General features: G+C 37.9%; 2 protein-coding genes across 2 annotated transcripts; one reads left to right on the top strand and one right to left on the bottom strand.

Moving 5' to 3' along the window:
- The first annotated feature begins 6,985 nt into the window (after positions 1-6,985).
- Positions 6,986-14,473, top strand: PDE12 (phosphodiesterase 12). The gene is made up of 3 exons (XM_068982046.1): positions 6,986-8,387; positions 9,489-9,567; positions 10,053-14,473. The coding sequence occupies exons 1-3, from the start codon at positions 7,068-7,070 to the stop codon at positions 10,493-10,495; spliced, it is 1,842 nt and encodes a 613-aa protein (XP_068838147.1). The 5' UTR covers positions 6,986-7,067; the 3' UTR covers positions 10,496-14,473.
- Positions 14,474-21,727: 7,254 nt separating this feature from the next.
- Positions 21,728-40,304, bottom strand: ARF4 (ARF GTPase 4). Its single transcript, XM_068982943.1, has 6 exons — positions 39,953-40,304; positions 31,477-31,557; positions 30,902-31,011; positions 25,773-25,844; positions 24,262-24,387; positions 21,728-22,681 (listed from the first exon to the last, which is right to left on the bottom strand). Exons 1-6 carry the CDS (start codon positions 40,017-40,019, stop codon positions 22,595-22,597), a joined length of 543 nt encoding a protein of 180 aa, XP_068839044.1. The 5' UTR covers positions 40,020-40,304; the 3' UTR covers positions 21,728-22,594.
- Positions 40,305-54,795: the final 14,491 nt, after the last annotated feature.

Below are 54,795 nucleotides of genomic sequence, written 5' to 3'. Positions count from 1 at the left end.
TCTTTTTTCAAACAGCTTCTTACAGGTATAATTTAAATACTATAAAATTCACCATTTTAAAGTATATAATTCAATAGGTACTTTTAGTGTATTTATAGTTGTGCAACCATTAACAGGATCCAGTTCTAGGACATTTCTATCACTGCAAAAAGTTCCCTTCAGCTAATATGCAGTCAATCCTCACTCCCACTTCCAGTCCTAGGCAACCACTGATATGCTTTTGGTTTCTATAGGTTTACAATTTCTGAAAAATTTCATATATATGGAATCTTGTATTACACGGTCTTTCGTGCCTGGCTTTTTTCACTTAATGATGTGCTTGAGGCTCATCCGTACGTAGTATGTGACAGAAATTCACTCCTTTTTATTGCTAAATAGTCTTCCATTACCTGAAGGAACAAACGGCAACCCACTCCCGAATTCTTGCCTGGGAAATCCCATGGACACGGGAGCCTAGTGGGCTATATAGTCCATGGAGTCAAAAAAGAGTCAGACACAATTTAGCAACTAGCCAAACAACAGTCTTCCATTAAATGAGGATATCACATTTGGTTTATTCATTCAGGAGCTGACAGACATTTGGATGGTTTCCTCTTTAGGGCTACTATGAATAATCCTCCCATGAACATTTGTGAACAAATCTTTGGATGAACATACACTTTTATTTCTCATTGGTAGGAATTGCTGGGATAAATAATAAGCCAATGATTTGATCTTTTACAAAAATGTCAAACTGTTTTCCAAAGTGGCTGAAAGATTTTACTTACCAAAAAAACAACAATACAATTATTCTAATTCCTCTACATTCCTTGTCAACATTTGATATTGTCTGTCTATTTTAGTACAAGTATTGGAATGGGCGTACAGTGGTATCTCATTATGGCTTTAATTTACATTTCCCTAAACACAAATAATGTTGAATATCTTTTCATGTGCTTATTATCCATTAACATATTTTTAATGAAATGTCTATTTAAATCTTTATCCATTTTTAAGTTGGACTATTTAGCTTTTCATCATGAAGCTGTAAGAGTTCTTTATATTCTAGATACACATTATCAGATAATTTGCAAATATATTCTCTTGGACTGTAGCTTGTCTTCGTTTTCTTAATCATGTCTTTTGAAGAGTAAAATTTTTTCATTTGTATAAGGTCAAACAAGATATTTTTTCTTTAATAGATTATGATTTTGAGGTTGTTATCTATGAAAGATAGGTAAGATCATGAAGATTTTCTGTGTCTTCTACTTTTTGGTTTTACATTTAGGCCTATGATACATTTAGAGTCAATTTCTGTATGTGGTAAGAGATGCAGATTCAAGTTTATTTTTTTGCATATAGGTATACAGTTGTTCCAGTACCCTTTGTTGAAAATGCTGTCCTTTTCTCACTGAATTGCCTTTACTGAAAAAACAATTTACCATAATGTAAAGTTTTATTTCTGGACAATCAATTCTGTTCCTTTCATCCCTGTGTCTATCTTTATTCCAGTACTACAGTGTCTTGGAAAAGTGGTTATACAGTTGACTCTTAAACAAGACAGTTTTGAACTATCCAGTTATATACAGATTTTTTTCACTAAATGTATGTTACAGTACTATGCACGATTGTCAGTTGGCTGAATCAGCAGATGCTAAACAGAGGATCTGGAGAACTGAGTATAAAGTTATACATGGATTTTCATCTGTAATGGGGTAGGGAGGGGGACTGGTGCCCTTAATTCCACATGTTGTTCAGGGATCAACTATAGTTTTAAATTTGAGTAGTGTTAGTCTTCCAACTTTGTTCTTTTATAAAAAGTAGTAATTTGGACTATTCTAGATACTTTGCATTTCCATATAAAATTTAAGATCAGCCTATCAATTTTTGCAAAAGATACATCTGGGATTTTATTACATATTTTGCTTTGAAAGAAAGAAAAAAATATGTTCATTATCTAAACATATTTAATTTGCAGCTTAAAATGCTTCCTTTAAAGGCTCTATTTATGAGTCTAGGGGTTAGAAATATTATTTATAACCAGATAATTATATTTCACAAAACCTTAATTATTTAAAAGCACCAATGTAATGACACTAAAATGTGATTCTCTAATACTATACAAAAAATTTTTTTTCTATTTCTTGATAGAAATGTTGACGATGCTAAGAGAACTTATGAGACTAACTTGAAGTGAAGTCGCTCAGTCATGTCCGACTCTTTGCGACCCCATGGGCTGTAGCCTACCAGGCTCCTCTGTCCATGGGATTTTTCCAGGCAATAGTACTGGAGTGGATTGCCATTTCCTTCTCTAGGGGATCTTCCCGACCCAGAGATCGAACCCAGGTCTCCCACATTGTAGACAGACGCTTTACCGTCTGAGCCACCAGCGAAGTCCTGAGACTAACTTACTATGCTTTAAACCATGTATTGTTCATTTCAAAATTTAAAATGAGTGTGCAAGAAAAAGAGTAAAATCTATATGCTGAAGAGCTCTTTATGGAGCTAAAACTGCTATGTTTTACGTAAGTTCTTTGATTTTTTCTTTCAAAATAAGTTTTTCTTTACTGTTACATTAAGATTAATTATACTTATATTAGGGGCTTCCCTGGTGGCTCAGACAGTAAAAAATCTGCCTGCAACATGGAAGACCCAGGTTTGATCCCTGGGTTGGGAAGATCCCCTGGGGAAGGGAATGACTACCCATCCTAATATTCTTGCCTGGAGAATTCCATGAACAGAGGAGTCTGGCGGACTATAGTCTGTGGGGTCTCGAAGAGTCAGGCACAACCAAGTGACTATCACTTTCACTTTTACTATATTTATATTAATTGATATAGCTGCATCTCAATCTTAAAACTGAAAAAATGATACAGCTGTATTATGTATTATACATACTATGCTGTATAGTATTATTAATATATAATATAATCATTATGTTACAATAAATATTTTAAAATTAAAAAATAGCATTGTTGGTGGGAATGTAAAATGATGCAGGCAGTCTGGAAAACAGTACAGAAATAAAAGTTCCTCAAAAAATGAAAAGAACTACTGATTCAGCATTCCACTTCCAGTTATATATACCTACAAAGGAAACAAAATCAATATCCTAAAACGGTATCTGCATGTTTAGCATCTAGCGCAGCATTATTTGGGCTGACCAGGTGGTGCTAGTAGTAAAGAACCTACCTGCCAATGCAAGAGACATGAGACTCGGGTTCAGTCCCTAGGTCAGGAAGATCCCCTGGAGGAGAGTATAGCAACCCACTCCAGTATTCTCGCCTAGAGAATTCCCATGGACAGAGCAGTCAGGCAAGCTACAATCCATAGAATCGAAAAGAGTTGGACATGACTTAATCAACTTAGCACGCATGCCCGCAGCATTATTCACCATAGCCAACACGTGGAAACAACCTAAATGTTAAGTGTCCATTGATGGATGAGTGGGTAAAGGAAATGCAAGATATGAAGATATGATATTGATGTATAGATATATTTAACAGATACATAATGGAATATTTTTCAACCATAAAAAAGGAAATCCTGCCATTGTGACAACAAAGGATAGGTATTATGCTGAGTGAAATAAGTCAAACAAAGACAAATACTGTATGATTTCAATTATATATGGAATCTAAAAAAATGTGATTCGCAGATACAGAGAACAGATGGAGGGGGTTGGATGAAAAAAATGTGTGAAGGTGATCAAAAGGTAAAAAGTTCCAGTTGTGATAAGCAAGTTCTGGAATGGAATGGACTGTACAGCATGGTGACTACACTATATGTGAAAATTATAAAAGAATAGACCTTAAAAGTTCTCATTACAAGAAAAAAATTGTAACCACTGAGGTAATGAGTGTTAATTAAACTTACTGTGGTAATCATTCAGCAATATATACATATGCCAAATCATTATGGTGTACATCTTGGACTAATACCATCTTATATATCAATTATATCTCAATAAAACTCAAAAAATTTTAAAAGAAACAAATAGAAATTGATGTTAGAAAGCAAATAGAAATTATTAAAATTTGAATATATAAGAATAGATTACCCTGTAGTGATTATCACCAAGTACTACTCAAAATTTCTGAGTGCTATCACTCAAAACTACAGTTTCATGTTGACCTTAAGTTTATAAAAAATAGAAGTATATTAATGATCTATGCCAATTTATTAACTGAAGGTAATTACAAGAAACTGTCTTCACATGCTAATCTCTGCAGATATATTTATAAGTAACAAAAATAATTCCATCAACCATAGCTTTTGATTAGTAGAAGTTAGCTTGTGTTTCTTGGTATGAATTGAGAATGTATGAATAAAATGTTATTTTTTACACTTCTTTTGGTATCAGGGAAAAAAACAAAGTATTGGTTCAGTCATCCAATCTCAAATTTCAATTATGTAATTATTACTATGCTACCATTTAGCCTCATAAAAATTTAGCTTCAAATACACCACTTATTATTTTCAAGTCTTTTGAGTTCAAATTAAACTTTCTATGTGAATTTGAGACACTTACAGGAAACTTGCAGAAACTTTCTCTTGAAAGAAATAACAGCAGATAATGAAAAGCAAAGATACTGAATGATGGGTATACTACATTCCTTTTGTGTAAAAAAAGTGGGGGAAAGGGTATAAATTCATAAATGTTTGCATATGTATAGGAATCAGAGTGGGAATATTATCATTTTTCACTGCGGATATGGTTTTACTCTATGGAAAAAAAATTGTTTTTTAACTAAAAACCAAAAAAAACTCTGAAAGTATGACACTTTAAAGTATCTGTCTCAAACTGGGATTTAAGACTATGCTACAGAGTTAAAGTACATCAGATTACTCTAAAGAAAGTCACATTTTCTAATAGGGTTTTTGTTTCGGGGTTATTTTTGTTGTTTTTGGCACACCTCACAGCTTGCAAGACCTTAGTTACCCCACCAGGGATTGAACTCAGGCCCTCAGCAGTTAAGGACTTCCCTGGTGGCTCAGACGGTAAAGCGTCTGCCTACAATTTGGTTTCAATCCCTGGGTTGGGAAGATCTCCTGGAAAAGGAAATGGCAACCCATTCCAGTATTCTTGCCTGGAAAATCCCATGGATGGAGGAGCCTGGTAGGCTACAGTCCATTGGGTCGCAAAAGGTCGGACATGACTGAGACTTGACTTTCACTTCCAACAGTTAAAGCGTGGACTCCTAACCACTGGACTGCTGGGGAATTCCCACATTTTCTAACAGGGCTCTTATCTTTCTTTAAATAGACTTGATATTCTTTAAATGTCTCTCTTTAAGATTGACTGAGTTCTGCAAGGTTGCATGAACAAAAATGCCAGTTCAAAGTTTATTTTTGCTAATGTGGGTGCTGTTAGGTAAAGACGACCAGGACACTGAAAAGAGTGTCTAACAGGCTTTAATTGGGAAGCGCTCCCAGGCGGGGTTCCTGGACCCCAACGAGGCAGGTCGAGGAAGTCCGCACCAGGACCGTGTTGGGGGTGGCTTTTATACTTTTGTTCCGAGGGATGGTCAGGCTAGATGGACTGGGGTTCGGATAGGTCGTCAGGCCGAGGCGTCGCGGGCTGACAGGTCCTTCTACGTGGCTGGGGTGGGGTGGCTTTAGCCAGCGAAGTGTGCTGTCGTTGGTCCCCGGGATCTGGGAGGACCCTTCCGTTAGGGACCTTCTCGCCTCAGGAGAGAGGAGGGGCAGCTCGTCATGGCCCTGGGGTCCGGCCCTTACAGGTGCTAAGAACTGGAGTACTGAGACTTTCTTCAGGCAGTCAGCTGATACAATGTAATGATTTTTATCCCTTCAGTGTAGCCCCACATTACTTACCATCAGGTATCCAGTCACCTCGGCAAATGCTTGCTGCCTTGGGAAAGGGGAGGACAAGAATATAAATTTCAAACGATTGCAAAATTCATCCTTCTTTTAGAAAAAAGGCTTGTTTTCCTCACTGTTAGCCAGGGGGAAAGAGTATGGCTTATTATTAGACACTCAATAAACATTCTAGTTGTAGGAGACGGGAAAGTAGATGCAAACAAATCCTTTGCCATGACAAGAGAATTCTTAATTTCTTCTTTGAATCTTCAAGAGTTTTTTTTTTTCCTTCAGTTAATCACTTAATTATATTTAACACAAAATTTGTCCCTTGAAATAATTTTTTCATGTGGTTTTCAAAGAAACTGCATTCTCATTTCCTTTTACTCACTGGCTAGTGTCTCCTGTCATTCATTCAGCAACGTCTGTTTGGCCTTGTGTGCAGTTAACTTAATCTCTTTGGACCTCATATTTGTATGTTTTCAGCACAGTCACTGCTCCCTAATTGGGAGCTATTATAAGGAAATGGCAACCCACTCCAGTACTCTTGCCTAGAAAATTCCATGGATGGAGGAGCCTGGTGGGCTACAGTCCATGGGGTCACAAAGAGTCGGACACCACTGAGCGACTTCACGATATATCGTTTGTAGTTACTACCACAAAATCTCTGCTTCCCGCGTCGGCGCTGGTTTGGCCAGAGATGAGCCCACCACACCTCAGAAGAAAGTAAGCAACGTTGGGAATGCTGCTGAGAAGTAAGCAACACTTTCCACACCTGAATACAAGTTGGCAATCTGCGTAGAGTTCCCTACGCCTTAGCACAAGGCAGCACCAGAAGGCAAGCGGTTAAAACCCAGGGACCACGCCTATCTCCTTCGGGGAAGCGAAACCCGTGACATCACCCCCACCACTTCCGGTTTGAGCGCGCTTTCTCTTCTGCCCGCCAACTGCACTTTCGTTAAAATCGTGGAGTCTAATATTTCCTTCTGGGACCTGTATATTTTCTTCTCTTTTTCCAGCCTTATGACTCTAGTTAAAGATAAAATTAAGCCAGATGGATTCGAAAAAAGCGTAGCTATGGAGAAAAGAAGTACGTGAGCTGCCCTGGCGAAAGTGCGTGGCGGGAGCTCAGTGCACTTTCTCTTCGCCGGCCGGAAGTTGAGGGACTCAATGGATCCCGGAACCGGCGGCTGCGATTTCTCTGTCTCTACTTGACACTTGGCGGTTGCTCAGCCCCAGGTCTTGCCAGCCGCTGGGCCACCAGGTTCATGTGGAGGCTCCCAGGTGTCCGCGCCGCGCTTCGTGGGGTCCGCACGGCGGTGGAGCGGCGCAGTCGGACCGAGGCGGCGTCTGAGACCTCGGTGGGCGCGATGGAGCGCGCTGTGGTGCGCTGTGTGCCTTCCGAGCCTAAGCTAAGCCTGTCATTCGCGCTGGCCGACGGCAGCCACAAGAACATGCAGCGCGACCAGAGCGAGCCACTGGGTCGGGCTCTCAGCCGGATCGCTACCAATGCCCTTAAAGGCCACGCTAAAGTAGCCGCCGCCAAGAAGAGCAGGAAGAACCGGCCAAACGCAGGCAGTGGCGTGGCCTGTGCTGGGCCTGGGCCTGGGCCTGAGCCTGAGCCGGCTGCAGCCTGCGAGCCCGTGGTGAAGCTGTACTACCGGGAGGAGGCAGTAGCTGAAGACGTGCTCAATGTGGACGCCTGGCAGGACGGTGCGGTGTTGCAGATTGGTGATGTCAAGTACAAGGTGGAGCGTAACCCACCCACCTTCACCGAACTACAGTTGCCGCGCTACATCATGGCCGGCTTCCCGGTATGCCCCAAGCTCGGCGTCGAATTTGGGGATCCCACCGGTTCACTCTTTCGCTGGTACAAGGAAACCAAACCCAGAGCGGCGGAGCCTGAGGGCGGAGGCCCCTCGTCATCGTCTCCCTCTTCGCCCTCTCCTGGTTGGACCGAGACGGGTGTAGACGAGCGCGTCTACACCCCGTCAAATGCCGACATCGGGCTACGGCTCAAGCTTCATTGCACTCCGGGCAATGGGCAGCGCTTCGGGCCAAGCCGGGAGTTGGAAAGTGTGTGTCCAGTGGAGGCGGGGCCCGGCACCTGCACCTTTGACCACCGGCATCTCTACACAAAGAAGGTGACGGACGACGCTCTCATCCGCACAGTCTCCTACAACATTCTGGCTGACACATACGCCCAGACTGAGTTCTCGCGGACGGTCCTGTACCCATACTGTGCCCCTTACGCTTTGGAACTCGACTACCGCCAGAACCTTATCCAAAAGGAGCTCACGGGCTACAACGCCGACCTCATCTGTTTGCAGGAAGTTGACCGCTGCGTGTTTACAGACAGCTTGGTGCCGGCCCTCGAGGCCTTTGGCCTGGAGGGCGTGTTTCGAATCAAGCAGCATGAAGGCCTGGCCACTTTCTACCGAAAGTCCAAGTTCAGCCTCCTTAGCCAGCATGACATTGCTTTCCATGAAGCCCTGCAGTCCGACCCACTTCACAAAGAACTGCTGGAGAAACTAGCTTTGTATCCATCAGCGCAAGAAAGGGTGCTCCAGAGATCTTCTGTCGTTCAGGTAAAGTGACTTCGCCAGTCTCTGTACATACTCGTTCTGGAAGGGGTGCCAGGGGTGGGGGTGCTTATAGTAGAGATGAAACTGGACCAGACTCTACTGAAAAGTGTTTGCTCTTGAATCTTAAGCACGTCATTTAGCCTTCATTCATTCATTGAGCAAATACTGAGTACCTGAAATGCGCCCTGCACGCTTCAGGTTAGCTTGAAAAAAGACGTGCTTACGATTTCGTGTATTTAGCTAAATAAGAAAATTTAGTAGCTAATATTTTCTTATTACTTACCAAACACTGGTGACACATTTTGAAGAACTTCAAATTTAAGTCTCCAGCATGTTTTACGAAGTGCTCCATCAGTTCAGTTCAGTCGCTCAGTCGTGTCCGACTCTTTGCGACCCCATGAATCGCAGCACGCCAGGCCTCCCTGTCCATCACCATCTCCCGGAGTTCACTCAGACTCACGTCCATCGAGTCCGTGATGCCATAAATATTAGCTTTTAATTTTGGCTCATAGTAATCCTGCTACTTCCGTTTTATAGATGTTACTCTGAAACTCTGTCCATTCTTTAGGTAACTGGATTTGTTCATATTAAGAAGAGTAGCTTCAATTTTTTTTTGAGCACCTACTGTGTATCATGCATCTCTGAGTAAGCTCATTTAATTAAATTCACACAATTAAATTTTCTCTTTGAAGTGGATGATATTGCTTCTTTTTCACTCATGATGAAGCTGGTTTAGGAAAAAGAAATGTCACTCTCCAGGTCACACTGCTATAAATGGAACAGTGGGTATTCAAAGATACTCTCTGCCTGACTCCTGTGCCTACACTTACCACTTAAAAACACTGTCTCCAACCTTAGTGTTACCATCTGAACTGTATTCATGCTACCTCTATATGTTGGGTTGTTATTAAAATATTATGCTGAATCCCATTCATGTATATTCCAAAATTTTAAAGTTAAGTTTCATAATTTCTATCATACTTCATCAGCAGGGAAGGTTTTGGAATAAAATGTCAGTTCATCATATAGTCTTAGATTTAAAAAAATTTTTTTCTTTCAGAGCAGGAAATAGAAACTGAAGTCAGCATTTTCTGTTTATCTTAGGTTTCTGTTCTTCAGTCTACAAAGGACTCTTCTAAAAAGATATGTGTTGCGAATACCCATCTCTACTGGCACCCCAAAGGTAGGTTTTGTTGATTTTCACAAGTGGCTTGAACATGGTAACTTAAAGTTGGTAAAAGTTGTTTTACACAAATACGTTTTTTCTTTGTCAAAATATAGTTTATAACACAGTACTGTCCAATTTAAGGTATATGGCATAATGACTTATATGTATTGCAAAATGATTATCACAGTAAGTTAACATCCATAATCTCATATAAACACCCAAAAAAAGTTTTTTTTCCTTGTGATGAGAACTTCTGGGATTTACTCCCTTAGTAGCTTTCAAATATACCATACAACAGTATTAACTATAGCCATCATGTTGTGTATTAATTACCCAATATCATTAATCTTAAAACTTGAAATTTTACATTTACATTTAACCACCTTCCTACAGTTCCTCCTCATACATACGAATAAATATCCTGAATGTTACCCAGATACTATAATTTGTGGGTTTTTTTTTTAAAGACAGGTTAACATTAGTGTTTTTTATGTTCCTAGGTGGGTACATTCGTCTCATTCAAATGGCAGTAGCCTTGGCTCACATTAGGCATGTCTCTTGTGATCTGTATCCTGGCATACCAGTTATATTTTGTGGGGACTTTAATAGTACCCCATCAACAGGAATGTATCACTTTGTCATCAACAGCAGCATTGCAGAGGATCATGAAGACTGGACTTCCAATGGGGAAGAGGAACGATGCAACATGTCTCTTAGCCATTTCTTCAAACTGAAAAGTGCTTGTGGTGAACCTGCTTACACAAATTACGTTGGTGGCTTTCATGGCTGTCTGGATTATATTTTCATTGACTTAAATGCTTTAGAGGTTGAACAGGTGATTCCATTACCTAGTCACGAAGAAGTTACTACCCACCAAGCCTTACCTAGTGTTTCCCATCCCTCTGATCACATAGCACTTGTATGTGATTTAAAATGGAAATAGATTGTGTCTAATAGAATTTAAATTTGCTTTAGTAGGAGATTTAATATGAATCAGAGTTTATGCATAACTTTCAAAGAGGAAAATTAGACACTAAGGTAAAATATTCTTATCTGTTAGTTATGCTCTAGTGTCTTCATTACATGACTGTCATAGTGTTTGCATAATACAGTTTCTCTACCCTTTTTTTCTACACTTGGAGGAAAAACAAAAATATTTATGGCTGGCAGGAAGAACACTGTGTGCATTTTATAAGTACTTTTTTTTGCTAATTAAGAATTTTGTAAAGAAAAAAAAAACCTGAATGATCTTGTAATTTTTCTATCATAACACACTTCAGATTAAATGATGTATATATAATTAGGGGGAGAGCACATACAAGTTGGAAGTGAGAGGACTTAAGTTCTAACACAAGGAAGGAATAACATTAGGGCCTGTCTCTACCTCAGTTTGGATGGCAATTTCATACAACTTCAGAGCTTTAACAAAAAAGTACACCATTACCAATTCCTATTGGTTTTCATCTTTTATTTTTCAATTAACATAAGGTATTTTCACTGTCTTATTTTTAGGATTTAATTTTTAGTATATGGCATAAATGGACATACTTATGGTCCCATCCTTACTGCAGCTTATCTTAACTTTTAGGATGTAAGCACAATTTAGTATTCAAAGTGAACAGTAACATTGTCAACTTGATCCTATTGTCCGTAACACTCTTGCCCATGGAAAATGTTCATAAATCAACAGGTTATTTGACCCTATCGTATTAGGTATTAGGAGAATAGCACAATGCATTACTTTTGAAAAACTGCCTACTGATACGGGCTTGAAATAGTGGATGAACCACGGAGTATTTCTGTGCTGCAAGTATTTTTGAAATTGTTGGTTTTTCTAAATAGGAGAAAGGGAGAGTAGTAATGGGGTTTTTGAGCATCTCTGAAATAAACATATAGACTTGAATATTATATTATAGCTTGAGTTACAGGAAAACATTGTATATGTAATTTATATACTGTAAAATTTTTTTTTAATATGAAGCCAAATTCTTGAAAATTACAAATTATAGTTTTACTGATTAGAGTCTAGCTGATTAGTAACTAAACTTTTCTAACTCAGTTATCACCATACTTTATTTGTAATGCTTTAGCTGCAGCCTCACGTTCAGGATAACCATAATGTCATCTTGTATTTCTGCATTTAACTTCTAGCTTAGATAACTAGAGCTCACTTAAACCAGAGCTCTGAGTTTCCAGTCATGAAGCCCTTTGTTCCATCTTCTTTAATCTCTAAGCCTGGTAAGAACTTTCCTCTTTTGATGAAGTAGCCTGCATTTTCATATTCTGCTCACTATCCAGTGTATTGTTTACTCTTAGTAATTTTGAAAATGAGAGGGTTTTACCTGCACTTCATATTGAACCTTGAAGTGCTTAAAAGTACTTGAAGCAAAAAATTAAGGTGGCAGTTTTTTGGGATCTTGTTTAGAAAAAGCTATAAATGAAAAATTGAAGCTACCAAATTGTGCCTTCCTAAATAGCATTTTAAAAGCATTTTAACATCAGTTTACAGACACAAACTATATTGAAGCCAGAATCTGATTGTTTTGCAATTTTTTTTTCTGTTTTAAATTTGGTTTTGATTTCGTTTCAAACAAACATATTGACAGACTTTGACAGTAAGCTGAGAAAACAAGCTGAGAAACAGAAAGTGTAATGTGACGTCCTCATGCCCATGAGAAAAACATACAAGTCCTGTATTATTAATAACACTACAGCTAGCTATATTGAACTCTGGTCACAAAAATTCTACATACTTGTTAAACATCCACATCCTGATTCTTCAGATTTGCTGTTTGCTGACTAGACAATGATCACATGGGCATTTCAGAATATTAGAATATAGAGTAGTATTTTGAAGTGCCACACACTCTGGTCAAAACTCTAGCCTACAACCATGTTCATACAGTTAGTCCAAAGTTGTGCTGCCATTGTCGTGTCCCACTCTGACCCCCATGGACGGTAGCCCACCAGGCTCCTCTGTCCATGGAATTTTCCAGGCACAAATACTGGATTGGATTGCCATTTCCTTTTCCAGGGTGTTTTTCTGGCCCAGGGATCAAACCTGCATCTCCTTCATTGGCAGGTGGATTCTTTACCACTGTGCCACCTGGGAAGCCCAAAGTTAGGGAACACTAAGAAAACTGTGGCTCAGACAGTAAAGCATCTGCCTACAATGCGGGAGACCCGGTTTCAATCCATGGCTGGGGAAGATCCCCTGGAGAAAGAAATGGCACCGCACTCCAGTACTCTTGCCTAGAAAATCCCATGGACGGAGAAGCCTGGTAGGCTACAGTCCATGGGGTGGCAAAGAGTTGGACACGACTGAGCGACTTCACTTTCACGAAAACTGTATAAATAGCATACCAAAATGTCCTTGTATGTGGGTTAGAATAAAGTGTTATTTCAGAAATTTTTAAGTATTTAAAGCCATCTCTGTGATTGAATTTTTCTATTACATTTGGGTTTTTTAGTACATGTAATTAAATATGGAAAGTCGAGCGATTCTGGTGAATCAGATGGTACTATGAAACTGGCAAAGTACAATGTACTAGCAAGAACTTGTTTTTACTATAGGAATTAATGTTTTGAAATTTTATATTATTGATTACAAACTATAATACTTGAGAACACTGTAGAATACATTATTCCTGTTAAATGAATTCTTAAACAGTTGCCACTCAGACATAAAAACCGGTAGTTTATAATTCATTAGCGAACAAACCATTTCTGGCTATCATGTGATGTTCTTTAAATTCTAGAAACTAAAATCAGTTGTTACAAATTTTCAAGAATTTTACTCATCGGTGACTTTTTTGAGTCATCAAAACGTAGTTTCAGCTCAAGGTGGATCTCTGAGGAATATAACTCAGGTAGAGAAGTCCAAAGAACGCTACTGTGGGGAAATCTCCCTGGGGGAAACTGATAGCTTTAGATCTCATATTTTCCAGCTATGAAATGCAGGCAGAAATTCCCTACAAACTAGTTTGAGGCAAAACCAAAACCCATATATAATAAAAGACAGAATTGCACTATTAGTTTATTGTTAAGACCTACATAACAACTGAATAGGGAAAATCTTTTCTCTAAAAGAAGAGCCAACTAGTTTTCCAAATGTAATAAAAAATTTAAATCCCCACGTTTAAACATGGGGATTTGCTGGTGGTCCAATGGTTAGGATTCTGGGTTTTCACTGCTTGAGGGCCTGGGTTCTAACCCTGGTCAGGGAACTAAAATCTCACAAGCCAGGCAAAGAAAAAAAATTGAAAGATTTGAAAATTTTAACATTTTGCTCAATGCAATACTAAGGAAATGTAATTTAGATTCCATTTTGGAAAGGGAAACAATATTAAGAGGATTAATTGATTTGGGTAATATTCAAATTCTGTTGTCCCACTTTATGAGAAAGTACATGCTTTAACATTGAAGGTTTAAGAGCTATTATTAACTTGGGTAATTTTTTTTAGGCACTAACTTCAGAATAACAATACTACATTCTGAGATGATACCAAAACATTTTTTAAACAGGTGAAATTCATGTAAGACTAACCATTTTAAAGTATATAATTCCATTGCATTGTGTACATTCACGATGTTGTGTGGCTACCATCTGTTAACCACTTTCAAAACATTTTCATCACCCCCATAAGAAATTCCATACCCATTAATTTACTCTTACCCTCCATCCCCTGGCACATACTTATCTGCTTTCTGCCTCACTGGACTTCCCTATTCTGGATAGTTCATATACATGGAATCATACACTATGTGACTTTTTGTCTGGCTTCTTTCAGTTAGCCTGTGTTCATCCATGTTGTATGCATCAGCATTTCATTCTTTTGTATAGTGGAATAATATTTCATTGTATGGGTACACCATATTTTGTTTGTACAAATGGACATTTTGGTTGTTTCTACATTTTGGCTATTGTGAATAAGGCTTATAAACATTTATATACAATTTTTGTTTCAACAGCTATTTCAGTTCTTTTGGTTATATTCCTACAAGTAGATTGCTGGTCCACATATGGCGGTTCTACTTAGAAACTTTCTGAGAAAATGCCAAAATGATTTCCAGAGCAGCCACATTTTTTACATTCCCCAGCAATACACACATTCTCATCAACCTATTCACTTTTTAGTCATGCAAGTGGATGTGAATTGGTATCTCTACCATTTTTAACTTTAGTCTAAGCTCGATAAAGGACAGAAATGGTATGGACCTAACAGAAGCAGAAGATATTAAGAAGAGGTGGCAAGAATACACAGAAGAACTGTACAAAAAAGATCTTCATGACCCAGATAATCACGATGGTGTGATCACTCATCTAGAGCCAGACATCCTGGAATGTGAAGTCAAGTGGGCCTTAGAAAGCATCACTATGAACAAAGCCAGCAGAGGTGATGGAATTCCAGTTGAGCTCTTTCAAATCCTGGAAGATGATGCTGTGAAAGTGCTGCACTCAATATGCCAGCAAATTTGGAAAACTCAGCAGTGGCCACAGGACTGGAAAAGGTCAGTTTTCATTCCAATCCCAAAGAAAGGCAATGCCAAAGAATGCTCAAACTACTGCACAGTTGCACACTTCTCAAAATTCTCTAAGCCAGGCTTCAGTAGTACGTGAACATGAACTCCCAGATGTTCAAGCTGGTTTTAGAAAAGGCAGAGGTATCGGAGGTCCAATTGCCAACATCTGCTGGATCATGGAAAAAGCCAGAGAGTTCCAGAAAAACATCTACTTCGGCTTTATTGACTATGCCAAAGCCTTTGACTGTATGGATCACAAGAAACTGTGGAAAATTCTGAAAGAGATGGAAATACCAGACCACCTGACCTGCCTCTTGAGAAACCTATATGCGGGTCAGGAAGCAACAGAACTGGACATGGAACAACAGACTGGTTCCAAATAGGAAAAGGAGTACATCAAGGCTGTATATTGTCACCCTGCTTATTTAACTTACATGCAGAGTACATCATGAGAAACTCTGGGCTGAAAGAAGCACAAGCTGGAATCAAGATTGCTGGGAGAAATATCAATAGCCTCAGATATGCAGATGACACCACCCTTATGGCAGAAAGTGAAGAAGAACTAAAGAGCCTCGATGAAAGTGAGAGAGGAGTGAAAAAGTTGGCTTAAAGCTCAACATTCAGAAAAACGAAGATCATGGCATCTGGTCCCATCACTTCATGGCAAATAGATGGGGAAACAGTGGAAACAGTGTCAGACTTTATTTTGGGGGGGCTCCAAAATCACTGCAGATGGTGACTGCAGCCATGAAATTAAAAGACGCTTACTCCTTGGAAGGAAAGTTATGACCAACCTAGATAGCATATTAAAAAGCAGCGACATTACTTTGCCAACAAAGGTCCGTCTAGTCAAGGCTATGGTTTTTCCAGTGGTCATGTATGGATGTGAGAGTTGGACAGTGAAGAAAGCTGAGTACCAAAGAACTGATGCTTTTGAACTGTGGTGTTGGAGAAGACTCTTGAGAGTCACTTGGACTGCAAAGAGATCCAACCAGTCCATCCTAAAGATCAGTCCTGGGTGCTCTTTGGAAGGACTGATGCTAAAGCTGAAACTCCAATACTTTGGCCACCTCATGCGAAGAGACTGATGCTGAGAGGGATTGGGAGCAGAAGGGGACACCAGAGGATGAGATGGCTGGCTGGATGCCATCACTGACTCGATGGACATGACTTTGGGTGAACTCCGGGAGTTGGTGATGGACAGGGAGGCCTGGCGTGCTGCAATTCATGGGGTCACAAAGAGTCGGACACGACTGAGCAACTGAACTGAACTAACTGAATGATGTTTCAGTCATAAACAAATCACAAGTGTATTACCCTATCAGTAATTTTTTCCCAGAGGACTCATCTTGAACTTTTTACTTACAAGCTTGTGTCAAGCAAGCAAAATCAATCTCATTTTCTTTTGAAGAAATTTGGAAAAACATTAAAAAAAAAAAAGTCTGGAGTATACATAAATTAGAAAAGAAGCCTAAGATAACCAAAAAAAAAAATTCACTTGAAAAATGTGAGCCAACTTCAGTACGTTTAGAGAATGAACTTAACTCATGTTGTCTTTTAAATGGTTTCGCCATGCTACACTGTTACCTACTGCTTTTTATTTTTTTTTACCTATTGCTTTTTAAATCCCAGTTTTGGTTCACAGTAGTAGATAGCAATGTCTAAATATCAATTCCTGAGAAACTGAGATGGCCATTGCTAAATGTAATTTACCAAATTTATAATACATAATCATTAAAAAACTATTAAAAAATCTCACTTTGAAAAGAAAACCTTAAATTCAAGGTAAGCTTTAAACACACATTAAAAAAAACAACACTGAGCTAATATGACACTAAAAATTATATGCAAAAAACTACTTTGAAAGTTGGCCATCTTCAGTGTATTGAATCATATTGAAGCCAGATGATAAAATAGTATTTTACATATAATCTTTAAAATGTAGGCCTTAAAAATACTAAATCTTTCAGCTTATTGACTGATGCCACCCTCAAAGTAACAGCAACTGCCAGCTGAATTCATTCTATGATAAAACTGTAGGTCGTTCAAAACTGATGTTAACATTGTGTTAAGCTTTTACTCACAATTTTCATTAAGAAACTTCACTAGAAAACAAGCTGAATCACTAATCTCCATCTTCTGCCCATTTTGTGTTGATTGTAGGTCAAAGGTTTTATATAATGTAATCCATTCATTGCCCAGTAACTCACTTCAATGATGTTACACTAGTGGTGTTATGTATCTCCTTAAGGTACTTATTTCTAGTTGGCATTTTTGCTGGTTTCACTTCATTTGTATTTTTTTATAATTGAACATGGTTCAATAGGTAATTGGATAGGCTTTATTTAGTTGGCTTTGTTATACTGAATGAACAGTATACATACTTCTAAAATATACTGCATTTAAACTTTATTTTTCCTGAAGTAATTTGAAGAAATAGTTTATCTATCCAGGGATAAAATTTAGAAATAACAGCACTTTTTGGCGGAAAACCAGCTTTAAGTGTGGAGTTTTAAATAATTAAGGCAAAGAATATTTCTGCTAAAGCTGTAGAATTAAGTACTGTAAATAATGTAACTATGTTACCCCTTTTCATATCATTACATACCTAAAAGAAATCTGGCTTTTTGCATCCTGGCTTGGGTCCCTTTTCTTTATCCTAAATGAAAGAATCCCACAATGCTTTGCTCTTTCAATACAAAATTGATCTTTTCCTCTTGAAGAGGTTTTCGTCACTGCATGTCAAGTCAGTCGACAAGGACTGGCTACAGAAAGAAACCTCATACTCATCAGCAGACACTCCCAACCCCCATGCCCTCTGGTCCTGGCAAGCACTTAGCTCTCAGTCTCTTTGGCTTTGCCTATTCTATACTTTCCACATAGGTGAAATAACAGGTGTCTTTTTTAACTGGCCTCACTTATTTTTAAGGTTCTTTCAAGTTGTAATATTTATCAGTACTTCACTACTTTTTATGAGGAATATTCTTTGAATGGACATAACCACGTTATCTATTCATCAGCTGATGGATATTTGGGTTGCTTCTACATCTTGGCTTCTATGAGTAATACTATACATTTGTATTCAAGTTTCTGAATGGACATGTTTTCATTTCTCTTGGACATGTATCTAGGAGTGGATCTGCTGGATCATATGAAGTGTTTTAACATTTTGAAAAACTGTCAGACTGCTATCCAAAGCAGCTGCAGCATTTTGTATTTTCACCAGCAATGCAAGAGGATTTCAATTTTTCCACATCATCACTGGTATTTTACTGTCTTTTAATTACAGCTATCCTAGTGAGTGGCATGTTATTGTGATTATTATTTGCATTTCACTAAGGGCTAATAATGCTGAGCATAATTTTATGTTTACTGGCCATTTATTTGTCGTTGGAGCCCATTTTCAAGAATTGATTTTCTACTGTTGATCATCCTTCTTTAAAAAAAAAGAAAAATCGTATCTCACCTCTCAAGGCTTATACAGAAGGCAAACCTTGCTCAGTCTGTGCTTAATATATCCCTGTTGGTAGAATGGCACTCAACTCAGCTTAAAGAGAAACACTGCCATCAAAGTACTTGGTCAGTTCAAGAGCTAGCTCTCAGCCTGCAGATGGCAGTGCTAAGCCCCAGGACACCAGTCCATTGTAACAGAAAAAGCATACCAGAACAGCACAGAAATCCCTGACAAGAAGGTACCTGCCTCCACTGTCCTTTTAAAACACACAGGCAAGGACTTCCCTGGTGACTCAGTAGCAAAGAATTCTGTCAATGCAGGAGACAAGAGTTCGTTCAATCCCTGATCCAGTAAGATCCCACATGCTGCAGAGCCAAATAAGCCCTAGGCCTCGGCACCACAACTATTGAGTCTGTGCTCTAGAGCCCAAGAGCCACAGCTGCTGATGCCGGGGCACCCCTAGAGCCCACACTGCGCAACAAGAGAAGCCACCACAACTGGAGAGCAGTCCCAGCAATGAAGACCCAGTACAGGCAAAAAAAAAAAATCCACACAGGCATCAACTAACTCATACAGCCAGCTTTTTTTTTTTCACATGAGTTCAGAGTATTGCTTCTGTTACTGATTTCTCACAATCTTTGTTACTAGAATGTAACATTTTATATAGTTTGTGGAAATAACTAAGACAAAGGGATATTTGTCCAAAAGTAACAGTGAGAAACAAACGCAGTCAAGTAACTTTCCACTGTAGTAACTTCTGTACCTAAATACAATGTCACAATGTATATGCTAAAAGGAACTTATCAAATATATGTCTGAGCTTAAATAATTCTCAGGGGTAAATTTTAACACTAAGTCCTAATCAATTATTAATGTTCATATTAATGTAGACTTTAAAGTAACATGTCTTTAATTACTTATGAGATTAAAAACGTAGAGCTAGGGAATTCCCTGGGGATCCAGTGGTTAGGACTCCCTGCTTCCTCTGCAAGAGGCATGGCTTCATCTCTGACTGGACAACTAGGATCCCACATGGTGCAGCCAAAAGCAAGCAGCACAGAAGCCAATGACGTTAGAAACAAGACGTCAACAGACAAAATCACCTACACTGAAAGCTGGTTCTTTGAAAAGATGAATAAGATTGTTAATTTTCTAGCCAGACTGAGATGGACCCATTACCTATCAGAAATGAAAGTGTGGTCATTACTTCCCAGCAAGTATCTGGAAATAATTACTACATATGAGATAATTCTGTATATACACTAAAGAAAATGAAGTCTCAGTAAAGGAGATACTGATAATCTGGAAAATTAAAATGTTCACTAAATTATTTTCCATTAAAAATACATAAGGTAAAGGGGGGAAATCCATGGAAATAAATCTGCAACAAAATAACAGTATCACCACAGAAAAGCAAGTGAATGACAGGTTAAAAGAATGTGGAATACATGGACAGAAAATGGGTCTATCCTCAACTAATGCTGCTAGCCAGCTTTTAAAGGAACCACAATTCCTCTTCAGTTTCTGTGTTAACATACTTAACAATTACTAGACAGAATACTTTATAGTCTATGGGTACAATCAACTGTTCTGTATAAGACGAGGGTCACAAAGACCTTTTTGATGGATCAACACTAAGTTTAAAATCTATGATAACAGTAAGCATTGAATATAGGTACCGATCATGTCAGTAAACCACGACAGTGAAAAGTGGTTTTGTAAGTCTGCATTGTTTTCAAAAAATGTTAGCACAGTGAAAGGCATTTTAGGGATTCTTTCAATTTACACTTCTCAATTGTTTACTCACTTCTACATGGAAAAAAAAAAAATTCTCAATTTAAAAACAAAACCAAGAAACTACCACCAAGACTGAAGAAAAACAGTTATTTCTTGGGGGTAAAAATATGCCAAGTCAGCAAGTTAATGTTTGAAAAACAAAAAGGGGACTTCCCTGACGGTCCAGTGGTTAAGACTCCACACTTCCAACGCAGGGGGTGCAGGTTCAGACTGGCCCTATTGAGAGAGCTATGATCCCAAATGCTAAGCATCACAGTCAAAAAGTAAAATAAGTAAGAATAAGCACGCAAATCTTTATAAAGCCCATTTAGTGAAAACTAGGCAATTTTACATTTCTAGTGCAGTCATTTCCAACAATGGTGTAGTAACAGCTGCCATATGCTGAAAGTAAGATTATATGGATTCTCTTTATTCTGTCTTCAGAGTTCATGAAAGCACTCTTGACTTAACTTGGTTTAGTTTTTTTAACGTAACAGTGTTAATTTAACTATGATCCCATCACTGAACCTACTGTAGTTTTGCATCTCCTAGTTGAGCCCCATAAAACCACTCACACTATTTACCCTATCCAAATTTTATTCAAGAAATAAGACCTTTCTTATTCAGAAGGAAGAAGTTAAGAAAAGTTAAATAACACAAGTTTTCCATACATTTTTCTCCCGGCAACCCGTTTGACAACTTTTCTAATTTTCACTGTCCAGTTTTTTTTTACAATTCAAAAATACACATTATTTTACAAGCATGTATTTGGTTCTGAAAGTTAAGATTCCAATACATAAATTTATCTAAGCCATTAATAATCATATAAATTCAAGGTCTATAAAATATATAAATTATAGTCAAAAACCAAGTTACTCATTGGGTTACCAAGTTGAGTTCTTAGTAACTTCATAGATTAAGTTCATGAGGTACATACCTTATGTCAAAGAATTAGTCACTTTCTGCGGAAGTTCTGAAATTTGTGACACTAAAAAAGAAAGTGCTTGTGAACTTTGTTCCCCTACATAGGAGAGGAGCATCACTAACAACCTATGTATTATGCCATGCAAACAACACTTGGATGTTTTTAAACTAATGTGAGCTGTGAAACAAATACATGCATTTATACTTTGGGGATAGTTCATTTTATTACAGCTTTTTACTCTTGATCTGACTTTAGAAATGTACAGCATCAAAATGGTATTTTATCAAAGAACACTAAATTTTTGAAGCTGCTCCCCACTCTGTTATACACATGATGAGCAACCCGTATTTTACTTCCAATTCAAACAATAAACTCAGTGGGATCTGTATGACTGTTCACAGTATGTAATAAATGCAAATCAACTCTGCTAAATAAGAAAAATCCATTTCAAACATCTTCAAGACTCAAGAAAAACAAACACCATTAAATGTTTTTATCATTTTATTAGGAATAATTCCAAATGGGTTATGAAGAAAACTTATTCATTGAGTTTGATGAGTTTTCCAAAAACTCTTAATGAAGATATGTTCACCAATAAACAATAAAACATCAGCAGAACTATCATATACTGGGCAAAGAGTCAGGCTGATACCAAAAGCAACATGCAACATAAAAAAGATATAAAGGAAGACAATCTGCTGAGGATTAAAAATCATCTCCATATGCACTCTTTACATCTAGCACAGAACTAATTATCAAATCCAAACCACACCAAGGTAAGCTTGGCTGATGGAAGCCAGGAGTCAATAACAATGAGGGGAGAAATAGAAGTTCCTCAGTGCAAGATCTGAATAGTGTTTTGGAGCATTTCCCTGGCTGGTACAAGCAGTATTAAAAAATCTTTTTGGCAAGGGGGGAAAATAAATACAAATGGAATGCTACATTTTTTTAAATCAGCAGACTGTCCCAGGAATGATAAAGGTATCATTTAAAGTAGCAAGGGGTAACTTTAAAACATTATTCGTTGTGGGCTCAAAAAAAAAAAAAAAACATTCAAAATGGATTTATTTAAAAGGTGTCACATTAGCTAAGTCCAGGCATTTAGGCTTAAGGAAAGTAAAATTAAAAGAGGACACTTTTTTTTTCCCAAGTTAAGGAGACTCTCTTTAAAACCAAGCATATTGCTAAATGGCAACATTATACTTGGTAAACAATAATTGGCAACAAAATAAGTTTAAACGCAGTAATATTCTGCCCAAACCAGTCCCAGATACTGTTTAATAACCAAGATGCAAACTAATTTTGTTGTAACAAGCCTAGACCAATTCTATCAAACATGTCCTTGGTTAGATATCCAGCTTCATTTAACGTTTTGAAAGCTCATTTGACAGCCAGTCAAGTCCCTCATACAGACCGGTTCCTTGTGTAGCACAAGTGGCTTGAACATACCACTGTAAAGAAAGGACAACAAGAAAATGCTTGATTAATATAATCAAATGTTTACCATTTCTTATTCAGAAAATCATCTTCCAGGGGAATTAGTACGTACCATAAATATATAGAAAAAAGGAAAAAAAAATACATAAAGTCATAGGAAATAAAGTTGTCAGTGAGTTAAAGTATTATTATATCTCACAAATGACTAATTTTATATCTAATAAAATATAAAAAGCATATAACTGCTGAGGATTAAAAATCATAAATCACCTGCATATGCACTCTTTACATCTAGCACAGAACTAATTAGCTATCATATCCAAACCCACCAAAGTAAGCTAGGCTGATGGAAGCTAGGAATCAATAATGGGCAGAGGAAAAGAAGTTCTGCTACTCATTCATTACATTTAACCAACTACTACTTTATCTGAATGTTCACAGAAGATTTGTATTAATAATTAATAATACCCACTTGGTCCTTGTTTCTCATAAAACTAAGTTCAGAGTAGAGGAAGCAAAATTTTCAAAGAGTAGGGATTGCTGATATTTCAGAGGCAAGCTTTTCCAAAAATTTCACTGTCTTTAGTCTCATGTACCCCAAAAGTTCCACTCTTTAAAATGTCTACAAATATTCTCTTCAGTAACTATATCAAATGTCATGAAAATTTACAAATACCAAGAAAAAGACCTAGAAAGTAATTTAATTATCTTTATGGGATGATTTATTAATTTTCTTTATTGACCATTTTATTTTGCTTAAAATAAAGACCTTCTTTTAATGTTGCAAAGTCACTTCAAGTCTACCATATGCTGCCAATTATTACTTGAACACCAAAGACCCTAATAACCTAGAAGGCTGGGAAAAAGCATGAATTCGTATCTCCTCAGCATGGAAAACTGGCATCGTTTAGTCTGTCTTATTTAAATTAGCCTGGGGCATGTTAAACAGTGAATACAGTTATTGTCATACCACAGTATTTCCCTTGTTGACAAGTTAATGAAAAACTACTGTAAAGCACAAGCTACAAAAACAGTTTGTGATATTTTTACATATAAAACAGTAGATTGTATTTTGCTAATATTTAAATAACTGATCTAAAATGATAAGCTATTGGAGAAAAAATAGGTATTTTTTATAATTCACAACTCAAAACTTGTTTAATATCATAGTTATAGTCCCTGCACAAGTTTAGTGCTACCATGAAAACAGTACCAAATAGTATTTAAAATATAGCTGATAAATATTGGAGTTTTAAAAAGAAAACCTAACCACAAAATATGTGCTGCAGAGTTATATAAAAGACAGGTTTGAAATAAAGCTTAAAGAGCTCATTTTTATATAAGCAAGAGTCTCTCATAGGTTTTTTTTTGGCTGCACTGCAAGGCATGAGGGATCTTAGTTTCCCCAACCAGGGCTTGAACCCATGCTCCCTGCAGTGAAGAGTGGCGTCGTTAACCACTGGACCGCCAGGGAAGTCCCTGTAGCTTTTAAAAAGATGTGCTCACCACCTGTTTCAAAGAGGACAAGTAAGTTATAAAAGTTCAAATACTAGCTTAAAAAATTATCCTAATAATTGAAACTCCAAATACTTACTGTTCTGTTACGAAGGGACTGAAGACCTAATTTATCTGTCATTTCGCTAATGGCCATAGCATTCGGCAAGTCCTGTTTGTTTGCAAAAAGCAGCAACACTGCATCTCGCAACTCATCTTCCTGAAGCTAAAAATAAAAACAAAGACTTTAACAACTATCAAATCAAAATTCAATTATTGAACAAACTAGGTAAAACACTGTCTTCCTACATATATACATCATTTATTCAACATTACATACATTATCAAACATCAACCAATAATCATACACCTAGAAGTAAAACAAAACTATTCTCTTAAGTAAATCATCCTACATTTCGTTAAGGTAAATCACTCATTCAGTCTTGACAGTCACCCACAGAGGATCAGGTCTAGCAAGGACAAGAAACACACATAGGAATAAACAATTATGGGAGAACTCTATGGTATTTAATTGTAAACTTATTTACATGGCGAGTCTTTCTGGACTTTTATACTTTCTGGTCAGCTGGATCAAACAATGGGAAAATAATATAGTGATTAGGGCATAGTAGTGAAAAATACTATTTCATGAAAAATACAAGAATAATACCAAATGCTGAAGCCGGCAGGAATCAAATACCGATATGAGACAAAACTCGGAAACTTATGCTAAGTACAAAGCGACAGAACCTTTTAAAAGGTTAACAAAAGACCATATGCATATGTACAGGGGAGTGTGGAGTGGAGGGAAGGTATGGGGGATTTCTTTTGGAGATGATGAAATGTTCTAAATTCAACTGTGGTAATGATTATCCAATTTTATATACTAGAAACCAGTGACTTCTATCTATCAAATGAGTGAAGTTATGGTATGTGAATTTTATCAATAAAACTTAACCAAAAAAAGATGGGAAAAAAAAAGGAAGAGTAGAAGGGGTAATATTTAACTGAGACATAAAAAGCACCAGTTACACATATACCAGCACTAGGGTTTTATAAACTTCACTCAACATTCTTAGGAGCAATGAATGATAATATTTCAGTGAGTATTTCACAAATCTAAGTCTAAAACCATGGCAAAGTTCAACCATCCCCTCCCCAGGATTTTTAACAATATGAATATATGAAAATATTAAACTAATACATGGCAAGGTCAAAATGCCACCATCAACCAAAATGCTATATCCTTTAGGTGGAATTTTTTTATCATGGTTGATATTACAAAACATTTTGAATAGGTACAGTATAGGGAAAACTGAACCCAATGACCTTGGGAACAAGGATTCCAAGGTCACAAACACTTCAAAACAGGAGATTCACTCACAGAGTATTCTACAAATTGGGCTTTCCTCCCAACTTGCTGAAGCAGTCACTCATTCATAAGTATAAATTTTCATGTGCAGTCTTAAGAACCTGTGAATATAGTTCCTCAAGGTTCTAAGCTCACTAATGTAATCAGATTACGGTAAAAATGTACTGACCACTAATATTACCACTGTCACCCAGAAAATAACGTATCTTGGAAATGATAAATTTAAGAAATATTCTCACCATTTTCTGCAGCTCTTCTGCTCCTTCCTGAATTCTTTCACGATCATTGCTATCTACCACAAAAATAAGACCCTGAAGAAAAATTGTTTAAATAAATTATGTTAAACTTAAAACACAAAATAAACATGAAACCTAAAAATATACAGGCAGCAAAACCATATGAAGAGTTAAGTGCTAGGAAGAAAGTTTTCTTACTTTAAAAAAAAAAAAAAGAAGAGAGCAATAAACACTAAAAACAGATTTGAGCACTATTTGTGATTTTTAACTTATCAGTGCTATTTCCCCCCCAAAAAAAACCCTTACTCTTTTTTCAACTACAGTAAAAAATAAATTTTATCCCTTCCCCCTGCCCTTGCAAGTTCAAGTACAGGTGAGTAATAGTAACAAAATGCCCATAAAGTGGGCACAAAAGTATAAAGGAAGGACAATCCAATTTAGGTCAAAGGACAATCCTAAAGATTCAATTTACTAACTGAATTAGCTTACTCGAAGGCATGCACAAAATGAAACTAAAAAAAGAGGAAGGAGGGCACGTCAGTACTTTTTATATAATAAGTCTTACTCTAGAATGCTGCCTGCCAGTTCCAGAATCAGGGCCAAGAAAGTTTTAAGCCAAATAAATCAAGAAAAATTCAAGAATGACTTATCAAGTAAGAAATTAACAAAAAAAAAGATAGTAACCATTCTTAAAAGATAGTCATATAATAGAATTTTATACTACAAAAAAATTAGAATTTTATACTAATTAGGAAGGAATTAGCTGAATTAAGATTCTTTCAAAAACTTTCACATGGAAAAGTATATAATTTTAAGTTAGAGAGAGGCAGGGCAGATTTGTGAAAAGCTATCCCTGTTGTACCAAGTATTATTATTCTCCCCACAACCTGACCCAGGTATTTTTAATCTTCTGTCACTTTATCACAAACTATCTTCTGCTATTATTTCTGTAAGTCATTACATTAAATCCACTGAGGGATTAATCCTCTCAGTACTATCATAAAGCTTGCTAGGTACTATGCCAGTAAGTATTTCAGACTACGGACATTAAATGACATATACTTTCTTTTGGTCTAGAAAACGTCAAGCCCATTTCCTTTATCTCTGCAGGAAATCATTTTAAACACCCTATCCTTTGAAAAAAAATTTGGTGCTTTGAGAGCCAGTGTATCATAGTGGGTAGATTTTATTTTTCTGGGCTCCAGAATCTCTGTGGTGACTGCAGCCAAAAATTAAGATGCTTGTTCTTTGGAAGAAAAGCTATGACAAACCTAGACAGCATATTAAAAGCCAGCAACATCACTTTAGTTGACAAAGGTCCATATATGGTCAAAGCTACGGTTTTTCCAGTAGTCATGTAAGGATGTGAAAGCTGATCCACAAAAGAGGCTGAGGACTGAAGAACTGATGCTTTTGAAGTGTGGTGTTGGAGAAGACTGTTGAGAGTCCCCTGGACTGCAAGGAGATCTAACCAGTCAATCCTAAAGGAAATCAGCCCTGAATATTCACTGGAAGGACTGATGCTGAAGCTGAAGCTCCAGCTCGAATACTTTGGCCATCTGATGTGAGGAGCTGACTCCGTGGAAAAGGCCCTAATGCTGAAAGATTGAGGACAGGAGGAAAAGGGGGCAACAGAAAATGAGATGGTTGGATGGCATCATAGACTCAATGGACCTAAGTCTGAGCAAACTACAGGAGATAGTGAAGGACAGGGAAGCCTGGTGTGCTGCAGTCCATGGGGTCACAAAGACTTGGACACGGCTTAGCAACTCAAACAACAATGGCATAGTGGAAAAATAAATTCAAATCTAAGCACTGGTTATTAATTATATAAATTACCTAGTCTTTGAACATGCCTCCTATTCTATAAAATAAAACACTAACAACTTTTTAAGCCTATTAAAGATGAAACATAATCACAGAGGTATAAAAGAATCTAACATTTGTATCTGGCATATCACAGGCATTTAGTAATTGTCTCCTTTTCCTCCTATCTCGAAAGTTAGTCCTTTTTAGAACCTACTTCTCTAGAAGAGGTAATGCCTCTAAAATGGATCTAATTTTATCTGGACTACTAACAATCTATTTTTATTGTTTAAAATGCAAATAACACTATGAGTCCCAACATAACCTTGAGAGGGAAGGTTATTTTAGAAATAAGTGTAAGTTATTCACTTCCTGAGACAGCACAGAATCAAGAGGGTAGAAAAATTGGATTCTAAAAATGGCTAGTCTAAGAAAAGACTACTTAAAAAGCCAAATATTTACTTATTTGTTTAGAATAGGAAAATAATTTCAATTATACAGAGAAGAGGAATTTACTGCAATAAACAATGTGTCGTGGATTGTTAATATAAGTTAGAGAAAGTATGGTTAAATGGAATAATTAGCTTCTAAAAGAACTGATCATGAGTGTTGCAAAAGATAGCTTTAAAAGGACAGTGGTGATTACATCAGGTAATCATAAAGCTTTCTCCAGCAGCCTTGAGGTCCCTGGGAAGAAGTACTTGAACTTTCAATTCTAGGGTGGTCCAGAGAGGCCAGGAATGAGTCTAATTACAAGTTAAAAGTAAATTAAATAGCAGTCTAAACAAGTCAAGGAATACGACCAGGGTTACCTTTGGTCGAGAGTTAAAGGCTTAAAAACATGGAAACAATCTCTACGTCCATCAACAGATGAAAGGATTAAAGAAGATGTAGCACACATATACAACAGAATATTACTCTGTAAAAAAGAATAAAATAATGCCATTTGCAGCAACATGGATGGACCGACAGGTCATCATATTAAGTGAAGAAAGTCAGAAAAAGAAAGACAAATACCATACGACACCACTTATATGTGGAATCTAAAATACAACATAAACGAGCGTATCTACGGAACAGGAACAGGGTCACAGACACAGAGAACAGACTTGTGGTTGATAGATGGGGGCGATGAGGGGGAACTGGGAGCCTGGAACTAACAGATGCAAACTAGTATATATAGGATGGATAAACAAGGTCTTATTGTATAGCACAGGTAACTATAGTCAATGCCTCATGGCAAACCATAATGGAAAAGAACATGTAAAAGAATATATATCTATATAACTAAGTCACTTTGCTGTACATCAGAAACTAAAACACTATAAATCAATTATACTTCAATAAAATTATAAAAATTAAATAAATTAGAAAGAATTAAAGGTTTAAGATTACCAGTTTTGTATCATACCAAATTTATCTCAAAAAAATAAATGTGTTCTCTAAAAAAATGCCTGACTTACTTTAAAACAATCCAAAAGGCAAAATATATAATAAAGGCATATCAATTAAACAATACTGTCCATATCCTAATAACTGAAGTTGAGTGATAGATATGTGGGAGTTTATTATGCTATTCTTTTCATTTGTATATATTTGAAAACTTCCACAACAAAGTTTTAAAATATAAATCATGTTAAAACATTTTCTAACCACAGCTATGTTAATGAATAGGCTTCCCTGTGGCTCAGATGGTAAAGAATCAGCGTGCAATGCCGGAGAACCAGGTCTGATCCCTGGGTCATGAAGATTCCCCCTGGAGAAGGGACTGGCAACGCACTCCAGTATTCTTATTTGGAGAAGCCCAAGGACAGAGGAGCCTGGTAGGCTACAGTGCCTGGTGTCAGAAAGAGTCAGACACAACTGGGCGACTGATACTTTCACTTTCATGTTAATGAACAGAAACACTTTTATTTTTTAATAAAAAGTATGTCAGTTACTTAACATGACGTGCTACTTAAACCTGATTGTTTCAGCCACTCACCTAGAGTATTCACTGCTACATGGTGGCAATAAACCTCACTTGTATACAATGTTATTAAGAAGTACAATCAAGAATGACATCTGCAGATCTTAAACACAGGAAGTGCTTGTAACATCACACATTACTGTTTTTTACAAACCTTTATCAACTCCAGTAGTAAACAAAAACTAATGAGAAATCCCTCATGTGGTAGAAATCACCAGAGTCGGGACCTACTTAACTGAAAATGTAAAACAAGAACCAGCTCTCCAGTCTTAAGTCATTCCAAGCTTCAGTTTCCTCATATATAAGAATTAGACTACCACAGTGGTTCTTAAGAGGGAGCAATTTTGTCTCCAGGAAATATTTTGCAATACGTGGAGACATTTCTGGTTGTTGCAACTGGACTGGGTAGGGGAGACTATGACTGGGTAGATTACAACTAGTGGATAAAGGCCAATAATGCTGCCAACCACTCTACAATGAATGCAAAGGAGAGCCCTCTCCATACTCACTAACAAAGAATTAACCACCCTGAAATGTCAAAAATGCTACTGCTGAAAAACCCAGTAACGGAGCCTAACCAGCAGCATTAAGCACCATCCCGTGAGAATTTCCTAGAAATGAAGAATCTCAAGCCTTACTCAGCCAGGTCCCACTGAACTGACCTGTATTTTAACAAATAGCCAGGTGATTCATATGCAGATTAAAATTTGAGAAACACTACTCATGTCTAGTTTATGTTGCCACAGATTCTGATTCAAGTGGCCAGGTATTATGCTCAGGTTTTTGAGGCTTTTAATACTCTCCAGGTGACTTTAATACGCAGTCAAATTGGAGAATTCCTGCTCCATACGATCACTAAAGTCTCTTCCAGGTCAGTATTATACATACTACATGATAATACAAAAATACCTCACAAATCAACAGAGAAGCTCTAATTTAATTTTTTCCTCATGTATTTTAATAAACTCTTCACTGAGTTAAATTAAGAACTATTAATCACAGTACATTCATTAAAAACTACAACGACAGAAAGCTATACTTTTAGAAGATCTTACTTCTAAGATTCTACACTAAGATGAAACCAACAGAACTACTGATAAGACATCTAATTCAATCTTGAGAGCCATCCCAATCCACCTTCCAAAATATCACTATGATAATTATTTAACTTTTCTACCCTAGGTAATTTAGTCTACAAAGGCACAAAGGAGAGAGTCCACTGAAGAACATGGAAGTACTGATAAGAAGAATGCCAACTCACAGAGTGAACACGAATATCCAAGTAAACAGTATATATTAAACTTTACAACATGAAACATAAAGAGAAGTTATAAAATGTATAGCATTCCTTACTTACCTGGGTATTTTGAAAGTAATGCCTCCAGAGAGGCCTAATTTTATCTTGACCACCAACATCCCATACTGTGAAACAAATGTTCTTATATTCTACTGTTTCCACATTAAAACCTATATAGGAGAAAGAAAGAAAGAAAGAAAAGACCATTTTGCACATTTTGTCATTCAGAAAAACAACCCCTTTGATTGGGGAATTCCCCCCCGAATTGGTTTTTTTTTTTAAGTCCTAATACATAATCAACAAAGGTTAAAAACCAAGACAGTTACAATGATGCATATATGTTATTAATGGTACATTTGTCCAAACCCACACAATGTACCAAACCTTAAGTATAGGGACTTCGGATGACTACGATGTGTTAATGTATGTTTATTAATTGATAAAATAAGTAATATTGATGATGGAGAGGGCTATGCATGTGCAGGGGAAGAGGACATATGGGAAATCTCTGTAGTTTCCTTTCAATTTTTCTGTGAGCCAAAAACTACTCTTAAAAAAAGTCAAAATTAAACTGTATTCTATTTCACTTTATAATACATTATTATGATATAAATAAAAATCACTGTAAACCTTACCAATGGTAGGAATGGTGGTGACTATCTCCCCTAACTTCAGTTTATACAGAATGGTCGTCTTGCCAGCAGCATCCAATCCAACTAGAAAAAGACATTACAGATTTTAAATCTAGACCAAAAGGACACACTAAGAAACAATTTTACAACAAATTTTTAGTTTGAAAACAAAAGTTGACTGGTCAAGGCACTAATGAGTTAGAAATGAAATCACCTCATTTCTAGCTCCCAAAGACTACACTTCCTAAAAAAGCCATTTCTGTTTTCCTTTCTAGACCTAGAGAGACAGCATGGGATCCCTTAAGGAAAGAGGTTAGAGAAATTAGCTATAAAATAAAGGGACCTGATCAAGTAATCTAAGATCTCTTTCAAGTCCTCATCAATTCTATGAAATACTACCATTTAAAAAAACACAAATTAGAAATGGGATCAAAGAACACGTAAGAACAAATTAAGAGCAATCTTTACGATTGACAGTCAATTCCCTTTAATATACCAAGAAAATTTTAAGTAACGGTCTTAATGTTAGAGGAAAAACTGTATATAATTATGCCCTTCTTAAATTATAAAGATGAAGCCAACTTTACCTGGATCTTAATCCATTTCAACATCAAATGTGCAGAAGTTTTACAAAAGACTGGTTAATTTGGGTTGTGAAAACTGCCCTGTCATACTCATCTCCAATGAAGTAATGCCTAAATTCTTAAAATTCCTTTGAGGCAGGTGGATATAAGTAGGGAGGAATGTACTTGCTTCTGAGAAAACCATCAATCTTTGAAAATCTGCACATACTACATACTTGCTAAAGCCTTCAAAAATGGAAGGTCAATACCTAATAACCTCATTGAATGGATTATTCATCTAAGGAATCACATTTGGTTGCCTACATTAACACTATCACAGATTTTAAAATCAATTCAACTAAGTATTGACTTAAGTAAGGATATTTACTTCAGAGCATGACTTTAACAAAGGAAACCCATGCTGTTAAAAAAAAAAAAAACTGAAAATCACCTCACTTATATAATTTACATTCCTGTGCAAGTAGTTTAACTTTTATCAGTTAGTCCTAAATGAAATCAAAGACTAGAGTAGGCTATTCAAATTCCTTCTACCTATATAACAATCCTATCTGCTCTGTATCCTACAATGGGGAGAGCTTTAAGATCTCCCTGGAATTGCAAGGCAATTATACTCCCCCCAAACTAATATTTTATTATTTTATTAATAAAATATAATAAAATTTTAAAAAGAAAAAAGAGCTAGAGGAAAGTATGAGAAAACTATTAAAAACAATCAAACAGAAACTCTGGAGTTAAAAAGTACAATACTGAAATGGAAAAACACCACTAGAAGAGTTCAACAGTATATCTGAGCTGGTAGAAAAAGGAATCAATGAGCTTTGAGATAGGTCAACTGAGACTATTCACACTGAGGAAAAGGAAAAAAAATAATGAAGTAAACAGAGTATCAGAGACCAGAGGGACACCATCAGGGATACCAAAACATGCATAATGAGAGCCCCAGAAAAGGAAAGAGACAGAAAGAACATCTGAAGAAACAGTGACTGAAAACTTCCCAAAGTTAATGAAAAACTCTAATCTACACATCCCAAAAGCCAAAAAACTCGAAGTAGGATGAACTACAAAAAAAATTAACACTTAGATTAAGTGCTGAAAACTAAAGAAAGAACCCTGAAAGCAGCAGGAGAGAAAATGATTCATCATGTACAGAAGACTCTCAATTAGATTAAATGCTGACTTCTCATCAGACACTATGGAAGCCAGAAGGCAGCAGGATGTTATATTCAAAGTAATGGAAGAAAGAACATCCATCAAGACTCCTACGTCCAGCAAATCTATCCTTCAAAAATGAGAAAGTAAGAAGTTTCTAAATAAAAACTAAGAGAATTTGTTACTAGCAAACCTATCCTACAAAAAAATACTAAAAGGAGTTTCAAACTTAAGTGAAAGGACTCTAAATAATAATGTGAATCCATATGGAGAAATAAAGAGCACTGGTAGAAGATAAATAAAAGAAAGGGTTTGAACCGGGGCCTCCCACACTGCAGATAGATTCTTTACCATCTGAGCCACCAGGGAAGCCAGGTAAAAGATAACTACATATTAAATAAAAGGCAGTTTTAAAAAAAGATCTCCATGGAGATGCAGACATTTTATGCTGTCTTACTCCTGTATCCTCTAATCAATCTTTTCCCCACTTCTTCATAATAAAACTGTTTATTCTATCCAAAATATTATGGCACTTAAAGTGAACAGCCACACTCTAAGCCCTCACTTATGGGCATAAGAAAAACAAACCATTACCAGGAACTGCTTTATTCTCACCTAGGGATGGATCAAACCCGTGTTACTCCGCAGAGCAAGTGCGGAGTCTTAACCACTGGACTACCAGGGAAGCCCGTTTTATTTTTTAACTATGGAACAGTAGCAAACATATCAGAAAACATAATTTTAAAAGATACACAAGGAAACAAAAGCAGCTACCTTAGAGGTTAGCATTTTCAATAAAAATACAGAGGACGAAAGGGTGAACAACAGGATCTTTTCATTGTTGGAAAAAGCTTTAAGTATCTTGAGTCTAAATCCTCTTCAGGCAGTTTTTATCAAATTTTAAAATAAAGCAAAATTCACCTTTAACTAAGTCCAAATATCATTAGCCCAAGTCAGAACTGAAACTGAAATGCTGATTAGAAAAAACACTTGTGGGGAGACTCCCTAATGGTCCAGTGGTTAAGAATCCGCCTCCCAACCCAGGGGACACAGGTTTGATCCCTGGTCCAGGAACTAAGATCCAGCATGCCAGAGGGCAACTAAAATCGTGCACCACAACTACTGAGCCCATGTTCTGCAACAAGCAGCCACCGCAATGTGCACCGCAACTAGAGAGGAGCCCCCACTTACAACTAGAGAAAGCCCATGGGCAGCAATGAATACCCAGCACAGGCAAAAATTAATTAATAAAAAAATTTTTTTAATCTGTGTTTAGTTTGGAGAACTTATGTACACACCTGTCATCACTGGAGGTCCAACTGGACTTCAAATCTTAGTTTGAAAACAATGTAAGTCCAACAATATTGATAAGGAATGAAAGAAATCCAGGATAAATAATGATTACATAACTACTTTAGGTTATACAAACGCATTCAGGTAATTAAACTTTTCTTTAAATGACAATTTATACCTGTTTGTATGCATGATTAATATCTTTCTACTCTATACAGAGTATGGAACTTTTTTACACAATAAACATGTACTGATTTCATTAAAAGGAAAATATTCCCCAAATAATGTCTTTCCTTTATTAGAAACTGTTGAGACCAGTGAAAACTCATCAGGACGACTGCTTTAGAGACTTAATATTTTATATGTTTATTTAAATTGATACAAAACAGTGTATCCATAAAGTTTTTTTAAGCATCTGGAAGCTATTTTTAAAATTTTAAAACAAGAGTTAAGTGGCTCACAGCCACATACAAGACTCTAAAATCACAAAGATTATCTTTTTTGAGTTGCATCTAAAATAAGTGTTGTATAAATGCAAGCTCTAAGTTTTGAGGTATATTTATCATGAAGTTTAAGATGCACAAATGTACATCATCGCTTATTATATAGTTCTATATTCAAAAAAATGTTGGTGTAACAATTCTGTGCCACTTTAGTGATTTCTTAAGTACGTATTTTCTTAATGTTGTAATATTTGGCAATGAGATTTCTCCACGAAATGAAGCTATAACCAATCCTCAACTAGCCAAGATAAGACTCTAATCTGTACAGTCCAGTAATGTCCTCCCCCCTCCCTCTCTCCCTCATAAACAAGTCACTGTTTTGAAAGATATACTGGAATTATTTGTTCTCCTTGACTGGACCTACACTTCGACGGAACAGTCAAAAGCAGCAAAACTGTCCCCCAAATCTTTTGGCAATCATTTGAAATACTTACATTTTAAGTTAAAGAAAATAGATTACAATTACCTCAACTTGGGAAAAAACCAAATGCAAAGAAGAAAAAAGACTGAAAAGATACAAGTATATTTTCAGTAAGTAAAGTTCCAGTTAGGATATTTTTCTTCATGTTTTGTTTATCTTTCAGATTTTCTACAAGGAAGCTTGAAATAAAACTTCATAATAATTTTTAAATAATTAAAAATCAAGTCCTTATTGTGTTCCAAACACAATACCAGGTGACTGCATACATTTTGTAATTTAACCCTCACAATAACTCTCCATTTTTTAGATGCAAAATCTGAAATTCAGAAATGTTCTCAGAATCACAGGAGTAGTAACACAGATTTTAAAACACAAGATCTTTTCAAGAAACTAGATCCATATATAGCTGCAGAAGTGTGAAAAGGTGTAGCTGCTTTGAAAAACTTTGTCAGTTCCTCAATATGTAAAACATAATTAAGAATGACCCAACAATCCCATTCCTTGCTAATTTACCCACAAGAATTAAAAATATATGCTTCCACAAAAACTGCATGAATGTTCATAGTAGCATAATCTGTAAGAACCGAAATGTAAAAACAACTACATTTCCATCAACTGATGAATGAATGATAAACAAACTGTGGACTATATCCATACAACGGAATTACTATTGCGCCATAAAAAGCAATGGAGTACTGATTCAGGCTATAATGTGTCAGTATCATGAATCTTGGAAACATGAAAAAAGTCAGACACTAAAGGCAACATATATCCTGAACAAACCAGACCACAGCAACAGAAAGCAGAAAAATGGTTTGTTGCAAGAGGGAGCAGTGAGGAGCAGGAGTGACTGCTAAAGTGGTGGCGTGTCTCTTTAGGCTGATGAAATGTTCTAGAATTAACCCAGTGGTAGGAGTTCCCTGGTGGCCTAACGGTTAAGATTTTGGGCTTTCACTGCAATGGACCAGGTTAGATCCCCTCTCAGAGAATTAAGATCCCACAGCCACCAAAAAGAAAAAAAAAGATGGTGTTAATGGTTACACAACTTTGTGAATATACTAAAAATCACTGAATTACACACTTTAAATGAGTATTATGTGAACTACATCTCATTTTTTTTTCATTAAAAACAATCTTAGGTCTGATGCCAGAGTATTCATATATCAACATTCTTCCCTCAGGTTTGCTTGGTGGACCCAAGGTACATTAACATTTTATCTAATTCCTCAGAGGTTCAGGTATCAAAACTGACACTGATGCTAACAGGTGTATAGGAAAATAATAATGAGCTTGGGTTTTGGTTCTACCCAACAGCTGAGGGATGTCAGCACTTTGATTACTGTGCTATTAATTAATAGCAAATTATCAGTCTCTGATACAAATACCTCATAGTAACACATGAGGGTGCACCTAAGGGTGGCTTCATCAACTTCTAATGGCATAAAGCTAAGGATTTTTGCCTCTTTTATCACTTCCCTCTATCATATAACTAACCAGAAGGCCTCTCCCCTTTTTTAAAGGCTGACAATTATGCTTTCAGTTAATGACCTAAGGAAAAGGTCATAATAAACTAAGTCAAAAAGAACACAAGGCTATATACCACAACTACAATTCTGGAGAAACAAAAACTTCCTCTTTAAGGCTAAGAGTAAATATAACAAATATAGTGGAATGGTAGAATTATAAGATATCAATTATTCTTTTTCACATCTTCTAAATTTAACAAAAAGGACATTATTTTTAGAATCAAGACCAAAAGTTAGATAGTAAATATATGGTCCAAAAAAGCTAATCACATGTAAAATAACACAAATCTACACTGGGTTAGCAATTTTTTTGAAAGCCAACACTTTTCCAGCTTTTCAACAGGCAACAACTTTCACGTTTAAAGAAAGTAGAATTAATAACTCCTCTACATAACATATTGTTTTCAAATATAAACATTTAGGGAGTCATTTACCAAAATTACATCTCATCACAAATTAAAATACGGAGATCATACAGAAAACAGGATAATAAAGGAACTACATGAAAAATCTGAAGTGGTAACTGACTTCGAATTTAAGCTTAATAATAATCATTCACATGTGATTTTCCCTTTGGAGAAAAATTAAATAATTTCTATCAATCTATAGTTTGATGTTACATTCGATACACTGTGCTAGTTTTAATTAGTTAACATAAAGTGCAACTTCAAACATCTTTTTTAATTACTTTAGCTTTCAGGAAAGCATATGTACGAATAAAATGTAAAACTCCACAGTAATTTGGCAAACCAGATTTATTAGCTAACTGCTATCTTTCAATAATACTTTAAAATGGTAAAATCTGAAAAAGTCACTGACTCAAGAAAGCATGAATTTTATCTAAGCCATATAAAGGAAAAGGAAGAACACATGCCTGGCAGAGAACATTAATAGTGGAAAAATAGTCTTTAATTGGTAATTCTAAACTTGGATGGGGCAGACACATTAAGATTATTTATGCTATCACTCATAAAGCTAGATATAAAAATCTAAGAGTAATCAAATTTCCAAATCACCTACTTCACTATCCATACACATACTCCCCATATGGTTAATGCTTCATTTGATGAGTTACCATAAAAGGTGACCTTGTGATTTCACTGTACTTAATCAAGGAAACCTAATTATCCTGAATTAAAGTGCAAAACAAGAATAGCAAACCTGACTAATAGAAAATTTAACATGGAATGATTTAAATGATTTCAAATCATGACTTCTATTCCCTGCACAAATGCACAAAGTTATTTTTCTTCTTCCACTTTCTTTCATTTCTGGGGCATAAGGAGGAGAAATGCTTCCCTAATACATATCAATATTTGAAAGTGCTCAGACCATACATAATTCTACCTTTCTTTTCTGAAACTTTCAGCCATTACAAAAGACTAAAGAAAAGAAAAACAACAATTTACAAGAAATCTTAAGTAAAATATTATATACTATATTTCAAATATAACCCACTACACTTTCCCAGAACAGAAACACCCACTAGGTAATCTCTTTAAAGAACACGCTGGAAATTCATTTATGACAGTCCAAAGGTCTCCCATTGACTTCAAATACTTCGTACTGTCGATTTTCAGGTACTTTTAAAGCTCAAACATTATGCTTACCCTCCTAAAAATAATTCTTTTTCATAACTGAAATCTGATAAACTTTGAAAGAGAAAACACGTTCATTTATCTCTGCGAATGAATTATCAACAATTGTTTCAGGGATTGTGAGTAAACTGGAATTTGAGTTAAGTGAAGAAAGAACCAAAATGTGCATACCCTTAACCGTTGTGTATCTTGAACCTTGCTTCCGGGAACTTTCAAATAAAACCTCCCCCTTCTCCACTTCTCTAGAAAACAAGCTAATGATCCAACAAAACTCAACGTTTAAATTAAGCGAGGCTCCTCATAGCATTATTTAGGTTCACAGACCTAAGTTGTGATGTAAAAACTACTCACAGTACCATCGGGGAGACGCTGCTTACATCACTCAAGTGACAAGCCCATTCTCCCTCGGCAGAGCAAAACACCGACCCTAAAGAGCAATTTTTTAAAAGCCCACCTTCCAAAAGATTTTTAAAAAACACTCGTGTAATTACTACTTAACAAGGTCTCCCTAATATTATGCGGCATGATGTTCACTTACTGAAAACTTGTCACCAGCTTTAAAAAAAAGTTTCTAAGCCTTCTCCCCGCCCCTCCACCCACCCATTAAACTTTAGCCAGCTGAATAAAAATTACGTACTTTGAAAACTCTCTGGTAAATTAAATATATTTAGCCCTTGAGACTGGCCAAAAGAAACTTTCATGATAATCTCAAATTTTCAAGGACATTAATAAAGAAAAGAATATGTGTATATATATATATGAGGCGGAATCCAGAGCGAAGCAAAGTTTAGCGGAGAGACAGCGCGCTGAGGATTCCGGACTCCACGGAAAGCTAGGTGCTCCTGGGCCACCGCACTGGGCCTGGCCACTTCCTGCCCGGGCCGGCTCAGGGCAGTTGGCGACTGCTCGCTCACACAGTGTTGGGAGTGTGCAGAGTGTGTACACGGGGCGGAAAGGGGGGAGGAGGAAGGTTGGAGTCGCCGGGCCTCCCCCTCCCTCCCGACCGCTGCCCACACCCGGGAAGAAAGGAGCCAGATCGCTCTCTCAGAATGGGCTTCGCCAGCCTCTTCCGGGCTCGGAAGATCCGAGAGTTCGCTACCCTCACATCTCCGCCCAACTGTGTCGGGCTTTCAATAAGACAAGCAAAAAATTGCCAAACTCAGAAGGAGGAAACCTTGCCCACGGCCCACTTCCAACCTCTCCCACACATCTGCGACGGCCGCCCACCCTTCACCCCATTGTTCCCCTTTAGGAATTCCTCCCGACCCCCAGCTCGCCGCCCCTCCCCCACCGCAGCGGACTGGGGAAAAAAAAAACACCAAAAAACAGGCCCCGAGGCCACCCCGAGCTTAGAGACCCGTCCGCCCCACCCGGGCCTGGTCTCTTTTCTCAGGCCCTTACTCACCCATCAAAATGCGCATCTGCTTCTTGCCGAAGAGGCGGGAGAAGAGGGAGGAGATGGTGAGGCCCATGGCGGTAGTGGCACTTGCAATGGGCAGGAGCAAAAGGGGTTTGGGGCGTCCCCGGGCCTTCTCCTTTTACGTTCCCAGAAAACTCGGCGAGGAAAGAGCTGCTGAGGATGAAAGACGGCTGCGGGGACGGTTCGCTAGCCGGCGTGTCCGAAAAAGCTCCCGGACAGCGGGATGAGGACCTGCTCCACGACTGGCGGGGCAGCTCCGGCTCCGACGTTAAATCTTCGGCTGTGCCACGTCACGAGGCAGCCGCGGCAACTACGGCAGCGGCCCGGCCCCTCCAACGCGGACAGATTCGCGTCACCGCCGCCCCATCCCCCTGCGCTTCCGGCGCTTCCCGAACCACTGCGCCTGCGCAGGAGAGAGATTGGCCCATCTTCGCTGACGTGCGCCTCTGGCCGGCGTAGCCCCCGGACGTGGCTCCTGGAGCTGGGCGAGGCCAGTTAGCCTCCGTGTACTGGAGGACGGACACAGTCCCACAATGCCTTGCTGCGTCACGTCTAATCAGACTCAAGGAGAGACGTTTCGGCCCAGAGAAATGCATCCTGGAGGTTGTATTCCTTCCTTCCGTAAAGGCGGGCTGTGCAGTATGGGTTAGGTAGTGAACATCGTTCTTCCGCGTGTGTTGGAGATTTCCTGGTTTCCGAAGGTACACGTTTCACCCGGCGAATCAGACACTTGCCCTAACGGAGGCTTGAAGACAAACCTTGCTTTCTCAGGAGATAAGTTGTTCAAAACCCAGTGCGCAGAGAATGAGGCTGTACCAACCCTTCTTTATGAAGCTAGGCCTAAACACTTCAAACCCGCCAACGCCGGGTCATAGTAAAGATCTCTAATCGTCTGTCAAGACAAAGAGCTCCAAGACATTTACATCCTCTATTGCAGGTTTTTAAGAGAAGCCAACGGGGAAGGCTTATTTTTCTTCTCTCCAAAAAGGAGCATGGAAGATTTATTCCCGATGTTGAAGTGGAAAGCCTCATTTCAAAAATATTTATGATCTTAATGTTTTCTTGTCTACAAAATAAAGTATATATCTTGTTAAAAATAAAGTTCCCCACAATCTTCTCCACCTCCCATGTATTTCCGCCATACCATTGGTGCAATTTAGGATTAACGGCACCCCACTCCCCACCTCGACGCTTATGCTAAGACATGCTCACCCACCTTTCAGATCTGTTTAACTCCCTTGGAAAATACATTATTGACCTCCTGACTAGATAAATGACTCAAACCATCTGCTCTTCATAGTTATGATTTCACTTTTGATATTACTATTAGTAACCCTCTTCCCCTCTCCCACTTGTGTAAAAACTCTATAGAGAACTGGACCCTAGTCTGTTTGTATATTACTCTGTAATCACTCAAATATAGTTGAATGACTGAGGGATAACTGAATAAATTATGATCTATCCATACTATTTCTGAGAATACTCTCCGGATTTAGAATGACATACAACTATAAATTCTAATGAAAAGATCTCCAGAGTACACTTACTGTGAAACCCCAAATAATTACTAAGTACAGTAGAGTGATATCTGCTCTGCTGCTGAGTCAATGTGTGACTCTCTGAGGCCCTATGCACTGTAACCTGCTAGTTTCCTCCGTCCATGGATTTTTCCAGGCAAGGATACGGGGAGTGGGTTGCCATTCCCTACTCCAGGGGATCTCCTCCACCCAGGGATGAAACCAGAGTCTCTTGCATCTCCTGCATTGGCAGGTGGATCCTTTACCACTAGCACCACCTGGGAAGCCCCACAGTAAAGTAACATAAAAATGTGTGAGTGTGTGTGTGTGTGTGTGTGTGTGTGTGTGTGTGTATAAATGCAGAACAATAACTTTGAAAAAGAATCTGCAGTAATGACATTTAGTGGTTACCTGTCTAACCTGTGTGGAGGGAGGAGGGCACCTTCCTAGAGAGTAAGGGAACCAACTCGGGGTGACAGTTAAAAGAGAGTTTTATCTATACTTTAAAAATTCAGTTTATTGAGATATAATTTACATGCAACACAATTCTAAGTGTACAATTCTATTAATTTTAACAAGTGCATACAGTACTGTAGCCAACACCATAATCATGATATTAATTGTTTACATTACCCCCCAAAGTTCTCATACTCATTTGTAGTCATCCTCTTCCACTGGCCAACCACTGATGCTGTCATAAGATTGCCCTTTCCAAAATTTCATGCAAATTTTACAGCGTAATACAGAACGGTCAAACTCTTGTGTATAAACTCTCTTAGCATTATGATTTTGAGATTAACACATGTTACAGCAAGTACCAATACTTTGTTCTTTTTAATTGCCAAGTAACATTCCATTGTGGATATACTAGTTTCTTTATCCATTCATCAATTGATAGCCCATTTGGGTTGTTTTGAAGTTTTGGACTTTTATGAATAAAACTGAACATTTGAATACAAGTATCTGTGAATCTGTATTAATTTATTTTTATAAGATGAATTTATTCATGCACCATTTAGATAATTTTTTCAAAAAACTTGAATTTGATGATTAAGTTCATCATTGCTTAAAATTTATTCTTCCAGATTTTACTCTATGAAATACTAACTTTTCTATATAAATGTTAATGGGATTTTACGCTGCTAAGCAGCTTCTTTTTCTATTTAATAATATACTGTGACCATTTAAAAATATCAGTATTTATAGATTTAACTCATTCTTTTTAAGGGTTGCATTTCATTGTATGCATGTAAGATAACTTATTTAACCTACCAAACTGTAAAACTTCCAATAGTTTATGGTACCAAAATTTCTCTCAAGTTTCCAAATGATATTTGTAAGATGTTCATTATTCATTACAACATTATAATGGAGAAAACTGGAAACATCAACTTTTTAAAAGAAGTATTTTTTTGGCACATGGTTTGTGGGATCTTAATTCCCTAACCAGGGATTAAACCCACACCATGAGAGCAGAGTCCTAACCACTGGACTGCCAGGGACTTCCCAAAATACTTAAATACCCCTTTCTTTTCCTCTGGTCACAAGTCCAGCTATTCCGATTTAAATTTACAACAATGATAAATTAATAGTTATTAGACACATTACCAGGATATTTAATTTCTTTTCCTAATTGTGCTGTCCTAGGTGGTTCTGTATTGGAGAAGGAAGTGGCAACCACTCTAATGTTCTTGCCTGGAGAATCCCAGGGATGGGGGAGCCTGGTGGGCTGCCGTTTATGGGGTCACACACAGTCAGACACGACTGAAGCGACTTAGCAGCAGCAGCAGCAGCAGCAGCAGCAGCAGGTGGTTCTGTAGTTGTTTATTCCAGCTGGTGCATTCTGCAGGATGGGGCTGAATAAGAAAAACCTGCAAAGTTTCACAATGGATAAGCTTTATGTTGTTGAAGACCTACTGAGTAAAACTCCATCTGGTAGAACTACCCTTTGGAAACTCATATTTTAGGAGTGACCCTGGGCAATCAAAACCCAAAACTTCTTTCTTCCAGTGGATATGGTAAAGCCACTTCATAGATTACACTGGGTTTACTCTGTTCCTCCTGTTTAAATTCTCAAATATTCCAATAATAAATTCTTAAACAAGGTGAAAATAAATGTGATTAAATATACATTTGAAGAAAACAAGAGAAATGAAAAGGGAAAGCAATTGATTTAATATAATCAGAGTTTTAAACTCTAAAAGCAATTTAATAGACATGTTTATTAATTTCTAGTGTGCAACAAAATACTATTTAATTTTTTAATAACTGAAAGTCTATGCAATTACCTAAGAGATCACATACTTGCCTAGAATTTAACTTAAAAGAAATTATAGACTGTCTTCAAGAAGAAAACTTCCTCTTCACTGGAAAGACATGTAAAGAATTGCTTAGCAGTTGAAGAACTAAAAATTGCATTTTGAAAGCTTGTTAGATTAAAAAACAATTTTGTATCCTTTAAGTGGCTTTTATGGGCTTCCCTTGTGGCTCAGCTGGTAAAGAATCTGCCTGTAATGCAGGAGACCTGGGTTAATCCCTGGGTCAGAAAGATCCCTGGAGGAAGAAATGGCAACCCACTCCAGTATTCTTGCCTGGGAAATCCCATGCACAGAGGAGCCTGGCAGGTCCATGGGGTTGCAAAGAGCTGGACAGCACTCAGTGACTAAGCATGTCTGTCTGCTTTGAGGTTTATAGAGAATTCCTTAAAACAATGTTCACCTGGGACTTCCCTGGCAATCCAGTGTTAAGACTGCCAATGCAGGTGCTGCAGGTTTGATTCCTGAACAGGAAGCTAAGATCCCATATACCTTGTTATCAAAAAACCAAAACATAAAAAACAGAAGCAATATTGTAATAAATTTTTTTTAATTTATATATATATAATTAAACAATGTTCACCTGATTCCACCAGTCTTCTTAAATTGATTTTCTAAACTTCTCAAGACAAATGAAATGGGTCTCCTTCCTCATAACTTCTTCCAAAATGTAATCCACATTTTGTTTAGTTAAGCAAGACAGCTGAAGAGAACTCTGATTTCCATCACTAGCCTCTAAAACATTAACCAGAACATCAAACGAAGATGTCAGAGTAGATTTTTCAGATTTCCACTTCAGATTCGCTGCACATCAAGAAGCCACTGGAGATTACAAAACAGGATGTTAATGGTCCACTGAAATGTCTCCATTGTAAAGATAAGGATAATCAGGGTCAGAGAAGTAACCTGCCCAAGGTATCACAGCTAATAACTGGGACAAGAAACCATTTCTTCTCATATCAACACCTTTACCCACTGTACTACTGCCTTGTTTTTAAAAGTGAGGAAGTTGAGCCCCAGAGAGAAAACTTGCTATTATTTACTGATCACTTACCATGTACCAAGTGCTATATACTTCATTTGAAATCCTAACAGCTTTGAGGATTATATTATAAGGTTGGTCCAACTCTAAAGCTTATGCTTTTAAACAGCACACTACACTAAGTATTGCTTTCCTCATCTTTCTTTTTAGAATGAGAGCTTTCGGGTCTCACATGTGTTTATTTGTTTTAGTCTGTTAGATTTAATCATGTAATTATTTTTGCTGGTTATTTATGTCCCAATAGAATGCAAGCTTAAGGAAACCATTTCACCTCCTCTGAAATTTTCAGAGTATGTATTCTATAAATAGTGCTAACATTCTAATATTTCATTGCAACAGTGATTGTTACTGAGCACCTACTATAGCTAAGCATTGCAACATGCATTATCCCATTTAATCCTCTCAACAATTTAATCCATGTCACTCACTTTGTTCAACAATGACTCAGCTCTGGTTCTAGTACACCTGTTGCTGCTGCTGCTGCTAAGTCACTTCAGTCCTGTCAGACTCCGTGCGACCCCATAGACGGCAGCCCACCAGGCTCTCCCGTCCCTGGGATTCTCCAGGCAAGAACACTGGAGTGGGTTGCCATTTCCTTTTCCAATGCATGAAAGTGAAAAATGAAAGTGAAGTCGCTCAGTCATGTCCAACTCTTAGCGACCCCATGGACTGCAGCCTACCAGGCTCCTCCGTCCATGGGATTTTCCAGGCAAGAGTACTGGAGTGGGGTGCCATCGCCTTCTCTGAGTACATCTGTTAGTCGTACAATAATATAATTTTTTGCCTTCATTTCTCAACCTCTGTAAACACCATTTTGATCTCATTCTCTGATTATAATCCATCACTTATCTTGTTAAAAGTTTGTGTCCTCTGAATATTGTTGTCTGCAATAGTGGAAGAATATCCATGCTTCTACAAAGAATTATGTCCATCACCTACTTTCTCTTCCAAAAGGGGAACAGTATGTGAACTCCCAGAATCTTTGGACAGTTTGGCCAAACACATCACCTCAATGCCTTTTAGACTATTAAGTCTTCTTTAAAAAAATTTTTTTTTAATTTATTCCATTTACATGTGGTGGGAGGCTCTGTTTATTTGAATCTATAACCTCATCTTACCTAGGAGTCAGTGTTTTGTTTTTTAATTTTGGTAGACACTGCTGACTTGGAAGAATATAAAGTCCACCTGACTTTAGTCAACATTCGCCTACTTCTCCAATTTAAAACAATTCTCCTGCTTTATTTGCTTCTTAAAAGGAAGTGCAGTCGCTCAGTCATGTCTGACTTTGCAACCCCATCCATGGGGATTCTCCAGGCAAGAATACTGAAGTGAGCTGCCATTCTCTTCTCCAGGAAATCTTTCTAAGCAGGGGTCAAACCGAGGTCTCCCGCATTGAGGACAGATTCTTTACCATCTGATCCAAGGGAAGCCCCTGCTTCTTAGAGGTGATATCCATTGTACACGTAAGTCAACCTCATTTAAAGTTTCTTACTGGAAACTTTAAAAACAGGGAATGCCAAGGACTTGACTAGCTTCCTTCGAAGTATTTATTGCAGTCGCATTCCTGACTTCCAGAACTAGTACTCTGGTTTTCTAGAAACTTTAAAGCTGAGTGATTTTATGGCAGGACTGTATCTTGAGACTGTTGCAGGAAGGGAGACCCCTTCCAGGGCCCAATAAAGGCCCCTCTCAGGCCCTTGAAAGGGACCCCCTTCCTACAACAAGACCACTAATTCTACTAAGATTTGTATTCACCATCTAACATTTATATAAATTTCACTCAGTCCTGTCTCACTCTTTGCAAGCCCATGGACTGTAGCCCATCAGGCTTCTCTGTCCATGGAATTCTCCAGGCAGGAATATTGGAGGGGTTAGCTGTTCTCTTCTGCAGGGGATTTTCCTGACCCATGGATGAAACTCTGATCTCCTGCATTGCAGGCAGATTCTTTACCGCCTGAGCCATCAGGGAAGCCCAAAGAAGCAAAAGGGTCAAAATGGAATCATTTGTGTACTTGCAGACCCCACATTCCACTACAGCAAACTTAAGACTGAATTGCAGTTTCAACCCCTCCCAGAAATGTGACCTTTAAACCAACCAATCTAAAATTTACTCATCAACAATAGTGAGGTAATCTGCACGATAAAGACCCCTGCCAATCCTTTTCTTCCCCAAAAGAAGGTGGCCTAAAACTATCCTTTCTTTTCTTTTGCTAATACCTTCTTGTCTCACCCTCCTTCTGCCTATAAAAACCTTCCATTTTGTACAGCCCTTCAGACTGTCCTTCTGTTTACCAGTTGGGATGCTGCCAGACTCAAGTCATGGAATAGTCAATTAGATCTTTTACAAAACTCAGCTGAATTTTAGTTTTTTTAACAGATTGGTGGCAAGGCTGGATCCGAAGTGAACTTCCAAAGACAGCCCTCCAACTCTGAGTTGACCTTTCCAGTAACCATCAGTCAGTTCCTCTCCATTGATCTGCACTCTTTTTTGTGTTCCAACTCCAGAACTCATTAGCTTTCCTTTACAGAACAGGTCAAACTGGTAGAGGCTTCTGCCCTAGGCCAACCAAGCCTGTCGCCTTTCAGACCAAATTTCCCCAGAAAACCCCAGCCCATAGATCCTTCCCCCAACTCAACATTGGGGACTTCTGGTGGCAGCTGAGTTCTCCAGTTATTTGGAATCAATTCATAGCCCCTATTCCTTAAGGTCTGTTTGTTCGTTGCTTTCCCCAATCGAGACTTCCAAGGCAATTTTTGCTGGTTACTGCCCAGAGTTAGATTCAGTCCAGTGGAAGGCCTCAAGTAGCTGTTAAATAAAGGCTGGTTGCCAGTGGGAGTCTTGGAAGTACTCAGAAGCTGATTAGTTGGGCTCTGAAAAACCCAAACACTGGGCTAAATGAAATGTGGTCCTTTATAGCCAAGGAAAAGACCCTGATGCTGGGAAAGATTGAGGGCAGGAGAAGGGGACGACAGAGGATGAGATGGTTGGATGGCATCACCAACTCAATGGACATGGGTTTGGGTGGACTCCAGGAGTTGGTGATGGACAGGGAGGCGTGGTGTGCTGCGGTTCATGGGGTTGCAAGGAGTCGGACACGACTGATCGACCGAATTGAATTGACAGCCAGAGTTGAGTGAGCCACCTTCCGGGACATTTGCTTATTTTATGTTTAAGAACTATGCTCCTGGAAGGTGCAGATATTTACCAAAGTTTTACTAAAAATAACCTATAATTGCAATGACCATTATGAGAAATGTTCCAAATACATAAAATCATTTTAAAAGTACACAAAGCGACTCAGTGACTCTCTCTCTCCCCGAGTCTGCCCCTGTGCCTATCCACACATATATTCTTTTTCCTCTTAATACTTTACTTGCTTCACTTAAAAAAAAGAGAGAGATAAAACACTTAAAAGTATGCATTCTCATATCAAATAAACAGAATGGAATACCTATTTTAATTAGTATGAAGAAGACTCCAAAAGATTTAGAAATTCCAGAATAGCCTCATTGTAATATTTGTTGTAAAAGGCTAGTGCAAAATTAAACACCAAAGGTATCTAAAAACAACACCTAGGCCACACCCATTATAACCTCGTAGGGCTTCATCATCAAAACATTGGCCCCCAAATTTTCAACTGTAATCGATCAGAACACTGGAAAAAACTGTCCTCAAAAGCCCTATGTAAATTCTTTAGATCAATTTAAATGGCCCCATATGGGTCTCTTTCAGAATTGATGAAATTCTTATTAAAGAACTTCTGGCAAACTGGTATGTAACAGCTGAGAGGAAACAAAATTAAAATTGATGACGTTATTCAATACCATCAGAAATATTTGTCCTGGATGAAGCCTGACAATATACTTGAAAGGACTTGATAACTTTAGGATTAAAAATTTGGCCAAATGGGAGAAGCTGATATTTGGGGCTTGCTAGGCGTTTTATTTGGCCTTCTCTTCCAAGGCAACTGTACCCAAATGGAAAAAGCCATTCCAACTATAGGTGAATGGGTGTGTCAGTCCTTTCCGGTAATCCTAAAACTTCCGCTAATTCATCTTAAAATGCTTGTAGACATTGTGACGTTGAAAACAGAATTGTCCTACAGATAGGCCCAAACTCCATCTTGTAGGAAACTCTAGATACTTTGTGTCTTTGTGATACAGATTTTAGGTCCCATTTTTTTCTAGGACCTAAAAACCATACTTCATGATGCAAATGTCAGGGAGGTAATTCTCATCAAAAGGGAGAAAGGTCATTTTACAAAAAACTTATGACTTTTACACAAATACTGGTAACTATGAGGTCTCTGTGACCATGGGCATTTATGTTTGTACATGTCATAAATGTGTGATGTATTATCAAAGTTAATTTGTAAAGTGCTCTATTTGACTATTTGATTGGCTTAAAAATAAGTGTGTATGTATGTATGTATATATACATATGTATAGGTTCAGTTTAGTCACTCAATTGTGTCCAACTCTTTGCGACCCCATAAATCGCAGCATGCCAGACCTCCCTGTCCATCACCAACTCCCGGAGTTCACTCAAACTCATGTCCATCGAGTCAGTGATGCCATCCAGCCATCTCATCCTCTGTTGTCCCCTTCTCTTCCTGGCCCCAATCCCTCCCAGCATCAGAGTCTTTTCCAATGAGTTAACTCTTCGCATGAGGTGGCCAAGGTATTGGAGTTTCAGCTTCAGCATCAGTCTTTCCAATAATAATACATAATTTACCTAAAATAAAGATTGGATAATCTAAAACTCAGAAATATATTAATAAAAACTAACCCCAGGTGCTTTCTAGGTTTGTGTGATCTAAGATAAATAAAAGCTAGTTTACATTCACTGGTGTAATTAAAACAGGCATGTTTGTAGAGTTAGCAGCATCAAGTATAAATTACCTGGATTAACTGATCAGGTAGGTTCATGTTGTCTCTGTTAAAATTTTTGTCAACAGGAAAGTAATCCAAGTATGACTGTTGGGAGCAAGTAATGGATATAAGATTAAAAGGTTTTAGGTGAACTCTTTAGCAGTAATTATATTTTGCTATGCTATGCTAAGTCGTTTCAGGTGTGTCCGACTCTGTGCGACCCCAAAGACGGCAGCCCACCAGGCTCCCCCGTCCCTGGGATTCTCCAGGAAGGAACACTGGAGTGGGTTGCCATTTCCTTCTCCAATGCATGAAAATGAAAAGTCAAAGTGAAGTCGTTCAGTCATATCCAACTCTTAGCGACCCCATGGACTGCAGCCTACCAGGCTCCTCCATCCGTGGGATTTTCCAGGCAAGAGTACTGGAGTGGGGTGCCATTGCCTTCTCCGAATTATATTTTAGGTATCCTTAAAATATTTTCTCAAATCTCTTTGGTAACTAGAAACTTTAAGGATTTTATAGGTTAAATAATAGAGGTTTACTGAATATCTGGATCATTTCCAAAAGGAGTAAAATACTGATACTTAAATTACAAAATACAGGTTCATCTACTTTTGGCTTTCTACTACAGAAAAACTAAAGAAAAAGCAGCACATGATTCTAGAGATGAAAGTTTCCAAGGGTTAAAAATTATAATTAATGCATGTAATTAAGACAAATAAAAGAGTTCAGCTCTATATGTAGGGACAATACGATGTATTTTTGTTTAAGGAGAAGTTTGAGGAATAAAGATGCATCTTTGTTGAAGGAAATGAGAGTAATTTTGTCTAAATTAGAACTTCTGATTATTTCAGAAGAGAGTAAGTGAGAATTTTCCCTTGTATAAACAAATTGGCTAAAACTGAACTCTAAAGGTTTTTAAATTATGCTCAATATTAGTAGTATACTTACATATAACTAAAACTTGATTTCCTTTCATCTGATAAAAGGATGTTTTATTATACTTTGGCCAAATAGATAATTAAGTATTGTTTCACAATGATCTGTGGTTCTATATAATTAAGTGTTTAGCTTCTCCAAATCAAATGCTATATAAAGTCCTTTTCAGTTCAGTTCAGTCGCTCAGTCGTGTCTGACTCTTTGAGACCCCATGAATCACAGCACGCCAGGCCTCCCTGTCCATCACCATCTCCCGGAGTTCACTCAGACTCACGTCCATCAAGTCCGTGATGCCATCCAGCCATCTCATCCTCGGTCGTCCCCTTCTCCTCCTGCCCCCAATCCCTCCCACCATCAGAGTCTTTTCCAATGAGTTAACTCTTCGCATGAGGTGGCCAAAGTACTGGAGCTTCAGCTTTGGCATCATTCCTTCAAGAAAAATCCCAGGGTTGATCTCCTTCAGAATGGACTGGTTGGATCTCCTTGCAGTCCAAGGGACTCTTAAGAGTCTTCTCCAGCACCACAGTTCAAAAGCATCCATTCTTTGGCGCTCAGCCTTCTTCACAGTCCAACTCTCACATCCATACATGACCACAGGAAAAACCATAGCCTTGACTAGACAGACCTTAGTTAGCAAAGTAATGTCTCTGCTTTTGAATATACTATCTGGGTTGGTCATAACTTTTCTTCCAAGGAGTAAGCGTCTTTTAATTTCATGGCTGCAGTCACCATCTGCAGTGATTTTGGAGCCCAAAAAATTAAAGTCTGACACTGTTTCCACTGTTTCCCCATCTATTTCCCAAGAAGTGATGGGACTGCATGCCATCATCTTTGTTTTCTGAATGTTGAGCTTTAAGCCAACTTTTTCGCTCTCCTCTTTCACTTTCATCAAGAGGCTTTTTAGCTCCTCTTCACTTTCTGCCATAAGGGTGGTGTCATCTGCATATCTGAGGTTATTGATATTTCTCCCGGCAATCTTGATTCCAGCTTGTGTTTCTTCCAGTCCAGCATTTCTCATGATGTACTCTGCATAGAAGTTAAATAAGCAGGGTGACAATATACAGCCTTGACGTACTCCTTTTCCTATTTGGAACCAGTCTGTTGTTCCATGTCCAGTTCTAACTGTTGCTTCCTGACCTGCATACAGATTTCTCAAGAGGCAGGTTAGGTGGTCTGGTATTTCCATCTGTTTCAGAATTTTCCACAGTTTATTGTGATCCACACAGTCAAAGGCTTTGACATAGTCAATAAAGCAGAAATAGATGTTTTTCTGGAACTCTCTTGCTTTTTCCATGATCCAGTGGATGTTGGCAGTTTGATCTCTGGTCCTCTGCCCTTTCTAAAACCAGCTTGAACATCAGGAAGTTCACGGTTCACAGGGAGCCCCTGAAAAAGCTCCTATAATTTATTGTCTCACCTCATAAAAAGGGATATGTTATACTAATTCAGGCTTACATGAAATGTTAAATTACATAGTTAAGTAAGTAACATTAGCCTTCTTTATATCTGTATAGATATGTTATAGTTCAGTTACTCAGTTGTGTCCATCTTTGTGACCCCATGGACTGCAGCATACCAGGCTTCCCTGTCCATCACCAACTACTGGAGCTTGCTCAAACTCATGTCCATCGAATCCGTGATGCCACCCAACCATCTCATCCTGTCATCCCCTTCTCCTCCTGCCTTCAATCTTACCCAGCATCAGGGTCTTTTCCAATGAGTCATTTCTTCCCATCAGGTGGCCAAAGTATTGGAGTTTCAGCTTTAGCATCAGTCCTTCCAATGGATATTCAGGACTGATTTCCTTTAGGATGGACTGGTTGGATCTCCTTGCAGTCCAAGGGACTCTCAAGAGTCTTCTGTAACACCACAGTTCAACAGCATCAATTCTTCAGCACTCAGCTTTCTTTACAGTCCAACTCTCACATCCACCCATGACTAATGGGAAAACCATAGCTTTGACTAGATGGACCTTTGTTGGCAAACTGATGTCTCTGTTTTATAATACGCTTTCTAGGTTGGTCATAAATTTTCTTCCAAGGAGCAAACGTTTTAATTTCATGATTGTAGTCACCATCTGCAGTGATTTTGGAACCCCCCCAAAATAAAGTCTCTGTTTCCTTTGTTTCCCCATCTACTGAAGTATTCCAGAAATTGAATGAAATTCCTGGAAAGTCTGATTATGTCTTGGCATGATTCTGTCTGCCCCAAAAATTGAGGCTCACATTAAAAGGACTGAACTTGAGTATCAGGGAAATGCCCTCGCTGCAAAGGCAGTAGCAACAGTTTCTGTCAAGATTGTGGCACACGTGGATGAGGTCCATTCTACTTCAGCATTTACAAGGGAGGCCAGTGATAGGGCCATAGAACCTGGATTACTGTTCTGGATTATATCCTGTCAACATGGGTAACATTATGAAGTACATTTTCTAAAATCTACTGCTTTTCTGGCTGTGTTAGAATTCATGGAATCCTATGGAAGAGAGGAGGGGAAAATAATAGGTTTTTTTTTTCTTGAAGAGCAAAGGAAATTAAAAGAAAAATAATCTATTCTCCTTGTAAAAGGACACAACTACCAAGATTTTCACTGGAATGTCACGTTTGAGAGAAATATACATAGTCTTATATAATCAGAGAGCCTCAAGAAACTGCTTGGGCAAGCTGTTATTTTACTAACAAGGTTCTAGCAAAACAATCTTAAAAAAAAAAAAAAACAACTTACATGGTTAATCACTGTTTCTTGCTGCCCGTGTATCAATAATCAGGCTGAGGTTAATATAAATTTAGCTTTACTGTAATTACCTATAGTAAAAAATGGGGGTAATTATAGAGAGAAAAATTATGTTTGTTCCTTTATAGATAGTAGACTCTGATTTTGCTAACAGTCTTCGAGGTGTTGTTATACAGCTATAGACTGGACTCCCCTGGCCTATAGTATTGCCTATGGTCTTGCTGACGGCTCATAACACCAACTTTGGGAAACATAAACTCACTCCACATGAGATAATCATGGTCAGACCAATGTCTATTGGAATACCACCTTCTGCTGATTGTTTATAGTCTCCCACTAGTATGACCAGCTATTGCGTTACTCTGGAGCCTATTACCAACAGGTTAAAGAAGTGCTTCCTGATTTCCGATTTAGGGAAACCTTACTGGTCATGGTCTGGAGCCCAGTGACTGGAAAAATTCTGGAGACATCATCAGAAGAAAACCGCCCTCAAGTCCCATTGAAAGTGAACTTATCAAGTGCTTCTGGCCACTTACTCTGCTGCAAAACTAGAAGGCAGTGAACCTTGTATATCTATATCATATGGTTAAAGGAGGCTCCAACTGACTTCTGGTCCTGTACAAACTCTGAAGACCTCCAAATCAAGTTGACAAGGATGACATCGTGGTGACAAGTGGACATCGATGACAAGTGAACATCAGTGTAGACTGCTTCCATCCAACATGCCAGACAGAGCAAGACTTCCCATTTCAGCTGAACTCAAAACCTTTCCTTCTCTTTCCTTTATCCTGGCATTGACCTGGAAAGATAATTCCATCAGCCACAACTTCTGGGCCATTGCTAAGGAAGGTAATCTTTAGAATTTATAAAACCTTTTTATTTCAGGCTAGGGAAATTGACTCCTGGCTTTAAATAGGCAAATGAAACAACTCTTGCAGATGAATCTATTTACAATGTCACCTTGGTGACAGGATTTATTTTTTGGGTGATTATCATCTCCTTGGGCTATGAAGGCCTAGGTAGCTGGTGCACAGCTGGGCAGTGACAGTAATCTAACTCTGACTCTAACTATTCTTGAAAGGGCCTAACAGGAGGCACTTATGATTCAGGGTTTGCTTCCTTTGGCAGGTCTCTAATTCCCTGGTTAGGAATAAATACAAATGAGGCTATGATCAGGAACCTCTCCTTAACTTTTGAAAGTACTGCAAGAAATCCACTGCTAAGCAGTAGCTTCCCAGTAAAGATCTTTGGACTCTGGTGGAGGTTGTTCTCAATAATAGAGTAGCCCTCAGTTATCCTCTTGCCAAGTTAGGATGCGTTTGAGCTGTGGCCAACACCATCTCTTGTATGTGAATTAACACTTCCAACGGAGTTGACATTAAGTGACATATCATTAAACAAGCCACCTGGCT

This window comes from Capricornis sumatraensis, chromosome 10 (genome assembly GCF_032405125.1).
Source record: "Capricornis sumatraensis isolate serow.1 chromosome 10, serow.2, whole genome shotgun sequence".
Classification (NCBI taxonomy): Eukaryota; Metazoa; Chordata; class Mammalia; order Artiodactyla; family Bovidae; genus Capricornis; species Capricornis sumatraensis.
The sequence above is the reverse complement of the archived record's forward strand: the minus strand, read 5'-3'. Positions and strand labels throughout refer to the sequence as shown.

What these genes read in the sequence shown, in the direction of transcription:
- PDE12 (XM_068982046.1), top strand. Translation starts at nt 7,068, where the DNA reads ATGTGGAGGCTCCCAGGTGTCCGCGCCGCGCTTCGTGGGGTCCGCACG. An exon ending in AGAGATCTTCTGTCGTTCAG is followed by an intron (nt 8,388 to 9,488) that starts GTAAAGTGACTT and finishes TGTTTATCTTAG; the next exon opens with GTTTCTGTTCTTCAGTCTAC. An exon ending in TCTCTACTGGCACCCCAAAG is followed by an intron (nt 9,568 to 10,052) that starts GTAGGTTTTGTT and finishes TTATGTTCCTAG; the next exon opens with GTGGGTACATTCGTCTCATT.
- ARF4 (XM_068982943.1), bottom strand. Translation starts at nt 40,019, where the DNA reads ATGGGCCTCACCATCTCCTCCCTCTTCTCCCGCCTCTTCGGCAAGAAG. An exon ending in GCAGATGCGCATTTTGATGG is followed by an intron (nt 31,558 to 39,952) that starts GTGAGTAAGGGC and finishes GTCTTTTTCTAG; the next exon opens with TTGGATTGGATGCTGCTGGC. An exon ending in AGTCCCTTCGTAACAGAACA is followed by an intron (nt 22,682 to 24,261) that starts GTAAGTATTTGG and finishes CTTTCTTTACAG; the next exon opens with TGGTATGTTCAAGCCACTTG.